This window comes from Ictalurus furcatus, chromosome 15, assembly GCF_023375685.1.
Source record: "Ictalurus furcatus strain D&B chromosome 15, Billie_1.0, whole genome shotgun sequence".
Lineage (NCBI taxonomy): Eukaryota > Metazoa > Chordata > Actinopteri > Siluriformes > Ictaluridae > Ictalurus > Ictalurus furcatus.
Window position 1 is genome coordinate 3,856,052 of NC_071269.1, and position 66,449 is coordinate 3,922,500.

At 40.0% G+C, this 66,449-nt stretch overlaps 5 protein-coding genes across 17 annotated transcripts in view; 1 reads left to right on the forward strand and 4 right to left on the reverse strand.

The window, feature by feature from the left end:
• Positions 1-14,426, reverse strand: part of hspg2 (heparan sulfate proteoglycan 2) — a 123,381-nt gene extending 108,955 nt beyond the window's left edge. For all 7 annotated transcript variants that reach the window (XM_053644092.1, XM_053644090.1, XM_053644094.1 and 4 more), the window contains exon 1: positions 13,774-14,426. In XM_053644092.1, the coding sequence (XP_053500067.1) occupies positions 13,774-13,845 (72 nt within the window). In that variant the 5' untranslated portion in view covers positions 13,846-14,426. The remainder of the gene's footprint in view (positions 1-13,773) is intronic.
• Positions 14,427-21,895: 7,469 nt separating this feature from the next.
• zgc:158263 (ceramide kinase family protein) lies at positions 21,896-35,143 on the forward strand. Its single transcript, XM_053643085.1, has 13 exons — positions 21,896-22,649; positions 24,314-24,409; positions 24,502-24,639; positions 25,342-25,470; positions 25,833-25,896; positions 26,149-26,294; positions 27,157-27,231; positions 28,102-28,254; positions 28,622-28,727; positions 31,825-31,928; positions 33,393-33,589; positions 33,841-34,175; positions 34,901-35,143. The coding sequence occupies exons 1-13, from the start codon at positions 22,523-22,525 to the stop codon at positions 35,013-35,015; spliced, it is 1,785 nt and encodes a 594-aa protein (XP_053499060.1). The 5' UTR covers positions 21,896-22,522; the 3' UTR covers positions 35,016-35,143.
• A 133-nt stretch (positions 35,144-35,276) lies between these two features.
• On the reverse strand, positions 35,277-43,341 carry LOC128619141 (glucose-6-phosphate 1-dehydrogenase). Of its 3 annotated transcripts, XM_053643088.1 has the most exons (13): positions 42,822-43,341; positions 41,069-41,106; positions 40,880-40,988; positions 40,232-40,449; positions 39,774-39,932; positions 38,853-38,978; positions 38,600-38,693; positions 38,247-38,433; positions 37,845-38,080; positions 36,649-36,725; positions 36,437-36,529; positions 36,274-36,339; positions 35,277-35,389 (listed from the first exon to the last, which is right to left on the reverse strand). In XM_053643088.1, exons 1-13 carry the CDS (start codon positions 42,933-42,935, stop codon positions 35,377-35,379), a joined length of 1,530 nt encoding a protein of 509 aa, XP_053499063.1. In that variant the 5' UTR covers positions 42,936-43,341; the 3' UTR covers positions 35,277-35,376. The 3 variants fall into 3 exon arrangements, with proteins under 3 accessions (XP_053499063.1, XP_053499061.1, XP_053499064.1); XM_053643086.1 differs by lacking the exon at positions 35,277-35,389 and having other exon boundaries at positions 36,233-36,339; positions 42,822-43,338; XM_053643089.1 differs by lacking the exon at positions 35,277-35,389 and having other exon boundaries at positions 36,233-36,339; positions 41,069-41,102; positions 42,822-42,885.
• Positions 43,342-43,345: 4 nt separating this feature from the next.
• Positions 43,346-60,707, reverse strand: galnt6 (UDP-N-acetyl-alpha-D-galactosamine:polypeptide N-acetylgalactosaminyltransferase 6 (GalNAc-T6)). 2 transcript variants are annotated; one of them, XM_053643084.1, is made up of 12 exons: positions 59,508-60,707; positions 59,054-59,392; positions 56,260-56,718; positions 53,991-54,163; positions 52,376-52,525; positions 51,642-51,876; positions 48,032-48,149; positions 47,747-47,947; positions 45,573-45,704; positions 45,379-45,480; positions 45,117-45,275; positions 43,346-44,805 (listed from the first exon to the last, which is right to left on the reverse strand). In XM_053643084.1, exons 3-12 carry the CDS (start codon positions 56,715-56,717, stop codon positions 44,692-44,694), a joined length of 1,842 nt encoding a protein of 613 aa, XP_053499059.1. In that variant the 5' UTR covers position 56,718; positions 59,054-59,392; positions 59,508-60,707; the 3' UTR covers positions 43,346-44,691. The 2 variants fall into 2 exon arrangements, with proteins under 2 accessions (XP_053499059.1, XP_053499058.1); XM_053643083.1 differs by having other exon boundaries at positions 59,054-60,707.
• Positions 60,708-63,372: 2,665 nt separating this feature from the next.
• Positions 63,373-66,449, reverse strand: part of nol9 (nucleolar protein 9) — a 14,495-nt gene continuing 11,418 nt past the window's right edge. For all 4 annotated transcript variants that reach the window (XM_053642996.1, XM_053642994.1, XM_053642995.1 and 1 more), the window contains exons 11-13: positions 66,306-66,449; positions 65,602-65,735; positions 63,373-63,897 (exon numbers count right to left, since the gene is read on the reverse strand). The exon at positions 66,306-66,449 is cut by the window's right edge and continues 31 nt beyond it. In XM_053642996.1, coding sequence (XP_053498971.1) covers positions 63,769-63,897; positions 65,602-65,735; positions 66,306-66,449 — 407 coding nt within the window. In that variant the 3' untranslated portion in view covers positions 63,373-63,768. The remainder of the gene's footprint in view (positions 63,898-65,601; positions 65,736-66,305) is intronic.

Sequence of the window (66,449 nt, forward strand, 5' to 3'; positions counted from 1 at the left end):
GGAAAGCACTCCCAGTGTGGCCAAATGCAAACCGTGAGCCTTACCTCATGGGAACATCCTACCCATATACACCCTGTGCTCTCTGTGACAGTTTTAACATTTAGAAAATATTCTGCAGCATTTGACAATCTGACCAATGTATTTTTTTATACTACATCATGGGCGAATTCTCAAATATGATTGGTCAAAAGGAGTTGATTAATATTCCCTGTACTCCCAAGCCGCCCATCACTTCCTGTTCAGATATCTAAAGTATGACGAAGCACAGCTTAGCCCAAAATATGCTGCATTTTAGTGCTGACAAAGTCATTACCCCATATGTAAAAGCAGAGTTGCACCCGTCCCTTATAGTACAGGCCCTGTACTAATACATATAACGCTATTCATCCCGTATTTTTGTACATGACATGTCATACATACACCAAGTCACTGTAGTGTTGAGAAAAGAAATATTAGTGAAATAAACTCAAAACAGCTTCACAATAAATAACGGGAGAAGCTCAAAACCAGTGTCAGCGTTATCGATGACCTGGTTGCAGAGACTCAGCGGCACGGTTCTTGGGGAGGAGAAGAAAAAAAATCTGTGTGTTAAACACATGAGGTTGTCAAAAGTAGGAAAACGGTTTAAAAGCAGCAAAAAAAATGATGAGTTTTTAAACCTTTTTAAAATTGAATCTCTTCCCCCCCCCCCCCCCCACCATCAAAAGGTGGCAAGCTATAACCTATTTCATGGCTAAATATATGACGCCATTAAGTACACTGAAGGAATAAGAATTCTTCCATGTAGATACATTTTTGGCCATATCGCCCATCTCTAGTATATAATATCACAACCCATTAGAAGGCACTGCCTCAAACTCGGCATTACCTGCCAGGGGCATTGGAGCGACGACGTGGTCACTTCTCGAAAGGGGGGGGGGGGGTTGTTGACATGCTAATGTACCCCAGACTGCAGGACTGCTTTGTCGCATTATCTAAAGCTTCTTGAGTGGGTCTCAGCAGGACCAGAGCATTGGGGAGTCACAAAGGCAAACCACAACCAGCTCTGGAAATCGGTTCAGAAGAATCCTGTTGTCCAGCGCTACGCTACCTAATGACAATGCTCACGTGTGGTTTGTTGTGGCCGACGGGGGTTGAAATGAAACGGCAGCAAAAGCTGGAGCCGGTTTTTGACAAATCAAACACCTTGCATGCGTGAGAGAAAAACCAAGCGTATCCAGTCGTGTTCATTATTTAAATATTTACGTCATCTACTATAGGTTGTTCTGCTGCGAAACATTATGGCCCAAAGGCTCCCGAATTCCTTTCCACTGCCTTTCCTGTAGATAAGCTGCATCATAATTATTGAGCAAAACTCCAGGAGAAGAGTTTAACCAACCAGGCTGCAGGGACCTCAGATTAGCAGTGCCTTTCAGATCAGAACAGGTAAAGGCTTGCCTTTGATTAAGTGTACCGGCAGCTCAGTTTGCAAATGGCTTTTACAGGACAAGTACACACGACGGAGGCAATGTTTAGCTTGATCCTGATCCCAGCCTGAATTAGCAGTAACCCTTCATTTAGGACAGAACTCCTGCAATGTTTACTCCGTGTTCTTGAATGCTGGAGAGAACTGTATAAAGTGTTGCTGGCACGTCATCCAAACCCTTTCTAGATTCTTTATAGTCAGAAGGCGTTGACTCATTTGCTATATGAGTCTCTGAATCTCTGACTTTAACTGCAAGCGCAATTTAACCCACAGGGCTATATTAACGCACTCGTTCAAATACGTTATACAAATACATGCATGGCAGACGCGCCACGTAATCAGATGAACAAACGTGTGTAATTGGTGATCTAGTGCAGCTTTCTGTGAGGAGATGTTTACTGAGCAGTTAAGGAAGGAGTCTCTAGTGTCAGTACTTTGTAATAGTCAGAGGTAAAGCAGTTCCTTTAAGTTCTCCAACACGGGGAAGAAGGATTTCGCACTTGCTGGTTTCTCGGTAACACGACAGACCGCATTTCTTTCCTTTTGTCTTCAACGAGATTAACTGTGGATAGCTGCTATAACGTAAGTGATAACAGCGCATCCCAAAGTGTTTTATTCGGCTTAAACCACAGTAAAGCGCCTATGATTACAATTGTTTTGTGTTTGTAAACAAAAAAAAATAAAAATCTGTTTATAGTTACATTAAAAGTTGTGGAACGTCTGTGAAAAAGTTCAATTAGAAAAATAAATCAACGCAAGTGATAGCAGGAACTAACTAGTTTGGACTAGAAAAGTTTTATTCTAGAGTTTTACATCTTCAGCTTTAGGTCTGAGCTCTCATTATTGCGAAGCCATTCAATGACATTTCCAAAAACATTCCTGCACGTCACTTCAATCACGCTACACGATACATCGGCTATGACGGATTGTGTTCATGCATAAACATCCATTTCTGGGTTTTAGTCAACCATAGCCGGGTAAACTTCTATAGAGGGATAAAGCAGACCAGAGCTAATATCATTTTTGCATTAGCATTTACTCCAACAGTGAAAGAAAATAAAAATCCCACATTTCCTTTCCAAGAGAGGGAAAAAAAAAAAAAAAAAAAAAAAAAAACTATAGAGAGATGGATTACGGAAGTCAGAAGAGAAAAAGATGTCAAATTTACCATCCCTCCCTCAGCAGCTGGATTAGAAACCCCCTCCCAGCAGTGTTTACCTACATTACACAATACAATACATACATTTTTGTAAAGAAGAGGAGAATAAAAACCTTTGCTATTTTGTAATATTACTATTGCACTAAATAATAATAATAATAATAATACATTTGATTTGAGGCTACAAACAGTAATATAACAATAGTAATATATTTCTGACTTAATTCACTTTTATGAGTTAAACCTCGTGGCTTTTATTTTGGAGGAAGACCTCCATTTACTGTTTTGGCAACAGTTTTTTTTAACTCACTTCTCATTACCAATCAGGTGAAATGCTGTAAACCTCTGCCCACAAAAATGTTTGCGATTACTCTAACGTAAACCCAAAGTGAACCTGGCACGTGTCGTGTCTAAATGACTCAAACTCGCAGCACAGGCAGAGATGAAGTTTCCTGTGAACCGAGCCGCTCGAACACACAGATGAGCCGCACACAGTCACACGGATTTCCCATCTCTAACACCAACGAGTGAAATATTAAATCTAAATCTTTACAGTGTCGGTCGGGTTGCATTTTTAAGACCTTTGAAATGTGGATTTAAGATATTTTAATGCTAATTAAGGCTTTATTTTTACATTAAGACATTTGAAGGACCCGTGGACACCCTAAAAAGACCTTGTGTGCATTCAAAGGTTCGGGACATGTTTCGCATGACAATACCTGAATTAGTGAGAAGACGTCACGTCAATACAAGTCTCGTGAAAGATCAATCGTTTCGCAAGACACAGACAACTAAAAATATTTGAAAAGGTCTGAAGTTCAGTGGCTTCGCATTTCAATAGACAGAGAAACACTGGAATCTTCTTCTTTGGACGGCTTCTTTTCGCCAACGTCAGACATATTGTAGGTTCGCGTTATATCACGCTTAGATTTAGTAGTCACTCATAATTAAGTCTTGGGTGGCTGTGGCCAGCCACACACCAAGATCTTTACTATGTGATCTGACGCCATGGCAGAATGGATCAGCGTGACATAATGGGGTTTGGCAGCAGGTGGGTCATGGCATTGCTGCAGGGGGTGTTGTAGTATGTGTGTGTGTGTGTGTGTGTGTGTGTGTTGGAGGAGAAACAATGGTGTGAGGTCTTCTTTCGCATCAGGCAGTGCTGAGAGTTTGCACCAACTCGTGTCCACACTTGCAAGAAGCGGCGTACCAGCTGAGATGCAGCTGTGTTTGCGGTCTGTCCCATAACTCGGAGAACTGCACACAGATGAAAGGCTCCGAATCCCACAACGATGCATCACAGATTAGCCACAGGCTGATTTGATCACAAAAAACAGGGATGCGAGATCCCAGCCTTGGACAAATAGTTTGGCTACAAAATTTTTTTTTAATGATGATTGTGGTATGTGAATATTCTCACAAGCTGTGGGGTCTGAAGTTGATCATCTCACTGACCTCACCCTCGATGTATGACAAACTAATGCAGATCCGTCAGCTTCCCATGTGTCCTGGCATGTTTGCTTTGGGCCACGCCTTTTACACATACAGTGTGCTGCCATTTAGCACTAGTGTCCTTTTTTTCCTAAAATCCTACAGCACTCTCCTCCAATGTCTGGTACGAGCGCAAGCACTGAGGACTGAAAATAACGAAAGGTCTAAAATGAGCCAATCAGCAAAGATGGGCTATAAACCTTACAGTACAACTTCCACCACAGCAACACAATGTTGTGTTAATACTGTAATAATGCTAATGAAAGTATTTGTTTTCCTTTTTTTTTTTTTTTTTTTTTTTTATAAACATACTGATAAAAAATGGCAAATTCTGATTGGTCAGAAGCTCCACATAATCAAAGCCTAATAATAATAAACTCATTTTAAAGATGTTTCTATTTAAGAAAGTAGAACCTATGACTGCTGCTACGGTGAAGTTTTGCGTAAGGAGGTGTTCGTTCAACATTATGGAAGGAGTCTCCAGTGTCAGTACTTTTCAAAAGCGAGAAAAAAAAAAAAAGAGTAACTGGTGAGTGAATGTATAGCTGTTACAATATAAGTGATAACATGACCTGCTTGTGCTGTGATAATATATAAAATAATCCACTTTGGGACGGTAAAGGTAACTCTGCTTCTGATTGGGCCACATCACATCAACCCATCAGCACACCCAATCGAGTTGTACTCCTTACTAAGCGATAGTAAGGTTTGTTCTCATTCCAGCACTGTGTGGCTCACCCGGGTTTAAAGTACATCTACTTCACTCAAAAATGACTCACTCACTTTCAACAATGGAGGCGCTTCAAGGCAGACATTCGGTCACTCGTTCGTCTACGGTTCGAGTGGAGCGAGCGCAAACAAAAATGTCTGGATTCGCTCTAATCAATGACGACGAACACAATCTCCCACCATGGGGTTTGTCATTGTGTAAAACTCCTGTTCAGATGTATATACTATTACATTATGTGCAGTACATTGCTTCACATTAGACTTGCACAATATGGATGATTTACATAAATAGTAAAGAGTTTAAGCATTTGGTACTGCTTCTAAAAATTGACCTCAAAGTCATCCAATGGGGCGGAGTGTCGATGACATAGAAATGACTGGGACGCCAACGGTATCAATTATGAATCAAGTCAATCTTGAACAAATCTTTTTTTTTTATTTTGTTGTTTGAGTCACATGAAATTAAATGACCTTCAATATGCTAAAACAAACAACAATGAAACAATAAGTTACTGTATATAGCAGTACGGAATGGAAAAGTAGCACTACAATCTAAACTAAAAATGTACAAATGAGAACGTTTATGCCTTTATTTGAATGTGTAATTGTAGTTGAACTACATCTAAATGAAACTGCTTGATCGTGGGTTGAATTTTACGCAGTCCGAACAGGATTTCAGAGTTTTTCCTGGATTGTTGCAGCCAAAAATGCTTGGTTTTGCGGCGTCTTTGTTCAAAATTTGCGATGCCGTTTGAGGGTTTTTTTCGTGCTTCTTTGGCGGAAAACTACTTGAATTGGCGAAATTGCAGCGGTCTTTCGCAGTGATGTTTGTTGGTAAAATAGGCCTTTTAGCTGAACTCGTGTTCGACGAACGTGAATCGAAGACGGCTTTGACTGAACGTGCCTTGTGATGACGTAACGACACGTCTTGGCCCAAATCTGCGGCCATTTTTAAAAACTGCAAACGCCTGAGAATACTGCGGAGTTTCCTTGATTTCGTGTTACTTTCTGTGATCGCAAAAAAAAAAACAAAAAAAAAAAACGCAAAATCCTGGAGGGACTGAATTATAATAAATCAGGTGGAGATTCGGAGTAATTGAAATTCAGTCAGTACGTTTACATGGACAACAATAATCCGATATTAACCGGATTAAGACAATACTCTGATTAAGAAGCTACCATGTAAACAGCAATTTTTATTTACCTTAAGCCGATTAAAGTCGTACTCGAAGTAAACACAAAACACAAATTAAGACATGTGGAGTCTTCCTGTTTTAGTCACATTATCGAGCTGTATTACAGACATGTACACACCTTAATCACACTATTAACGTCGCGTGAGAGTTTTCACCGCATTTTGCGGCAAACAAGAGATCATGGCTGCGTGATCCGCTTACTTACCTACTATAGGCTTATAGTAGGTGAAATACATGTATCTCCGCTACTCTATAGAAGGTAAGTACGCGGTTTGGGACGCATACTAGGGCTTCAATCATCTATCTATCTATAATTCAATCGTCTATTTGTACGTACAGCATGACAAACAATTAACCGCACTTGAAGCGTTCGTAAATTTTTCATAAAAACACCCAAAACTGTATACGGTACCATAACAAAGACGAACCGTATGTCGATACATGAAATACTGGAGGGACGTCGGACGGCGTGGCACGGTGACGTAATGACGTGCGCTGTTAATCTAATTATGTTCTATAACATGTAAAACGGGTACATGAAAGTAGTATTCTAAAAGCGACTCATGTAAACAACTTAAATCACATTATTATCTTACTCAGAGTAAGCTCAATAATTACATTACTGCTGTCCATGTAAACGTAGTCATTGAATTAATTTGTGTTTGAATTTGAAGCACTGAATTTCAGACAAAGATTCACCAGGAACTGAATTTAAGGTTTTGTTGAGTTTTTTTTTTTTACACCCAATTAAGTTTACAAACCTTAAATTTGATTTCAAGTTCCCTTGAAAATTCAAACAACGGCATAATTCATAACTTTCAAATTCGGCACATTTATCATTCTGTATAACACAGTCATACTCAACAAAACAAAAAGTATGTTTTTTCGACTTCCCGGATACGCAGGAAAACTACAATCTCCATTATCCCTTGGTTTCAAAACACTAAACGACGAAGTATGGACGTAATCTTACTTGCTGAAACTTTCACGGTGACACTTCTTGTGTTTTCCACCAAATTAATGGATTATTCTTACTGTCAATAACTTCTCAGTGCAAGCATGTGCTAAATGCAAGGAAACACAGAGATAAGGCCTGAGCGGATATGGTGAGAATGCTGTTGGGACACCCCGGGATGGAGCTGGGAATGCGTTTCAAGCCTGCGAGCCTGTAAAGTATACAGGCTCTTTTCTTTTTCAGCTGTCATGATTAGAAGCTTCTAATCCCCAACTGTTTGGCCTGAGCATGAAACCATAAACCACACAAAGTTGACAGGCAGCACGCAAAGCAGATTTAAAACGTACACGCTCTGGAAGAAGTCCTAACTTCCCAACCTCCACACTACGCTGAACACCAAAGCATTGTGCATGTTGAGGATCACGTGGCTAGCCGAGGTATCCAGGATGGTGGATCTATATCCTGACATTACGCAAGACTTTAAAAATGTGGGCACCCTAAAAGAGGTCATTGAATGCGTCGTAAGACGGAAAACGATCCGACACAACATCCTGGAACTAAGCTAGATACGGGTGCAGGAAACCAGGTCAAGCGGGCCACCTAAGCAGCATTCCACCAATGTAGTCAGCGAGGACTTGCAGCACTATACTCTGGGAGAGAGAGTAAACTGAATTAGTCGTGGTCTACACATTTTTTTGTACACAAACAAAACAAAAAGACAGAGCTGTAGCAATGTGGATGTGACACACCAGTTGTTTTAATCTAGTTGTTTATATAAAGTCATGTGAAAAAATAAGTACACCCCATGTTTTTGGGTTTTTTTCATATTTGGACGACCAAACATTTGATCCTCTTTGAAACCGTGCCTATTAATTGATACTCTATCAAATGACACAATTGACATTTTGTAGTCATTTTCAAAATTTAAAGTAACAACAACAACAACAACAACAAAAAAACAGATCAGTCACATGGAGAAAGTACGTACACCCCTACGTTTATCACAACTTTAAAATTAGAATCAGGTGTTTAAGATCGGGTGCCAGTGATTAGAACCTGCTTAGGGGAGTGCAGGTGGAACCGGTCTTATTTATATCCCTCTCATATCTAGTGTCTGGTGTTCCCAATGCTATTGAGGTTTCTTGTGTCATCATTGCAAGCTCTAAAGAGTTCTGTAAGGCCTTCAGAAAAAACGTTGTGGATGTCTATTAGTCTGACAAGGGATTTAAAAAGACCTCCAATTGATTTGAAATACATCCTTCCACTGTAAGGAAAATCATCTACAAAGGGCGCAGATTTCAAACGACTGTCAATTTGTTCAGGACTGACCATCCCAGCGAATTCAGCCCAAGAGCAGACCGTCTGATGCAAAAAGAAGTCTCCGAGAACCCCAAAATTTCATCACAGGATGCTTCTACAATCAGAAAGAGATTGCACAAATTTGGCCTGCATGGGAGGCGTGCCAGGAAAAAGCCTTTGCAAGAGTACAGTTGGAATAACATGCTCTGGAAATATGAATCAAAGATAGAGTTGTTTGGCCACAGTAACAGCAGACATGTTTGGCACAGACCAAAGACAGCTTTTCAGGAGAAGCACCTCATACCATCTGTGAAGCACGGTGGTGGAAATGTTATAGTTTGGGGTTGATTTGCTGCCTCAGGGACTGGACAGCTTGCATTCATTGATTCAACTATGAATTCTGCATCATATGACCTTTCAGCAGGATAATGATACAAAGCACACTAGTATATCCACCAAGAAATGGTGGGTTATGGAATGGCCTAGTCAAAGCCCGGACTTGAATCCCATTGAAATGTTGTAGGGGGATTTGACAGTACATGCAAGAAAACCCTCAAACATCTTGCAACTGAAAGAATATTGCATGGAAGAGTGGTCAAAAATTCCAACAAGCTGAAGTCAGAGACTGGTGAACAATTATGCAAAACGCCTACAAGAAGTTATTTCTGCTAAAGGGGGCAATACTAGCTTCTGAGGCCAAGGGTGTACTTACTTTTTCCACAGAAGAATCCCACATCTACTGATATTTCTGTAGAGTAAATGATAGAAAAAGCTATTTTTCTTTGTGGTTTTGTTCAAGTATATCAACTTTATTAATAGGCACTGTTTCAAAGATGATCAAATGTCTGCTTTTCCAAATATGTCAATAAAGCCAACAATTTCCAAGGGGTGTATTTATTTATTCACACGACAGTAATTATATAGTGTCAGCTCCATGTTCTTCCAGCTTGGGTGATTTTTGAGATTTCTATGCGCACTTGGTAAAGGTTTGCTTACATTTTCTCAGTCATCATACACTATATGCCCAAAAGATTGTGGACACCGCTCCATCACACCTATATGTGCTTTTTGAACATCCTTTTAGGTTAATTTAATTGCCTGTGCACTGTGAACCAAACTAAACCAAACCAAACCACAAATAAAGCAAAAGTATAAATTTAGCTCCAAGTCAATCTCGGTAAACAGACTGATATTTGCCAAATATGAAAGTGCCAATGCGCAGGACGGTCCTCCAACTCACTGTACTTAGTAGTGCAGTTCAGGTTGGAATAAAATAAGCCAGGTTCACTTTTGAGTTCTTGCACCCAATATCTACCACCTATTCAGACATTTTCAGGTTCTATAAGCACACACAAGACCCCTAAGGTTATGCATTAAAACGTGAGTTTCTAAACTTTAGTCCAGGACCCACTGGCCAATCAGCTTCATGCAATTGTGAATTGTTTAAATATAGTATGATGTGAGAGAGACCATCGCCACGCCCACTTTCGGGTTAAATCTAAATACAGATTAAACAGAGTACACACGTACGCATTACAACCATTCAACAACCAGCCAATAAACTAATAAACTGCTGATCTGAGGCATTAAAGGATTGATCTTTGCGTGAGTGTTGCGTCCACATGAACCACTTCCATCAAATGAACCTTGCTCAGAGTACACAACCCATAAGCCTTTGCCTCATAAGCAGGCTAAGCATAAAGTTAAAGGCTAAACATTTCATAGCTCAAGTTACTTTACTAAATCACAAAGTGGAACAGCAAGCAAATTCAAGAATGTTTACTTGCACGCCACTATTTTAATGGCTATATATTAAACCATATCAAAGGAAATCATTAAGGAATGAGTCACAAAAAAAAAAAAAAGGAGCCTCATCTAAATTTATCTGTCTCGATATGTGTGCGCGTATAATAGAGAAACAATTTATCATCAGTTTAAGTTCAGCATGTTTATCTTCTTCGCTTATTCGTCCCGTTTTAACATCTCTCACCATCAGGATCTACTTACAGCTCCACCGCAGAGAAATCATTGGTCCGGAAAAGCAGAGCGAAGAATCCAGTAGCAATTACCAACCGATTGCTAACACAGAGGCAGGGGACACTTAGCGGTGCTAGTAAACCAAAAGATAATAAAAAGCTTTTATTGCTGTTTTGTCAGAGCTGATTGATACTTACGACCCTGAAATTCCAAACGCATAGCCCGGGTAGCATCTAGAAACTAGCTCAATTGAATCCAACGAGGCGTCTAATAAGTAGTAAAGTTGAGCTACAATGGGAAAAAACGGATGTGCCTAGTTCTGAATAATGCAATTATAGGGTCATTGTGTGGACAATAGCATTCTGGGACGGGGCAGTAACACTAAAGACGTGCTAAAAGACTACCAGCACTACCAAGACTTTCCATTACCCAAAATTTCCAAGATATCTGGTGGTCTTGAGGCATAACTCATACGACATACAGTATTTTTAACTTCATATTAAGACTTTCATTCAATTATAACACAATGCCTGCCCCTATTGTTCTTCACTGAACACCACAATCCAGAGCCAATTTCTTTTTTTTGTGCAGTTAGGGCACATTCTTGCCTCAGATCACTCCTCTGTCTAGACATGACAGAATGATAGCGGTATCCGAGTGCTGATAAAGATAGTTGTATGTAGAATTATTCATTAGTCCAGTTAGCGAGTGAACGCACCAGTGTACTGCCCAGTCCCAAGATGCAGTTGCCCGCAATCCTAACTGACTAGGCTAAATAGTGGTAGCTAATATAATGTAATAAAATGGTGAGCTAGTTGAGCGATATAATACAGACTAAAAGAAACATAGACTGCATTTACATCAACAAAAAATGGCCAACATTTTGGCTATAAGCTGCAAGGTTTGGTCCTTGTGCTGCAGTTATTAGGTGCATCCCAAATAGCATACTTCTGCACAAACGTAGGTCATTTTGTAGTATAAATAGAGTGAGTAATGTGTTCACATTGAAAATTGCAACAAGAAGAGGTGCACTTCAAGTACCCGGATGATGCACTTATTCATCCGAAAAAACGTGTGGACTGTTGCCCAGTTCATGCACTCGACAGTCGCAGCATTGCTTACTTAGAGGAGCTACCATGTGCTGGATGCTAGATCAAATTTGCTCAGAAACACAAAAAGGGAACGTAAAAAAGTTCAGTAATTACAAAATATACACTAAATCAAGGTGTAATTACTACGCTTTGCCTTTGTGGGGCACTATACTGCTTAATTGTTTACATCCACACCCACAATTTTCTATGTTCACTTTGAGTCCTGTAAGCAAAATTCGCCTGCGGAGACGATTACGCCTCTGTCTGATGCTGACGGAGGTCATGTTGGGCATAAAACATAACATGGACATAAACAGTGCATTACACCACCTTTTAACGGATTATGTTTAAATGTAACAAATGAATTTCTCTGTTTTGCTAAAGTTAATAAGAAATATTTTTTCCGAGCCTATTTGTCAGGCAACTATGAATAAAAAAAAACCCCAAAAGACAACATGAATAGCCTGGACAGATAATCTTTGAGCTTGTCGATCTAAGACCAATGACTTTTTGAGTCAATTCAAGAAGTTTTATTACACCACAGAATAACTGTGTCAAATATAAGAGATCATAGATCAGTGTTACCAGCATCGTCTCAGCCCCTTCATTTAACCCAATGAGATTCCATTTACTCCACAGAGATATCAACAACCATCACAAAACCAAAATATAATGTACCATCATTTTTATATAGTCTAGGTACATACATTACACGTTTCGGTATGTATGATCGGTTTGGGTCAAAATGACCCATTTTAACAGGTTATCATTTAAGACCAACAATAAACGGATTAAAAATGCATAATTATGATTATGACGCAGTTTTCTGTAAGGAAAGGTCTATTTAGCATTTACGGAATGAGTCTCCAGTGTCAAGGCCTTTGTACCATCCTGCTGAAAAACAAACAAACAACAAAAAAAAAACCCTCATAGAATTTGAAATGGTTTAAATGGTTATAATAAGAATTGTATTGGTTTTAATGGAAACTGTAATGGTCCTTGAGGGTCTCTAATGGTAATTTGTTGCATTCTATTGGTGGAATGTTATGTCTAGGATCCAGGTCCTTAATATGTCCTACTACATAATGGAAACCATTTGTTAATGGTTTTAATGGTTAACAGCAGATCGTTTGTAGTGGAAACCATTAGGATTTCTGTGATGGCCTCTATTGTTTGTTTGTTTTTCAGCAGGACAGTCCGAAGTAAATCCGTAATAGGAAGTTTTCTGACACTGAGGGAAAAAAAGCAGCTTTTTTTGTCTTAATTATAGCTGCTGCAACATCAAGTGATAACTGGAACGAACTTGTTTCTTGGACAACAATAAATGACATACAAAATGTTAACCTGTAAATGCAATGAAAAGTAAGATATGTTGTTTTTTAATAAATCAAAATTGGCATGTCTGCCAAAGCGCTATGGTACATGATTCCTTCCTGTTCCGATTTCTTTCAAAAACGGTACAACTGTGTTACTATAAATTCTAAAGCGATGATGTTGGCGGATGGGGCCAAAAGTAGCCACGCGATAGGGTTGGCTAATATGACAAAAATATCATATCACGATACTTGAGGACATTTCTAAGATACACGACGTGCATCACGATATATCATTAACCTAACAAACTGTCTGTACAAAACAGTAGTAAAATAAACACAATTAAACGGTTCAACTGACTTTGACGATACTTTAAAAAAAAAAAAAAAAACATCACCATACCAACGATATCTCAGAAAAGTGCATCACGTAATCATTTACCACGATATCAACATTATATCGATAGATCGCCCAGCCCTACTAAGTTACACAAGGTTTACGTTACTAAATAACACGTGACGAAGCGGAGTGCATCAAGGCCGTATGTTAGGTCCGTTTTCATTCCTGTTAAACCGTGTGACTCTTTCGGCGTAGAGTGTAAAAGGAAAAGTTGACGATCAGCACTCAAGGTGTTCGCCGTGAGACTTGAGACAAGCGCATGGAAATAAAGCTGAGAACGTTTACAGGCATGCACCACATCTATGAATAGCCGGTTCCCGTGGACAAGATTAGATCAGGAGAAGATCCACTCCAGCAGGCGAGATTCCTCTACACAATAAGCAGTGTAAAATCAGTGTTCCCTTCAACCATGTACTACTCTACTCGATCAATCAGCAAAAAGGGGGACCGCTCACGGCCTCTTGGGTGGTACCACCTATGAAGGGTGCATCTTTGTGTATTTAAGGTATGCTTTCCTGAGAATGCACCAGCTAAAGACATGCAAAGATCATTAATTCAAACGTTTTGTGCATGCACTTTCTTCAGAAATAACGTCACTTTTAGATAACCCTACTTCAAGGAGAGGTCATGCACGTACAATACACACAAGGTGTGTGAATGAAAGCAGCGCATGAAGTCATGCACAGTAGTTCACTTACGTTAATGAGATGCGCCCCGAGTAGGGAGATGATCAAAACAGAAAACTTTCGCACTCCTGTCCGCGTCCCCATCTTTTTTTTTTCCAGGCGGCCCACGGACTGAGAAAGTCTCAAGTTTCTGAGTCACTCGAGTGGAAAAGCGGTGCTGTGTCTCCGTGCCACACTCATTTACCGAACGGAGCCGTGCGCGTGCGTGCGTTTGTGTGTGTGCGTGTGTATGTATGTATGTGCGCGCGACGAGTGTTGCTCCCAAAACTGGTCAGGATTGCGATATCCGTTTCAGCTTTTATCTGCTTCCTGTTTTATTCTGCGGACCCGAAAAAGTTGTGCGTACTCGGAGTCCGACGCTGTCTGATGTAAAAACAGAAACGGAGAGAAAAGCACGCATCCGATCATACAACGAAGAAACGCCACCTACAGCTACAGAAAAAACAAACAACAGTGGACTGGGTTGCCAGATATGTTTGCATTTTAAAGCCGAGTTCCAAAAGCATTCCCAAACGGTATAATTGAATGAATTGTAAACAGTAAAAAGTTATAAATAGGGAATAATAATAAATTCAATATTATATCAGATCCCAAACATCATTTTTGCTTGACCAATGAGAGGAGGACTTTTGACGAAACATCGAAAAATGGGGTTTATGCTAAATCTGGCAATGTTAAATCGGCCTTAAACTTTCTAAAAAAAAAAAAAAAAAAGTACTTTTTGAATCTTTTAATTGATACTATGGAAGAAAATACTGTTTTGTTGATTTTTTTTAATTAAAACCATGCATTAAAGCTAATATTTGTGCATTGAAAAGCACAGATTTAAACACAGAAATGCTGTACTGAGTTATGCTCCTGGCTTCAACCTTGTTATTGTATTAGCGCCCTCTGCTGCTCATTAAACATACTGCAGGCACTACAGTAAATAAAGCAGGGCTTTCCCACCCTGCTGAAAAAACAAACAAACAATAGAACACCTCGTAGAAAATGTAATGGTTTTAATGGTTATAATGGGAAATGTATTGGTTTTCATGTAAACTGTAATGGTCTCTACTTGTGATTTGTTGCCTTCTATCAGTGGCATGTTATGTGTCGTGGATACCATTAAGGACCAATAGAACGCCTTTGACATTTGTTGATGGTTTTAATGGGTAACAACTATGCTTTGTAATGGAAATTGTAGTGGAAACCATTAGAATTTCTCTGATGGTTTCTATTGTTTTTCTTCTTTTTTTTCCAGCAGGGCAAACTAAGGGTTGCATAGTTCGTTTTACAAATGGGGTCGTGAGAGAAACTCAAATTGTTTAATTCGTCTATTTTACAGATTAATATCAGCAATATCGAAGACGGATTTTGTGTCTTCGATATTTCGACATGTTAGAGGGAGTCACATTCAGACGAGCCACATATACTTAAGGTTAGGGTGCATATTATTTCAGTCTTTTCACTATCCTGACACTGCACTAGGGTAGTTCAGCAATAAAAATTGGACGGATTTCCCCATCCATCTACCTCTGCTGAACAAACTAGCCGTGTATATCAAATCGCTTATGTACTATTTTAGACTGTTGGTGAGTACTAACACTAACCGGTTATCCTATTACAGTTACTTTAAAAATGTAGCCTTCAAACCCACCGAAAGGTCTGTTTTACCATAACAATCCTCTGGGTTTTCTTGATTAAATAAATACATTTAAAAGCATGGTCAGAGTTTTTGATTTGAGATGCAGCCCATGAAGACAATCACAAAGACAGCGGAAATTTTTAAGGCAGACAGAGCTCACCGGTGTGTTTTCCATCACTGTGCATGACACTGTGCGTTAAACATTTTACAGTTTGACTTGGAAACCTGATGGACAGTATAGCTTGGTTCTGATGTTCCTATCTAGTCAATGCCATTTTTAAACACACCAGGTTCTTCTGCTCGGGGTCAGGCCATATATGTTTCCTAGAACAACACAACACTTCCCACTAGACTGGTAAATAAGTGCAAGGAAGATTCCTTTAATTTTTACATATACTTATGTTACTGACATAGTACAATATTCAAATAGTATAGTAGTCCTATATTATAAATCTGGAGAAAAAAATTTATGTAGGGAAAATTCATTAACTCAGTTTGGGGTTGTTTGCCCAAAATATTCAGGAACCCCTGAAATAAGGGAAAGTGAGAATAACAAATGCATTCATTCATCCATCCATCTATAATAGTCAGTTTATGCTCAGGGTTATAGTAGATCTGGGAACACTGGGTGTGAGGTGGGAATACACCCTGGATGGGACACTGGTCCATTACAGTGCACCATGCATACACACATTCACACCCTCACTCACAACTAAGTGCAATTCAGTGTAGCCAGTTCACCTACTGGCATCATTTTTAGAGGATGGAAGAAGCTGTAAAGCCCCGAAGAAACCCACTTAGACACAGGAGGAACATGCCACATTTCACAGAGACAGTAACCCAAGCTCAGGATCGAACCAGGGACTGTAACTGTAACTACCTTCTGTGCCAACATACCGCCCATAGTTTTACATAAACCTGTCAATGATAGTCAGTTTTTAAAAACAAGCACACCACTAAGACCTTAGCTATATGCCCGTGTGTTCAGCACGTGTGTGTGTGTGTGTGTGTGTGTGTGTGTGTGTGTGTGAGAGCAGCTGCTTTAGATTTAGACATTAACTTCAGCTCCCTGAACATAAGTAAGAAAGTGAAAATAACCGGGCAGAAACAAGTCATTGCATGTTAACTTGCTCTGTAGATCTTTTGCCATTTGTGGTCAAACCCTAAATAGACTCCAGAATTAGGCACTGTGAAAAATTCAGCTGTTAGAATCCAAGCCCTCCGCACACATTGCACCCGTTCTGCAACAGTTACACTGGCTACCAGTGACGACCGGTTGTGATATTTGACGTGAAACTCCACGACATCTCATGGAAGTGTCAGCAAAGTGGGATGAAAATATCAGCTCAAATGGAGATCAGATCTAGGGGATGTTTCTCTCTGTGACGTGACTGTCACTGCTATACTGCATGAATCTACAGTCTGGGCTGAAACGAAATCAGCCCCATCCTCACTTCTGTGTATTTTTCTTAAGACCACTGGTGGTGCTGTTGCGCTTGGTTCCAGGAAAGTCTAACATAATCTGATTTAAGACATTTGTTATCAGCAATTAATCTGATCTGGATGACAAAAATTAAAACATTATATTGATGTATTTTTCATCAATATAAAGGGGAACTCAGCCCTGTTAGCATATTTATATCAGCCGGCCCTTCTGGCTGCTTGTTTTACTGAGAATGCTTTCTCCTGCCTTATCTCCCTGAGCTCTACATTCACACTCTCACGTGGTGCCTAAGACCAGTATGGCATCAATAGAGGGCAGATCTTGTAAGGCCATAGCCCCCAAACTTTGCAATTGCCTCTCCTAGGGACTCCAAATAGACCCCAAACAAGACTCTTGTCCTTCTTCACGAGTTATCTTAAAACTTCCATCCATCCATTCTTTTTCCATACCGTTTATCCTACACAGGGTCGCAGGGAGCCTGGAGCCTATCCCAGGGAACTCGGGGCACAAGGCAGGGGACACCCTGGACAGCGTGCCAACCATCACAGGGCAGAATCACACACACATTCACACACTACGGAGAACTTGGGGATGGCAATCAACCATACAATGCATGTCTTTGAAGCGGAGGCGGAATTCGAGCCCCAAACCCCGGAGTTGCGAGGCAACATTGCTAACCACTAAGCCACCATGCCCCCTCATCTTAAAACTTTTTAAACACTTTTGAACACTTTTGTCTTTCTTCTTCTTTCTCGTAGTCTGTCTTCTTCTTCCTCTTCTATCGCATGGAACCATGCATACACATTCACACCCCCATTCACATATAGGACGACTTAAGATAGTTCACATGGGTTTCTTCCTACCTCCTACAAATGCTTGTAGGTGTACTGGCTACTCCATATTGCCCATGTTTGAATATGTGTGTGCGTGGTGCTTTGCAATAGACTGGGGACTGGGAGCCAATGTAAAAAAGTCACAGCTAAAAATGTAAGGATTAAATTAGGAAACTTGGAGCATTTGAGTCCTTAAATAAATATTGTCAAATCTGATCTATTGCAGATTTTAAAAATATGATGATAATTATCATGATATACAAATCTGTTTTTATATTTGTATTTCTGTAAATCTGTATGCGCTCAATGAGCAAATCTGATCTAATGATTGACTTACAACACATGCCAAGTTATAAATCTTCACTAGAGCATACGCACATGCCTGAGAACTTTTAGTTAAATAGTTCCAAGTAAAATTGCAGTGCATTTGGATGTGCAAAGTTACATCTGGCTTATTTTCCTGACACAGATGAAGAAGTCCAGATGTTAACGATAACAATGATGAACAAACTGGTCCTCAAACATCTTAGATAATGCGATAACAGTGACCTCAAGTGGACAACCGTGTTATTGCAGCCGATTGAAATATATTTTCTTAAAGTAGGACATGAAGGAAGGAATGAATGACACACTAAATAAATTAATAAAATCCCTTGAAAATTTTTTTTATATATATATTTATGTACATGCAACTATCCAAGAAGCCAGTCATGCAGACACAGGTCAAGAGCTTCAGTTAATGTTCACATCATACATCTGAATGGTGAGAAAATGTTATCTCTGTTGTATGGGTGTTGGTGCCAGACAGGCTGGTTTGATGTTTTTTTCTTCAGAAACTGCTCATTTTCCTTGATTTGATTTTCACACACAACAGTCTCAGGAATTTACACAGAATGGTGTGGAGGGAAAAAATGCAGTTCTGTGGGCAGAAACAGCTTGTTGATTAGAGAGGTCAGAGAAGAATGGGCAGCCCGGTTCGAACAGACAGACAGTAACTAAAATAATTACTCTTTACAACTGTAGTGAGCAGTAAAGCACCTCAGAATGCACGATTTACTGAACTTTGAGGTGGATGGGATACAACAGGAGAAGACCACGTTAGGTTCCACTCCTGTCAGCCATGAAAAGGAATCTGAGGCTACAGTGGACACAAGTTCACCCAAACGGGACAGTAGACGATTGGAAAAAGGCCTGGCGGTGTTTTAAATAAGTAATATCTGAGTAAATAAATCTTTTTGAGAATTCTTGTATAAATCCAAATGTTTTCACTTTGTTTTTTGGTAGTTAACTACTATATTTAGTAGAATTAACCATATTTAAAACTGACTTATATGCATTCATTGATATCGATGGTTCTATATCAGAAATTCTTTTCTCCCTCCGAGATGCTTTTGGTATTTCACTCAGTTTCTTCCCTCTCTCTCTCTCTCTCTCTCTCTCTCTCTCTCGCTTGCTCTCTCTGTTTTTCATCCATGGGCAAATGATGGCATCATATAAAGCAACCATTTTGAATTACACTATTTATAATTCAGTGTTAGGTGGTTCAGCTTGGTGGTTTGCCTCACACCGCCAGGGTTGGGTGTTCGATTCCTGCCGCTGAACTGTTTGCGGAGTTTGCATGTTCTCCCCTTGCTGCGGGGGTTTCCTCCGGGTACTCCGGTTTCCTCCCCCAGTCCAAAGACATGCATGGTAGGCTGATCGGTGTGTCTAAAGTGTCCATAGTGTATGAATGGGTGTGTGCATGTGTATGTGATTGTGCCCTGTGATGGATTGGCACCCTGTCCAGGGTGTACCCCACCTTGTGTCCGATGCTCTCTGGGATAGGCTCCTCTGAAGGATAAGCGGTATAGAAGATGGATGAATGGATAATTGAGTGTTAGACAGCTACAGTGAGGGAAAAAAGTATTTGATCCCCTGCTGATTTTGTACGTTTGCCCACTGACAAAGAAATGATCAGTCTATAATTTTAATGGTAGATTTATTTGAACAGTGAGAGACAGAATAACAACAAGAAAATCCAGAAAAACACATGTCAAAAATGTTATAAATTGATTTGCATTTTAATGAGGGAAATAAGTATTTGACCCCCTCTCAATCAGAAAGATTTCTGGCTCCCAGGTGTCTTTTATACAGGTAACGAGCTGAGATTAGGAGCACACTCTTAAAGGGAGTGCTCCTAATCTCAGCTTCTTACCTGTATAAAAGACACCTGTCCACAGAAGCAATCAATCAGTCAGATTCCAAACTCTCCACCATGGCCAAGACCAAAGAGCTCTCCAAGGATGTCAGGGACAAGATTGTAAACCTACACAAGTCTGGAAAGGGCTACAAGACCATTGCCAAGCAGCTTGGTGAGAAGGTGACAACAGTTGGTGCGATTATTTGCAAATGGAAGAAACACAAAAGAACTGTCAATCTCCCTCGGCCTGGGGCTCCATGCAAGATCTCACCTCGTGGAGTTGCAACGATCATGAGAACAGTGAGGAATCAGCCCAGAACTACACGGGAGGATCTTGTCAATGATCTCAAGGCAGCTGGGACCATAGTTACCAAGAAAACAATTGGTAACACACTACGCTGTGAAGGACTGAAATCCTACAGTGCCCGCAAGGTCCCCCTGCTCAAGAAAGCACATATACATGCCCGTCTGAAGTTTGCCAATGAACATCTGAATGATTCAGAGGACAACTGGGTGAAAGTGTTGTGGTCAGATGAGACCAAAATGGAGCTCTTTGGCATCAACTCAACTCGCCGTGTTTGGAGGAGGAGGAATGCTGCCTATGACCCCAAGAACACCATCCCCACCGTCAAACATGGAGGTGGAAACATTATGCTTTGGGGGTGTTTTTCTGCCAAGGGGACAGGACAACTTCACCGCATCAAAGGGACGATGGACGGGGCCATGTACCGTCAAATCTTGGGTGAGAACCTCCTTCCCTCAGCCAGGGCATTGAAAATGGGTCGTGGATGGGTATTCCAGCATGACAATGACCCAAAACACACGGCCAAGGCAACAAAGGAGTGGCTCAACAAGAAGCACATTAAGGTCCTGGAGTGGCCTAGCCAGTCTCCAGACCTTAATCCCATAGAAAATCTGTGGAGGGAGCTGAAGGTTCGAGTTGCCAAACGTCAGCCTCGAAACCTTAATGACTTGGAGAAGATCTGCAAAGAGGCGTGGGACAAAATCCCTCCTGAGATGTGTGCAAACCTGGTGGCCAACTACAAGAAACGTCTGATCTCTGTGATTGCCAACAAGGGTTTTGCCACCAAGTACTAAGTCATGTTTTGCAGAGGAGTCAAATACATATTTCCTTCATTAAAATGCAAATCAATTTATAACATTTTTGACATGTGTTTTTCTGGATTTTCTTGTTGTTATTCTGTCTCTCACTGTTCAAATAAATCTACCATTAAAATTATAGACTGATCATTTCTTTGTCAGTGGCCAAACGTACAAAATCAGCAGGGGATCAAATACTTCTTTCCCTCACTGTATTACACAATGGTGAACAACAAGTAGTCTGAGAGCTTATTGATGCTAAACTATCCCGAAAGAGAAACGAGTTTCTTTTTGTAACTCTTAAAGCACCGAGGCTATTTTGGCTCCATTTTAACAGGACTTCCATCTATCTATCCATCCATTTTCTGTACTGCTTATCCTATACAGAATCACAGGAGAGTCTCGTGCCTATCTTATCGGGAACTCGGGGCACCAGGCAGGGGACACCCTGGACAGGATGCAACGCACAACCGTACACACATTCCCACACTACGGACAATTTGGAAATGCCAAATTGCTACAATGCATGTCTTTGGACTGGGGGAGGAAACCAGAGTAGCCGGAGAAAACCCTCAAAGCACGAGGAGAGCATGCAAACTCTGCTTATGCAGTGTTGAGGTTCCATTCCAACCCTCAACCCTGGAGTTGCAAGGCAAATGTGCTAACCACTAAGCACTAAGCAAAGAATTAAGCAGCCTTGGTGTAGCAAGAAATGGAGGCCTACAGAGGGCTACAAGATGATCGAGAAAAGCTGGTTTTACAAAGTTTAATTAAGGAGACACCAGCCTGTGTCATGGACCTGACGGTGCACCTATGCGCTGCAAAGTCTTGTCAGTCCGGTATCTGAATGTGTTTACAGTGTAAGCAAACAACAATATCAAGGACAGAGAAAGAGAAAAGGGAATTTCTTTCTTTGCTTACTGCACAAAGTATTATATTTATACTTAGATTATTTTTGCAGGGTTCAGCAGTTAAATCAACCCTAATCTTATTGCTAATGATTTAGTCTGCTTGCCAGACAAGCTTACTAAAGAATATTTGATAAAACAGTACTCTAGTGAGGAAGTATGCGCACGCAAACGTAGCTGTTAATTAGCCACGCCTTTCAGTCTACAAGTCATGTTTATGCAAATATTCACTAGTTTTATCCAATGAGATGGCGGTATGATAATTGCAGGCTACAGCTACAGGTGTGCGAAGAATCAGGAGAGCGCGAGGAAGTTTTTTTTGGAAGCTACTTTTAAGAGTTTCGAAGCGATGTTTTCGATAAGAAAGAAGAACTGAGAGGAAATACCGATTATATTTTTGTAGTAACATTTTTTTTGTTGTTGTAAATGAGACGTTAATGCTGTGCTATCGGGAGTTGAAGGTCGGTCGTATGGGTGTGTTTTTGTCTCTCACGAGACAGGTGTTCATATCAAAGCAGCGCACTGTGACAGAGATGAAACGCTCGTCAGCTCGCGCGTGCGGCGGACCGAAATGTCCGCGTTGAAGCGAGAAAAGAAACGTGTAATAGGTGTATAGAGTTATTTAAAGTGGTTAGGTTGCTGCTAGAGGTTTATGAGGTAGCTGAGGTGATGGAGACAGACTCGGGGAGGATGGAGTCGAGTGTGTGGCTCGGTAATAAGCGGCAACGCGCGCTGCTCAGCGGATGGCGCTTCAGTTGGACCGAGCTGGACAAGAAGAACCGAGACAAAAACACCAGTAAGTCTTCAACCTGCTTCTCTCTTTCTCTCTCTCACACACACACACCCACACATTATAACATAACATACATTTTTTTTTTCTCCCAATGCAAAAATGCAATAAAAAAAAATCAGGTGCAGAAATTTTACACTATTTATTTATTTATTTATTTATTTATTTTTTTAAAGGAACGTCACATATTCTGTTCCCAAATAATGCCCTTTATTTTATTTTCACGTGACGACCTCTCCCCATAACTCATTTATTTTCACCTGCTAACTTTTTTCACCAGTAACCCCCTAATTTTTTTTTCACGTGATCACACATTACGCAATTTATGATCACGTGACGTATACGGGTTTCCCCCCCACCCCTTTAAAAAAAAAAATCACAGTGAATCTTTGCCAGTCGATTGCTGATATTTTGAGAAACAAACCCAACATTTTTTTTGTATTGGAACGTTTTCAAAAATGTACATTTTATGCAAATGAGGTGCCGTTTAATTAAACATGCAGACATACAGTATGTGAAGTGTTCTGTTTAAACATGCATACCAGGTGACAACTTTTGTATTGCCGTTTATAATTTATCTGCCAGGCCCCGGTGAAGATCATATTAATAGCCTGAACATGTAAAGGTGTTTCATTTTTCCGGATACAAGTGCTACTGATTTGTCCAGCCCTGTTATTACTCGTGTATCATGAACATGCATGACTACCATTGTATGTTTTCCATTACATGAAACTTAGGCCATTGTCAGTGATCCTCTTCTCAATAAGAGGATGGATTTTAAAACAAACAAGCAAAAAAAAAACAAAACACCTGATTACCTTGCCAAAGTTCCAGGTAAGAATGTTATTGCTTTAGTCCCCCTTTTTTTTTTTTTTTTTTTTTTTTTGTTTTTGTTAATGGTTATTGAGGAATGAAGAAACTGTTCACAGATCCTTCCATGGATGCAGTTGGAGATAGTTGTGTGATTTGAGAAAAATATCATATCCTCATTATCAAAGGTATTTCTATGATAAATGATCTGCATCACGATATATATATAGTTTTGCTCATAATGGCCAGTGATACAGTAATGTTCTCTTTAAAATGTTATTAATAAACATTTTTATTTATAACTAAATTGATGAAGCTATTTTTATTTTTTGTTTAATAAATAGCAAATAGCTAAAATAAATAAAATAAATAATAAATAAAATGCTAAAAATAAAATTTTTTATTTATGTATTCAAAAGTTTAAGGTGCTTTTGGTTTGTAATTATTTTTTTTTGTGTGGGGGGATGGAATAGTGATCACAAAATCCACAATCTATTGAAGGTGTATTGTGGCATAATTTATTACATTGACTATTTATTTATATATTTATTTATATATTTATTTATATAATGTCATTTCACCCAGCCCCAGTTGTAGAGATGTGAATACTGTATACATATTTTAACTATGTCTATTTTGTGCCCCAATATTTCTTCCCTGCTGATCAGTACATCTCTGCCCAAACAAAATGTGTTTGATTGCATATAGATGTAAAATTCTGAACTGTTTAAGTAATAAGACAGTAGTCTTTAATGTTTCTATATAGAAAGTCTTGGATTGTTGTGGTGCTGACAGCAGAGGCCAGAGACTGACTCTTGACACAAGTAACCGGTGTATCGTCTATCGTGTGTGTCTCACAGTTTCAGTGCCCGTCTCTGAGGTGGTTGCTGTAATGGAGGGTCAGGTGGAGATCCAGCCACAGAAGAAGGTGAAGGACACCGACCGAGACTTCACACGTAAGTTTCAGCCTGGCGATGCAGACCACACCACTGAGCCGGGCTAAAATACTTTTGCTTAACTGTTTCTTCTTCACTTGTCTTTGCCGTAGTGTTCTATGTAAAGCGCAGCAACACCAGTGGTGGGAAAGCGCCACTTTGGAGCCTGGGCAGGTCCCAGTTCTGTTGCCCCAGCCGTGACCTCCGGGACCAGTGGGTGACGCAACTCAGAATTGCACTTAAAACCCACTGTGAGTCGAGCAGCAACCCAAACCTGTTCGTCCTCCCATCCCTTTACTCAATATTATTTTGATTTTAAATGAGTCTCCTCTTGGATGGCTGATTCGGATTATACAGGTTTATGTAGCCCTAAATTCAGGATGTCAACCAGTTTTCTAAGTACAGAGATTTTATTGGTTCTCTGTTGGGGATGCATTAATATCTATCTATAATTTTATTTTATTTGTCAGAAGTACTTTTTTACATGTATAAGTAATCAAGTACAGTATCGGACTGATGTACCTGATATTGGTATTGATGCATCCCTAAACTATTGAATAATACATTCATGAATAAAAGTGTTAAGGTATATTTTCACAGGTTTGGCTACTGTTAAATAAATCACAAATAATAAGACGAGGCAAATTCAGTCATCCCACAATCCTGCTTGTGTCTACCTCTGATGAATGTAAGTTGGTTTGCTGAGCACTAAACTAGATTTTTAGGATGGCAGAAAAAGTGGGCGTGTCTCCAAACTGCATTCTCATCTGGTCTGTTTTCTTAGTTGTTAAAAAAAATCAATTTATTTTACATGGATTACTTTTAACCTCTTAAAACGATATGGTCCGGGATACTTTTTAATAAATGAAATGATGCACTCTTTTCAAGTGACATGATTTTAAATCTAAAATCTATGACTTTTCTGTTTTTCACATTCGCCCCGTCTCTACCAGGTCCCTCTCGCCCTCACAGGCTGTTAGTGTTCATTAACCCCTACGGAGGGAAGAAAAAAGGGAAGCAGATCTATCACTCCACAGTGGCTCCTCTATTTGAGCTGGCTGGCATCAGCTCTCATGTTGTGGGTAAGCCGCATTCACCACCGCTCCGGTATCTTGGATGTTATCGCGTCTCACTGAGCATGGCTCTCAAGTGACACGCCGTGGGTCTTTATCAAGGAGTGGGAAGGAAATGGAGCCTGGTGAAAAGTGAGAGGGAGAGAAAGCGGGATCAATTATTAAGCTGACCGAATTGCGGTAGAAACCCAGGCTCTATTTTAACTGTATTGGTTCCTTGTTCAGTAAAAAGATATCTGCATCAAGTGCAATCGGATCAGAACTGATAAATGTGGTGACAGTGAAGGGTTTACTGTTAAGTTTTTAAGTCAAGGTTTATATACTTGCCCTTTTAAAAAAAAATAAATAAATAAATAAAAATCTTGTTTTAGTGACCGAACGAGCCAATCAGGCGAGAGACCATATCCTGAAGAAAGACCTGACTGGGTTTGATGGGTAAGTGACACCATATCGTACCATGTGACGTGAAATTAGACCTTAATCGGCACCCGTTGTTCAAGTTAAAGCATTTTGCAAACATTGAGCAGGTAACCTTGGAGCCACTGTATATCATCACTCTGTAATTACACCCTCTTAACAATACCTGTAGTACAGCATTCACTACGATTTCATGCTTTAGTAGCCAACTGTATGATTTGGTGCTTTACGCTACAGCAGATATCGTTCATTTCTTTCCTTCCCGCACAGTGTGGTTTGCGTGGGCGGAGATGGAATGTTCAGTGAGCTGTTGCACGGCGTGATTGGACGAACCCAGCAGGAGGCAGGCGTTTCCGAACATGACCCGTGTGTGATGCTGCAGCCATGTGACCTCCACATCGGTATCATTCCAGCAGGTTTGTAATGGGTTGTGATATTGTGGACAAATGAGTAATGATTTTAAAAAAAAGTGTGTTCTAGGAAATGAATCAGCGTGGTGCAAAGCAGAGTCACTGTAATAACCACGAAGTTAATTATTTTCCAATAACAGACTTTATTCCTCTTGTACCACAGCAATCCACCAAAGCTAAACCTTTTTTTTTTTGTTTATTAAAGTATGACGTACTTTTTAGCCATTTAATGCTGAAACAAATCACGTTACAAGTTTAAACAGTTGTTCCCTCACCAGTGTCTCTCTCTCTCTCTCTCTCTCTCGTCTTGATGTTAATGAGACAAAGAAATGCAACTTGTCATGTCTCCAAGAAACTGCAAAGCCCTCTGTCCTGACGACTTTCCCATGTCAGAAAACACAAAGCAACAAACTTAACTCTGACTGTTAAAGTGCTAACACTGGAGAGGCATTCCAAAAATGCTAAATGCCCCTTCGTAAAAAAACTTCACCGTATCAACGATAAGGTGTTTTTTAAAATCAGTTCATGTAGAACATCCAACGTCCAAGTCCCTGTGTACGTTGTCATATGATTCCACGTTAAAACGAGCACAGCAATATAAACCTGTGGGGTTTTGGTTTCTTTCTTTTTGTTTTCTGAGCAGCCGGCACAGTGTCGGTGGTGCTTTTGTAGAATGTTAATCAACACCAATCGCAATCAAGAATTCAAGATCACCGATCTGGCGTTATTGAAGCGTGTATTATAGCGCTGATTAAACTAAGTGTATCCTGTTAGGGATGAGGATATTGGATAAGGAGATCGAATTGTATCATCGTTTCATATATTTTAAAAAAAAAAAAAAAAAAAAAAAAAAATTTCTTCTCCGCAGGCTCCACAGACTGTGTGTGTTTTGCTACAGTAGGTGTGAATGATCCGGTTACTTCAGCACTGCACATCATTATCGGTAAGACTTTTGAGACCATGAAAATGTCACAATGTGCCACTTAACATTAAAGGTGCAATAGTTGATTTAAAAAGAAAAAAATTGAGAAAAATGATTTCTGCACAAATAACATGGATGATGTTTAGAATATGTTTAAAAAAAAAAGAGTTGAAGCCATGACCTCAGCACAAGTGAAAACTGAGTGAACGGGAAAACCCATTTGGGGGGAGAAAAAAAAAAACGGTCCAGAATGCTTGTTTGTGTTCAAAAATCAGTCATTTTATACACACTCTACAGGCCACCGTAGATCCTAGTTTAAAAAAAAAACCATGACCGTTCGACACAATCTTAATAAACGTAATGGACTAGTCGTACAATGCACCTTTTTTGAGTAAGTGAAATTATTTAATATAGGCATGTGTCACATGCATTTATTATGGGGAAAATGTTTTCCTTATTCATCAGAACAGTATAGTATCACTCGTATCATGGTATTTTCATTGTGAGTAAAAAAAAAAAAAGTAGGTCTGTTCTGATAAGCAGAGGAGTGCCCTTATTTACTGACTGACGCAGTGTTTAACGTTCGAAGCAATGCTTTGTTTCCAGGAGACTCCACCATCAAACACATTTTACTGAACTGTAACACTCTTGGAACTATGAGAGAACACTTTAAAAAATAAATAAATAAAAATTGTATTCAGAGACCTGTTTAATAGATAAAAAAAAAAAAAATTTCATCTGAACAGATCTGACAGTTTTTATCGTCTCTAAATTTGAAGTGTCCTCTTTAATATTGTAAATATTGATTGTACTTTTTGTTTTTGTTTGCCATGTGAACAGCTTGGCTGCTGACATGACGTTAAAAATAAATAATAAATAAATAAATTCCAGGAGACTCCCAGCCTCTGGATGTGTGTTCTGTCCATCATCATTCCACACTCGTGCGTTATTCTGTCTCGCTGGTGGGCTACGGTTTCTATGGTGACGTGTTGGCTGAAAGTGAGAGGCGCCGCTGGATGGGACCTCTCAGATATGACTACTCGGGTAATTCCATAATGTGTATCTAGGCTTCGTATGCCCATTTCTTATTGTTGTCTATATTATATCGTGTGACTGATATCGTTAGACTTTTCTGTGCCTACAGTTTAAAAAATTTTTTTTTTTTTTTTTTTGTGTATACAAATTTTATACAAAATGTACTGTTCTTTGAACAGTTTGTATGTTATGGTTGTTTTGATGTACTTTAATACATTTTGAATTGTTGATGTGGGAAATGGCCTTGGTGGACTTTTTTCTTTCTGCGAACCTAATACCCATGTTAAAAATAAATAAATAAATAAATAAATCTACATTTAATAAAGTTTAAAAACATTTCTTCCACTCTCTCCATCCCTGTGCATCCTCTGTTTAGGTTTTTTAGTGTACCTGTGCAACAGGAGCTATCAGGGAATAGTGCAGTATCTACCTGCGGACTCCCAGATCACCAGCCCCAGAGACAACAGTCGCTGCCTCTCAGGGTAAAAGGCAGGGTTTAAAAAAAAAAAAAAAAAAAAAAAAAATGAATTTAAAAAAAAAAAAAAAAAAAATCAGGTGAGGGACCTTGTATGCATGAGCCATATTAAAGGTGGGGTCAAACACCTGTATTTTGTTGCACATTCTGTTAGCTTTAATAAAATATATTTTTAGAGGAGGTACTCTGGTCAGAATAAGCAGGTATGCTTACTTGCCTGTCCGTCATATTCTAGGGTGACCATATTCTGATTTTCCAAAAAAGAGGACATCTTTAAATAGGTTTTTTTTTTGGGGGGGGGGGGACTTAATAGCGTTCAAGAGTGTTACTATGAATGCAGACTTTAATACACTGAAAAATACACACTATTAGTGTCTCATAAGTGTGTGTGTGTGTGTGTGTATATTAAATAAAATTGGTTTCACTCTGCCTACGTTTTACATTTTCCCCTACGTTCTTTTTGAATGTCTATGGAATAAAATTAAATATTAGATGGCAGAAGGACCACTCATGACATCATTTGAGTAGCCATGGAATACAAAACAATGCGATAACATGAAATTAAAAATGACCTTATGGCCATAGGCATTGTTTCGACTTGGGACAGCTGTCATTTGTTGCTATTGTCAAGCAAGTGTTTGACGCCGTACACAACAGCGCTTCACCTACGCACACTTGCTGAGAGTAGGCTAAAGGTTGAGAGGCAAGAATTTGGCCAATAATTGCTGCAAGCCTTTTATAATTGATCGACTGGTGTGCAAGAAGGCGGGAATTGCAGTGAGGAGTAAAAGCAATGCAAGTATGCGCACACACGATACAGTATTAGACCATAAACATATCATAACGAAACTAAAGAAGAATCCCGGACGTTTTATCAAATTTAGACGCTTTTTTTTAAGGTCTGGAAAAGAGGACATATCTGGGAGAAAAAAGATGTATTGTCATTCAGCATGTTTGGGGTCATAACTTTTAAGGGAACACTTAAGAAAGGGAACGTATTGGTTTGGACTATGAGTTTTAACACCGCTACCTCCAGCTAACATCCGTCAAATCACTGACTGCACCTTTAATGTAAAAGAGGCCAGGTTAAAATGTACATATCTCACATAAATTGCTTGTTTAATGAAGATAATACATCACGTGAGAGAGAAGTGTATGCATTCTTGAAAGTAATTAAGGAATGGTGTAATAAAAAAAAATACTGCTAGTAAAATTAACTGTGAGAAGCTGCGGAAGAAATTTGTATGGAGTGTTATATTTTTTTTAGATAACCCCATGAGACATGCATCCACTAGAGATACCATTAAAATGTACAAAAGCACAGAAGGCCTTGTTGTATTGCGTGCCTCATCAGTACACCACTAATGGCCTGAGCTCCTCAAAGCTTCCTGCAAACTGTTGCTACTGGATGGGAGCCGTCTCCATGACTCCTCAGTATTCGGATAATGTAATCCCCAAGAGCGGTCCATGAAATAGAGCCACTTACTGAAGTAAGCCTGATTAAGGTTCTACAAATACAGTGGGGGAAATAAGTATGGAACACGTCAACATTTTTTTCAGTAAATATATTTCCAATGAGGCAATTCACATGAAATTTTCACCAGACATCAGTATTAACTAAAGAAATCCACACATTTAAAGAAAACCAAATATTAAAAGTCCACAAATGAAGTTACGTGCAATAAAGAGGGACGACACAGGAAAAGAGTATTGAACACACTAACTGAAATGTATTTAATACTTAGTGGAGAAGTCTTTGTGTGTAATGACAGCTTCAAGACCCTTCCTGTATGAAGAAATTAATGGGCCGCAGTATTCAGGTGTGATTTTGGCCCGTTCTTCTAAACATATTGTCTTTTGAATCCAATTGAATGAGATTTAGTCAGGTGATTGACTGTGCCATTCTAACGCCTTGATTTAAAAAAAAAAGTTTCTGAAACCAATTGAGAGTTTCCTTTGCTGAATGCTTTGGATCGTTGTCCTGCTGGAAGCTCCACCCACATCTCATCTTCATCATCCTGGGGGATGGCAGCAGATTCTTCTAAAAAAAATCTCCTGGTAAAGGGTTCCATTCATCATTCCTTCAATTATATGAAGTCTGCCAGTACCATGCGATGAAAAACAGCCCCACACCATGATGCTTCCACCTCCAAACTTCACTGTTGCTATAGTGTGTTAAGGGTGATGTGCAGTGCCATTTCTTCCCCGAACATGGAATGCATTGCCTATTGTTTTCTCTGTGACGATGGTACCTGCTGCCTCCAAGTGTTTCTGGAGCTCTTTCTGAGTGGTCCTTGGCTCTTGGGCTACTCTTCTGACTATTCTTCTGACTCCTTGGTCAGAAATCTTGTGAGGAGCTCCTGTGCATGGCCGGTTGATGACGGAGTGATGTTGCTTCCACTTGTGGATAATGACCCCAATGGTGCTTACTGGAGAATTCAGAAGTTTTGAAATACATCTGTATCCGATTCCATCAATATGCTTTGCAACAATAAGGTTGTGAAGGTCTTGGGAGAGCTCTTTGTTTTTACCCATCATGAGATGTTTCTTGTGTGACACCTTGGTAATGAAAAGCCTTTTTATAGACCGTCAATTTACTAACCCAGCTGATATTAATTTGCACAGATAGGGGGTATAATTACTTTCTAACTCTTTACGGATTTCAGCTGGTTCCTTACCTTGCCTTGGAGAACTCCTTTTTCTTAGCGTGTTCAATACTTTTTTCCCCGTGTAATTCCACTTTATTACACACAACTTTATTTATGGTCTTTAAAGATGTGAATTCTTTGTTTGCGGATTTCTTGAGTTAATTCTGATGTCTGGTGAAAGTTTCATGTGAATAACCTCATTGGAAATGTATTTACTGAAGAAAATGTTGCTGTATTCAATACTTATTTCCCCCACTGTATATGTAAAGAAACTGAAATGTACACGAGTAGATTTGGCCTATTATTTAATACTCATTATGCTTTGGGTCTTCTATGGAATGCCTTATTTACATAATGTCACACCCAGCAGAGCATCTATTGCTCAATCCACACATCTTTAGAAAACCTGTTACACCTGTATGTTTACCTATAACATGTAACTGTGTGTGTGTGTAGGTGCAGAGTGTGCTCGGAGAGCACAGAGAGACTGTTCCCTCGCTCAGAGAGCTCTAGCTCTCTTTACAGCAGGCAACTCAGCCAATACAGCATTGAATCGGAGGGTAAGACATGCCACCCATTAACACACTCAAGCAGAGCAGCCAAAGTTAACCGTAAACTATGTAAATGTAGAAGAACTGAACTATCATCTTGGGGCATTTTTCCACTGCATACTGAACAAACGAAAACTGGACCAATGGCGTGTCGGTGGAACTTTGGGTTGACTGGGGTAGATTATTTTACCCCATAAGTCAGAAGTGAATTAGCCTTTCTATAGAAATGGGAGCATATTCGAATGAGCACATGAAAGCAAATCACAGGTTTATATTACAGCCAGCGCTGTTGTCAGAGCTGTTAGAAAATTGATCAACACTTTCTGATTCAAAAAGTCAACAGCATTGTTATAAAGACTTTTAAATTGTCAGTGATACAAAGAAGAAGAATCCATCCAAGAGTAAAGAGTAAGAGTAAACCCATTTTAATCAGTGGCCAGTAGAAAAAAGCCCAGTTGCTGTTTTCTGGTATAGAAATTCTGGTGCAGATGAACGTGACCCTTAAACAGGGTTCGTTGAAACAGGGTTCAAACAGAGGTGCTTGAATTTGGCTTTTTGAAATTTAAGCACTGGAAAATCTTGATAATAGCCATTTTTTAAATATAGTGGTGCTTGAATTATTTAAAAAAATCAATAAATGCGAAATCACTAAAAACTTTAAAGTGTTTAGTTTTCAATAGAACACGTTACAGTGAATATGTTCTTTCACTCAAAATATGACCCTCCACTGCAGCCCTCCCCCTCCTCCCACTATTCACTCACTCATTGTGACAGGGACAGCTCCACTCCACTTTTTTTTTTTTTTTAATAGAAAATTGATGGATGGATGTACACCTCTTTGTCCTTGAATTTTTTTTAACTAATAATAATGCTTTGAAAGTCCTGGAATTTCATTATGAAGAATCTGTCCGAACTCTGTTTAAAGCTAAAGTGATCCAGGACAGTATGATTACTGCGAGAGACGCTGTGAACACTGGACTGGGGATCGTGTGCACATTTCGTGTTTATCTGTGGACAAAGAGGCAGTGATACCAGACCAGACGTTATAATAGGATAAGACGTTATAGTAAGACGTGTCATACGTTGCTCCAAAACCTCCCATATGTTGGTTTGAGATCTGCGGTGGGGTCATCCTGGAAGAGACCACTCCAATCTGGACAGAGATGTTTCATCATAGGATAAAGGTGATCAGTCAGAAGAACTAGGTATTGATTTGTAGTGAGCGGAGAAACCGGGCCTGGGGTGAACACGTGAAACCAGGTTTTTATAAAGGTTTAGGGTGACTTTAAGCGCCTTTTATATAGGTGAAGGGTATGGGAATGTTATTCAGAGAGACTAAAGAATGTAAAAATAGCAACGCGCAACCAGTCTGATCCAGCGTTAAGACAGCACTCATGATTTTAGAGGTGCTGTTCAGAGTTCAGTTAACATTTTGAGCTGACTCGATTGCGTTTTCTGATTGTTTGCCCTCAGACAAGTGGTTAAGTGTTGAGGGCAGATTCAGGTGCGTGTCCCTCACCTGCATGTCCAGCTCATGCCCACGGAGTCCCAAAGGTCTCTCGCCCTCCGCACACCTGGCTGACGGGACGGGGGATCTCATCTTAGTGAGGAACACTAATCCCCTGGGTTTCCTCACATACCTGCACAGGCACACCAACACGCAGGATCAGGTGAATGGATATGATAAAATACCATTTCTTTTTAATTAAAAAAGTAAGATTTTTCACTGTGTACTCAGGTTAGTTGTTACACATGACATAACTCCATAAATTCTGTGTTTAAATAAATTTCTAATGCATTTCAATTAAAAAACAAAAACAAAGTGCCATCCAAAAATAGGACCCAGAAAATAATTTTGGACTGGTGAGAAATTGAAGAACGAGAGTACCGTAACCAACTCCCTAAAACTCTGTGTTTTTAGTTTGACCTACCCTTCGTCGAGGTGCATCGCGTCAAGGCAGTGCGCTTTTCCTTTCCTCCCAGCGAGGAGGAGGACGATGAAGACGGGCCAAAAGAAAATCGAAACATTCCCGCAGGTATACCGGGGGATCCCGAGATGCTGAGCGCGGGCGACGTCGAGTCGGGCAGGCTCGGCTCCCAGCAATGCCTCGCAGAAAAGCACAGGGAACAAGGGATGAAGGAGAAAGGAAGGAAGAAGAGAGATTACCTGTGTGGGCTGTGCTCCAGTAAGCGGTCTGCTACGTCTGTGTGGAACTGTGACGGAGAGATTCTGCCGTATAGCGAAATCTTATGCAGGTAAGTGTTCACGCTCTATTAATATATGTGGTCGATATATTCATGGTAATATATGAAGTCAAATAAACCAGTAAATAAAAACAATACCCAAATAAAAAAGCATTTAAACATATTAGATTAAATTAAGACCCTCCTAAAATAAAATGCTATTTTCTTAAAATGTATACAGTAATATTCCTGTGTATTGAATAATGGGTTCTACACATGCATTATGAAATCTTAGAGCTCTAGAGCTTACTCTGCTGCTTATGTCCTGAATCTATGCATACTTGACACTTAAATTAGAAAGATAAACAGTGGTTCCTGCTCTTATTTGCTAACAGTTTGCCATACAAGACATTTTGGATTGTACTGTAAATAAATGACACCATGCTGAAAGTGTTTTTGTTTTGTTTGCGTCTTTCTTAGACTGTAGGCCTGCGTGGTACTGTTTTTTTTTTTTTTTTTTTTTTAAAGCAGTTTAACATGCTCAATTTTATTTTATTTAACCTTTATAAAAAGGTAACACTGGATGGAGAACATGTCCATAACCCTCTGTATTTATTCATGAGCTAGTTTTTGGTCACAGGCCCGAGTTGAAAACTGTTGGTATTGCCTATTCAGACGTCCCCTTACACGTGTATCTGTAGGTCTGTTTCGCTCCATTGTTTCTCATCTCTGCTAATTTGAATAATTCCTAACCCGCATTTGCCATGGCTGCTTTTCTTTTCTTTTTCTGTTCCCAGAGTACACGGTCAGCTGGTGCATTTGTTTGCCAGAGGCATTGAGGAGGACACGGTCTCCCGGAAATACCACGAGGGAAGCAGGAATTGCCAAGGGCGATGTATTTTACACAACTAATATTAACCATAAAAATGCTATATTATAAACTATAAAAAGCTATAATAAGGGAATATTTCATATTTAAGCCATAATACAGTAGAATATTGCAATAAACACATGGTTCACATCTTTCATGTTTGTTTATTTTTTATTAAGAAACGTTTGCAGTTAACATAAAACACCAAACATTTAGGTATGAAGTGGTGCTTTTTATTTGAATAAGACTGAACTCAAAAGTATAGGAAAACACCTACAAGTACATGACTGCAGCACATTCCAGTTTGTTGTTAACACAGAGTTTATCCACTTAACACATCCCAGTTTATACCACGCCACTGGTTTATCCTCCGAGCTGACATGTGACAACATTTCCTCCGGTCTAGGCCAGGTACCTGAGAGCAAGAGTCACAACCAGCAGGGTCAGTGACTTCACACTTCTCAATTTAAGCACGCAAACTTACCGAAGACGTGAAGACTGATTGGAATGTGTCCAGACCTGGCCTGAAGATTTAAGTGATTTTAAAGCAGGTTGGAAATGATTTTATTTTATTTATTTACACAGAATGGTGAATTCTAAATATATTGCACGCTGTTCTACCTCGCTGACTGACTGTTTGTTGAGCCACACACGCCTATGCTCCACATGTCTAACAACCCGAATTAGCATTCTTAGCTTTCAGGAAACAGCCTGTATTGACTCTGAAAACAAAAAAGTACTGTAACATACTGTATATACTGTAAAAACAGCAGCAACACCGCTCGTCTATAAAGTTATAGAAAATACTGAACTTCTTGCTTTTAACTCTTAAACCACCAGTACACACCATTTCTAGAAACGTGCTTATATTCTGCTGTTCCTGTCTCTCTCTATGGAGAAAAATGAAGGTGAAGCTCATTGCACGGAATAATGTAATTAAAGTTTGCTACGATTTGGTCAGAGATTGAAAAAGAGCTTGCAAATCACATTCAAATCTCAAAACACAGTCAAGAGAAGCATTAGCACTCAATGAAGAGGTAAGGAGTGTAATCATAGTGATTTGGGAGAGGGAAAAAAAAGGTAGCTGTAAACATGTTCCCAGTTGTACAAAACATTCACAGAGGGGAAGAAGAGTACATTTTTAGAAAACAGGAAGCTTGAGTACATGGTGAATTTAACTCTTTCATCGATTAAGAGGTTCATCTGGTGAATCTGGGTTTGATTTTAAGTTTGGTGAATTAAATCTTGACAAGCAACAATCAGTGATTGGAGTGTTACACCGGATGAGGGTTGACCCACTTGTACGTCCCTCCGTAGTGGAATCCTGCCCTCTGCATCAGCTCGTCTGCCTCTTTCGGTCCACGGCTAGTGATGAAACAGGAAGTTACGTAAACACTTTGACTGGCTAAACCGAGGACCTTCAACTAAAAACTGCCTCGTCACGATCGAACAGATGTCCTACCTTCCATACACATAAGGGATTGGTTGTGTCCTTTCTGCTTCTATCTGGTGGAGGAGAGGGGTGAAGATTCTCCAGGCTTCCCTGAGCTCATCACTGAAACACACACGCACGCACGGACAGCAAGACGTCATTCGGAATCGAATCCACCTGCAGGTTGTTATACGGCTACGCTGTGACGTAATGGAATAAAAACATTGAAAAAGGAGACTCGCCTGCGCACAAAGTGCATCTGACTTCCGCTGAACACGTCCAGAATTAGACGCTCGTAGGCATCAGGAAGCTTCACATCCTGTATAAGGGGGGGTAGTGGACTCCTGTTATCGTTTGATCTTTTTAACGGCCTATATCTGAACCAGAATACATGCAAAATTTAAGGACGTCAAGAGACTTTAACCCCTGTCTGATCTCCCCCCCACTAGACAAACCTGTAGGTTGGATGAAATTAGCCTGAACCCCAATCTGACGGTACAGACTGAAGTTGTGTTGCAATTGCACATACAAGATATTTTGGGCACTTTGTATTTTAGATGAAGTATGAAAGTGGGCCAAATTAAAATATTTGATCATCATATGCATAATTGAAATTAATGATACACTAAGGAATGTAGGCAAAAGTATGTGGGCACCTGACCACTCAGTGTTTATTTAAGATCCCATTTAAGATTTATTTTAATTCCCCTTTTCCTGTTATAATGACCTCCACTCTTCTGAGAAGGCTTTCCACTAGCTTTTGGAGTGTGGCTGTGGGGATTTATGCTCATTCAGACACGAGCATTAGTGGAGTCAGGCACAGATGGTGGAGTGTTGGAGTTCACCCCAAAGATGTTCAGTGGGGTTGAGGTCAGGGCTCTGTGCAGGACGCTCGAGTTCTTCCACTCCAACTTCAGCAAACCACGTCTTCATGGCGCTCGCTTTATGCACAGGAGTGTTGTCATGCTGGAACAGGTTTAGGCCCCGTAGTTTTAGTAAAGAGGAAATCTGCGGTATTTAAAGACATCATAATCAACTATTTGCTTCAAACTTTGTCAATAGTTTGGGGAAGGCCCACATCCATGTGAGATGGACTGGTGTCCACATACATTTGGCCATATAGTGCCTGATTGATTTTTTTTTTAGTTTTAAAGTTAGAATAAACCATATAACCCTGTCCAGGGTGTCACTGCCTTGTGCCCCAAGTTCCCCCGGATATGTGCCAGGCTGCCCCGCAACCTTGTGCAAGATAGGTAAAAAAAAATAAATAAAAAAAAAGGATGGATAAACCACATAGTCAAAACTATGAACATAACGAACATTGGGTTTACCCACTGAAACCATGATCCTGTAATCTGAGAACCACCCTTATTACCGCTACATTATACACAGTCACTCTGACAGAAGTGAAACTGTTAATGATTAAGCATTCTTTTGCCTTGTATCTGCTACGGTAGGTCAGGTCCAGCTCCGTCTCCTCAGGGTTGAAGTACACCCCAGGCTTTTTGCTCATCATTTTGGCATAAATAGCCTCATCAGGCTGCACGCGCACCACCAGCTCATTCCTCTGGCACTGCGAATGAAAGATGTCACCTGGCACGTCCGTGAACTGCAGCCTCACCTCAGCCTTGCGCTCGTTCAAGGCCTTTCCACAGCGCAGGATGAAGGGAACCCCTGTTTCAGAGAAGAACGAACAACAGAAACAATACAGGCATATCACCACAGAACAGGCGACGATCTCCTCATGAAGAACAGCAAGGAAAGAACAGTTGTTCTTTCCTTGCTGTGCAGTGAGAAACTGCATTCGGGTTTCATTTCGAATACTTTGGCAACGTCAGACCTTCCCAGCGCTCGTTATGCACGTAGAGCACCGCAGTGGCGAAAGTGGCCGTGTGGGAGCCTTGGGGAACGGTGGGGTCGTCCAAGTAACCCAGTTTAGCCTCCCCTTCCCCAGCAGGGTTTCCCTCATACCGCCCCAGCACAACATCACCTAGAGTCACTGGTGCTATGCACTTCAATACCTTCACCTGAAGGGTGTAAACAAACGAGAGAATTTACATTTCAGCTGAAGTCACATCCCTACATTCAACCACTGACTGATCAGGAATTTTTTACTTTTTTTTTTTCTTTTTTAACTCTACCCTGATGAATCTTCGAGTTTTTTGGAAATGGTGTGAGATGTTCTCATGATACCTTCTCATCTCTCACATCATCCGAGTTGGTGGAGGCAGGCTTCTCCATGGCAACCAAGGTGAGCATCTGGAGAAGATGATTTTGCATGACATCACTGAGAGAAGGAAATAGAAAAGGAAGTGAAAGCAATGCTACTTCCTATGAAAAGGAATTAACCAAGCCAGGAAACAAGTTTGTTTTTTTTGGTTGGTTAAGAAGGCCTCAAAAAAAACCAAAAAAAAAAAAAAAAAAAAAACACACCATGCTTTCTTACCGGATAATACCAAAGTCATCAAAGTATCCTCCTCTCCCATAAGTTCCAAAGGGTTCTTTAAAAGTGAGAACGACGCAGGCCACACTGTCCCTATTCCAGATAGGGCCAAAAATTCGGTTCCCAAACCTGGAGGAAACCGTGAGAATAATGCTGTACTGTTAAGAAAAAATTTAATAAAAAAAATAAATTATATATCTGCCATGCTTCCATCGAAATGTTTAGCATATTTAAAGCAAAAGTCATGCGGCAACCATTTAAACATGATTTTACATACATGTGGATTGCAGTGTGTGTTAAAATCTGGTCCTGTTCTGAGAATATTTTAATGAGGGTTCAAGATGGTTAAAAAGTGTCATGGGGAGACTGGAGAACCTGTTTGTCTTAACGATATCAATACCCCATCTTTTACACTTGGAATGCAGTTTTCCGACAATTAGGCATTATTTATTTATTTATTTCAGATTTCCTTATGCACATTATAATTACACAGCATTTTTACTCGATTATCACTTGGGTCAGGACAGGGGGAGGGTGGGATCTTTTTTTTCCCCCCAGCACTGACATGCACGTTTACAGTCAAATCAAGAGAGGCAGGGAAACGCAAGTAAGTGCTACTGATGCATTGTGTACAGTGTGATATGGGAGGTGAAAAGGTTTTTTAAATAAAATAATAATAATAATAAAAAAGTCATTGTGGATTGCAGCTTGTCTTTAAAAGCCAAACAGGACATAATCCACAATTAGCCTAATTCGATAGTTAGATACAGAACCGCTCAAATCCTCAGAAAAGCCTTTTCATTCATGCGCGTGCTCTTTTTGTAAAGTTCGAGTGAGGATAATTCAAAATAACTCGCATGACTTATAAACGTAAACTAATCAACTACGTTCAGAAACTTGTGTGAACAGTGTGAAATGCATCACCTGAGTACCATGAGGTTCTGCACCATCTCCTTGCCCAGATAGTGGTCTATGCGGTAGATCTGATCTTCAGTGAAGAGGGACGACAGGTGTGCTGACAATTCCTCTGAGCTCTGCAGATCCCGGCCGAACGGTTTCTCCACAATCAGCCTGCTCCAACCCCTAGAGAGAGAGAGAGAGAGAGAGAGAGAGTGAGCGCGTGAGAGAGACACACACACAAAGAGACAGATGTGCAGAGAAACAGAGAGAGGCACAGCAAAAAGCAGCGACATGAACAGAGAGAGAGAGTGAAAGATAGGGGGAGACAGAGACAGCGAGAGAATTAACATGTCATTTATGCATCCTCATGAAAGAGTCCTCTTTAAAATCCTGTTAAATCACTGCCAGAAACGTCCATCATATTTTCTTTGGTATTACTCAGGGTGTTGCTGCAGGGACAGTGAGGGTGTGATGTCACTGACTTGTTGCTCATGCAGTGCTGGTGAATGTTGGCGGTGACGCTGTGGTAGACGGTGGGTGGCAGTGCCAGGTAGAAGATGTAGTTGGCATCTGTACCATGGCACAAAGAGTTCAGGTGGGACTGCAGTTGTGAGAACGACTCTCCCTCTGTATAGCGTCCGGCCAGGTACGAGTTCCTTTGGAAAAATGCTGAGACGCGCTCATTATCCACGTCTTTAACCTGATACAATAAACACAAAATGATAATGATTATTAGTCATTTCAGACCTATTAGTTATTCACATTTATACCACAGGACTGTTAAACTCTCGAATTCTGCATTCGTTCTAATCGTTATCGTTTTATATAGTTACAGATAATTCATAGGTACTTGTATGGCAGATCTTCCACATAATCGAAGACTCATAATAATCTAAAAGCAAAACAGGAACGGCATAGAATATCACTGATGAAAGTTTTCTATAAAAGGAGTTTATCTAAAAATTTATGTCTCTAGTGTCAGTGCTTTGTCACGGTCAGTAAATTTTCAGCAACAAATTTAGTTTTAAAACTTCCTTAGTTATAAAACATGTTAAGCCCATTATAGGATGGTGACCTGCTATATAATTGTCTCATGCTAATAACTACTAAGAACACTTCTGGACCTTCACCTTCATGTACGGTAAAGAGGCAGCGCGGATGTCATCCAGGGTCAGCTGGGAACGCGCAAACCCAACGAAGTACGTCTCCTCTGGCAGGAGCCCATCCTTAAAGAGCCACCTTAAAAACAGGATCAGTTGAATAACTGAACACACACACACGCACACACGCACACACATTAATAGTGTTCAGACACTCACCAAAGGGTTGGGTAAATCTTCTTCTTTGCAAGATCTCCCTTTGACAGAGAGAGAGAGAGAAAACAAGTGATTTAACTTTTTTGGCTTGTAATTGCTACTTCAGTGGAATGTGAGCCAGTGCCCACTCGGTGCGAGTGAAGAGCCAATGCTCCCTGTACCAAACCTAGTGACGCTTTCATGTTGCTCACACCAAAGTTAACAGGCCGTGAAGCATGAGCCTGCAAAACACAACATAAAGCAACCTCTGTTCCTCACAAACCTGCTTTATAACAACCATGGAAAAGTGAGTCTGGCTGTCTGTATCTCTGTGGCACAGCCCTTTAAACGAGGAAGGAGTTTCAGAGTTCGGACTAGATGTCTACGCTGTCAAATTTAAAACAGTACTCTGTGGTTAACTGCAGCATTTATGACTTTTGACACCTGGAGACCTGAAAACTACACTGTTCTGCTTTCTAAAATAAAACAGAAGTCAAACTGGATGCTAATATAATTAACCTGATTCACTGAAGGGGAAAGGACGGGAAAAGAAGGGCATTTGCTTCTCCTAGCAGTTTTTCACTCTGCTCAATTTTTTTTAAAAAATCTTTTGCTTGGTGTACATGCGAGGGAACCACATCCCATCCCCCCAGCCATCTCATTCACTATCATCAAGGTTTTTGTGGTAAAATACTCACCCCCCACCCTGTCTGCTAGCATTTTCTTGTTAACAATGTTAGCACCACTGAATCTCATATGTAGCCATACTTGGCATAGTATTTTACATAGAAATTCCCATTAGTGTGACTTTAAGTACTTCCTCCTGGATTGTGATTAAACAGACTGGTGTTTGGTGAAATTGATAACATTTATAACAAAGCCTTTATCAAAACTCATTCAGGAAGCATTACATATGAACTTAATTCATGAACACCAGAGATCCAAATTTGAGGAAACGTTCTCTCATAGAACCTGCTCGTTAAGCCAGGGGTTTTCAAAGTGGAGGCCCCCTTGTGGGTCGCCAGGGGGCGCCTCAACAATTTGGTGTGAAAAATAAATTTTCACTCTCAGACACACACACACACAATCAATTCCTAATGTAATGTAAAGATGTAATTATTAATTAAAAAAAGGGGGATATATTTAGAAGTCTGTATTTTTAATGTGTTTTAAAGACATCTTGAAAAAGGGGGGCCTCTGTCAAATGTTAATGCCATTTGGGGGGCCTTACCCTGGAAAAGTTTGGGAACCCCTGCATTAAGCTATCTAGCAACATAAAAATACCATAACTAAGACCAAAACGGTGGTTGTTATGGTATATTTTGAGTAGTTTCAACTACTCTGTGAAAGAATTCACAGAGAATATGACAAAATATATGGAGCCTCCATTACACAAACCGAGAGCTAGTTTATTAGCAGGTAACTAGCCGGTTTGATAAGTTAGCTAAAGGTAGCTGAGATTTGGGGGGCGTGTCTACTTCTACTTATTTGCATATTCAAATATATTAATAAGGGTCGAGATGTGAGGAGGTGTCCCAGTGGCAATTTTAAACAGATTATTTTAAAACAGTTTAAACTGACACCCTCATTGCTCGAGCTTTTTCCTGCAGAATTCAGTTCCAACCCTAATCCAATCCACAAATCACAGATAAATCACTGAGAGTTACCTGATTTAGTCGGATCAGGTGTTGTGGATTAGGGTTGCAGGTGAACTCTGGACGAAGGTAGAGCTAAAGGAAAAAGGGTTGAGGAGGATCATAAAATGACAATTACATACCGAGGCGCCCATGATAACGAAGACATGAGTAACCTGTCGAAATTCATGGTCATCATAGAGCTCCTTCCGGATTTCTCCAAACACCTCGGACTGAGAGCGCGCTAATGAACTCATGACTCCTAACGAGCAGGACGAGCGTTCACTGCAACTGCGAAACAAAACGAAAACACACGAGCACGAGCTTAACGACACCGGATTTCCACTTAATAGCTTAATTTTAAAGGTAGCTCGTGCCACCTTGCTGAAACGCTTCAGCGCCGATGGATGTAATCCGCGAGCCCCTGCAGCTTTCCGGCCTGCTCATGAGATCAATCAATGTTAGCAAGCTAGCAACTGGCTACAAACAGTGATCGATAACTCCGTTTGAAGCTTGCATTAAAAGTTTTAGGTTAATAACCTAGTATACAAGTCAGATAAACTGATTTATAACAGCACGCGAGAAGACACTGTCTAGGTCACACTCACGCCGCACGCGGAGCATTCCATGTGAAGTCAATACGAGCTTCCGGCCAATAGGATTCGTCGTGTCGTGGAGAGCCAACCAATAGGATTCGTCGTAGCGGACAAAGCGGGTTACGTCACTTCAAGTTACAGAAGCATGTAAACAACTGAAGGGAAATCCAATACAAATCAAATAAAGCATAATAAAGTGAATAAAAAAATGTAAATACTCACTGTTACTTACTAGCAGGGAAGGTTTGTCGATTCGGACTGTAGGTAAAAACGTTTAATTCATGATCGATTACCAAATAAAATTAACAAATTAGTTTTGTAATAAAGTTACAAAAATTAGTTTTGTAACAACTAGTAACAAAATATTTAAGTCAATAAATCGCACTATTTTTTTTTCTTCAGTAAAATAATTGACCCTAGGTTTAAAGGATAACTAGTGCGACTGCGCCTTCATTGTGTAAATTATTAAACGTGATCACACGCACAATCACCTCCAGGTTACTTACAGTCCCAGGCACTCCTTCTATTCATGCAGGTTATTTATGGAACAATGCAGGTATGAATAAGAAGCACAACCTGATAGTTCACAAATACTTGACGTTTATTAACGCTAACGAAATGCTGTACTATATTTATCTATAAACAGCCTCCAACTGAGAAAAAAAGAAGAATGTGACCACGCAATCATGGAGAACAATGAAAAGTCACAAGAATGCTTTAATTACAGCAAGGACAAATAGTATCCATTTCAATGTTTTCACTTAATAGTCTTGGAGATCTTTCCCAATCAGGAGTGTCGACACCATTAAATAACTCAAGTTGCACGTATTAGAATGTCTGGTAAGACAAGAGTACCATGATTTCTGACTAGACTTTAAAAAAAAAAAATAATAAAAAATTAAATAAATCTTTCTTGATGAAACACCCCACTCCGATTTTGGCTTGTGGCAGGACAACGGAATGATCTTATGACAAAATACAACACACCATGTCTGATTGGCAAATTAAAGGCCGTCTCATCTGCCTTCAATTAAAAGAAAATTAAAAAAAATTAAATACAATTACTTATTACACACTTTTTAAAACATAAATAAAATCTTTAAAAGTAGCAGTTTGAAGGCTGAAACGCAAAAAGGTTGAAAGCACACATTTGGTGAATGCATGTAAACAATACTGCCGTCAGATGATGCTGTCCCACAGTGCAGCAGTTTTAGAGACGGTGCCTCAACTCACGTTCCTGACTCTCAAAGTTTTTTTTTTTTTTCTTTTTTTTTTTCCCAAAGTTTGGTCCATTGCATGGATGTAAATGACCCATATGCTATCAGTTCACATAGATGGGCCAGGAGTGAGCATATGAGCCCAAGTTATGGCTGTCCTTCTGGCTGGATTCTCGACTTCGTTCCAACAGAGACAGAGATCAGCTGAGCACCCAGTGTTGATGCAGGTCTCTTGAGTCGCAGGGGCTCATGAATACCTTGTTGTTCTTAAAGTGCAGGCACTTACCCGAGAAAGGATTTTTTAATAACTGCTCCTACAAAAGAGTGACAGAAAGAAGTAGTTCAGTAAGTAAGCACTGCCGATTAAGGCTGCAAAAAAATCAAATATTTGAATACTTATTTATTCATATAAAACAGTCAACAAATATTTGATTTATCTGCTGATCATGAGAAAGGCTTTAACAAATGCCATTTGGAATTTGAGTATGCTCATTGTCTTTTCTTGTTATTGACTTTCTCCATACAAATATTCCCTGCCAAGTTTAGTCAACACAACCCTGCACAATTTCTGGAATTACAGCAAAACTCACAAAATTAGTTGAACTCAATGTTCAGTAAACAATACCTCGGTGAAGATCCACTCCTGCTGAGGGGCAACATTGGTACCGCGACCCTTCAGCTGACACTGCTCTATCTGCACTTGCTCTGGGTATGAGGTGGCATGCAGGCACAGCTGTTTGCCCATGTTATGCCTCAGCTCCTTGTGTGATGAGTACTCAAAGTACTGAAAAGAACCAAAAAACACTCAAGTCACTGAGAGGATGAACCTATAACCTCATTTTGTTCAAAACTAACTAGTTTACCAACAGCAAAGATGCTGGTCATACCTGGTTTCCTCCCATGTTGTGGCACACGTACATAATCAGTGGCTTTCCACCATTATTATTCTCCCCCACATCCAGGCAGTTCTGAGACCCCAAGTTTTTGATCTACGTGGCGATACAAAGAGCACAGGGTTCAACACATTTATGAAGACTTGAGATCTGTAAGTTTTTGCTGGCAGGTTGAAATGAAGACTTACTGCTCCGAATTTAGTAGGGTTAAGATCTGGAACAAAGGCTTCTGGGTAGACGTTGTTCAAATACCAGGTAAAGTTCTTGCAGCGTAACCTTTCCCGGAGGTTCAGCCTTTCTGTGATATCACCGTAGTTCATCTGCAGGACCCAAAGCAAAACGGTGTTGGTTAAACAGGAAATAAAATCCACATCGTTTTGGTCATCTAATATTAGTAATTGAAGACCAGACACATGAACTTCACTCAGTTTATTGGTTTGCAACTTGACGTCTGCTCGAATGTTGCCAATGGATTACACAACCCATTCATCCCAAATAGATAATGACTTTGTTCCATCAGTGGGCAATGGATACAAATACATTAAAATAAAAGAAAGCATCAAAAAACATGTGGTCCCACAACAGCCGACATGATAAACACCACATTTACCACACAAGTACCCAACTACCTTTAGGGTTTAAGTCAAAACCAGAGTCTCAAGCTTTAGGGTCCAAGTTGGGTCCAGCATCTCTAGCTTTACGGTCCAGGTAGAGTCAGGAGTCTGCAGGTTTAGGGTCAAAGTCGAGTCTGGGGTCTCTAGCTTTAGGGTCAAAGTCGGGTCTGGGGTCTCTAGATTTAGGGTCCAAGTTGAGTCCAGAGCCTCTGGGTTTAGGGTCAAAGTCGAGTCTGGGGTCTCTAGCTTTAGGGTCAAAGTCGAGTCTGGGGTCTCTAGATTTAGGGTCCAAGTTGAGTCCAGAGCCTCTGGGTTTAGGGTCAAAGTCGAGTTTGGGGTCTCTAGCTTTAGGGTCAAAGTCAGGTCTGGGGTCTCTAGCTTTAGGGTCAAAGACGGGTCTGGGGTCTCTAGCTTTAGTGTCCAAGTCGAGTCTGGGGTCTCTAGCTTTAGGGTCAAAGTCAAGTCTGGGGTCTCTAGATTTAGGGTCCAAGTTGAGTCCAGAGCCTCTGGGTTTAGGGTCAAAGTCGGGTCTGGGGTCTCTAGCTTTAGGATCAAAGTCGAGTCTGGGGTCTCTAGCTTTAGGATCAAAGTCGAGTCTGGGGTCTCTAGCTTTAGGATCAAAGTCGAGTTTGGGGTCTCTAGCTTTAGGGTCAAAGTCGAGTCTGGGGTCTCTAGCTTTAGGGTCAAAGTCGAGTCTGGGGTCTCTAGATTTAGGGTCCAAGTTGAGTCCAGAGCCTCTGGGTTTAGGGTCAAAGTCGAGTCTGGGGTCTCTAGCTTTAGGGTCAAAGTCGAGTCTGGGGTCTCTAGCTTTAGGGTCAAAGTCGAGTCTGGGGTCTCTAGCTTTAGGGTCAAAGTCGAGTCTGGGGTCTCTAGCTTTAGGGTCCAAGTCTAGTTTGGAGTCTCTAGCTTTAGGGTCCAAGTGGAGTCAAGTCCTAAAGTATTTTTGGGTTTTCGATGAGTCCCTAAAATAGAGACTCCTGACTTGACTTGGATCCTAAAGCTAGAGACTCCAGGCTCTGGATGCTAATGCTCCAGACTATGTGAAAGGAACTCAGGATACATAAGGCAGCTATCTTCAGTCGCAGGTACCAACATTTCTAACAAAAATCCTAGCAGGCAAAGAAAAATTACATTTCACCATAAAACCCTAGCATGTCAATGAACAAAATAATTTTTTCCCCCAGATGTGCACAAAGAAACAGTAAGAAAACAAGGAAGTAGAAGTCCAGTGCTACTTAAGTAGCTTATCCACTTTTTTTTTTTCCTAACCAAAGAGAATTACAGTCCTGCCTTCTTTTCTTCTGGCTCACAAATCTGAGGTCAAAGTTCAGCCAGACAAAATCAGCACAAAGCAAAAGCCACTACCAGATGCAAATCTGGCCTTTTGTGTGCTTACACCTTCATTGAATTGACTTTTCTGATGAATGATTTTGTTTGTCTTTGGTCTGACCACTGCTTTGTTGTAAACGCTGCGGCTAAACTGTAGACGCTCTTTTATGCAGGCATTGTTCAAAACAAGTAGAGCCCCAGCCAGAGTAGACAACAATAAGAAGCTAGCACAAGACCAAGCCTGGTGAACTTAAATCTGGTATAATCCTGAGATATAGTTGCAATCATTCAAGAAAATTCATGGGAAACATTGGGATTATGTCATAATTAGTAATTTGGATTTGACACTATTAGCCCTTACATGCTCAAGCCTGGTAAATGTGAATTAAAGAAACCTCATCTCACAGAGAGTCATTTACCTCTTTGGCAATCCTGGCTGCATTCCGGTTGCGGCGGTAATAGATTTGCTTATAGTCATCCATCCAAACCTCAGCCAAGCGGACCTGGTTGCGCACGATGACTTCAGTTCCTTTGGGGAAAGTGTGCGGACTTTTTGTGCGGAAGACGTGACCGACCACAGAGCACGGGATGATTTCCAGCTGGCCTCCACATTGCCACACCTGGGCATTTATTTCCAGTTAGCAACACGAAACACGGTAAGGGAAACGTAGCGTAGTAAAACGTCTCAGAGAGATTTAACAAACCCTGAAGGACATCTCCACATTCTCGCCACCCCAGATCTCCATTTTGTCGTCATACGTTCCGATTTCCTCAAAGTACGCTTTGGAAATGGAGAACAAACCACCAGCAAAGGCTGGTGTTCTGAAAGGAAGAGAAGAGAGAAATGTAAAGAGGGTGGAAATCAAAATCTGCCTAATAACAGTGGAGGGGAAAAAAATTTGACTCAGGGAATTCCCCTGATTTTGTTGTGTCTGTTCTGCAGAGCTTTGTATAGACACAACAGCAACAGCCCACTGAAGAAAGAATGTGAATGGGGGTAAAAGATCTTCGATAATTAATGAACTTCTTTTAATTTCTTATGAAATAACCTCCAATATGGAGGTGGACTCAGACATGGGACATACCTGTAGGAAATAATTTATGTTTTTGCTTATAATCTCAATGAATTCAAAAGGATGAAAGCTGAAAACCTTTGACATTTGGTACAATTATCTTTGATACCTAGTGTCTACCATATCAAAAGATATGTCTGGGTGCAATCTAAGTTGGAAAACTGATGTTTCCTGAGTAGAACAAATAATTGTCAGACTGAGTTTTAAAAACTGCTTAGTACTCAACACTAAACCTTTCCATTTTGGGGGATTTTTCACCATTTTTTTTCCTCCCCCTTCTAATTTTCTTCACAGTTTGTTCACCTGCTAATTACCCTACAATCCAAGAGCAACCAACTGACTAACAGGTGCTTCCATCAGCTCACAGACCCCCACGAATGCTTGATGTTGGTAGCACCTTCTCTACATTTTATGACAACTTACACTATATGGCCAGAAGTTTGTGGACACCTGACCAATCACACCCATATGTGCTTGTTGAACATCCCATTCCAGATTTAGTCCCCATTTGCTGTTATAATAACCTCCACTATTCGGGGAAGGCTTTCCACTAGATTTTGGAGCGTGGCTGTGGGGTTTCGTGCTCTTTAAATTTTTTTAATTTTTTAAAAAAATTTATTATTATTTTTAAACAGTTTAGAGAAGACCAAGTATAGTGGCCATGCAGTATATTCCAGCAACGGATCGTTTTAAAATGTTAAAAAAGAAAAAAAAAAACTATGCACATAATCAACTAGAATATTGCGCTCATTTAAGTGTGTACAACAATATTTTGACTGCTTTTTGGAAGCATATAATTTTTTATTCCTGAACTTTTGCACTCACATATTTTGAGTATTTTATTGAAACAGTCATTAATTATAGGCTACTTGTTTCTGAGTTGCTGAGGTGTGGATTAAAACTATTCAATTCAAATGACTAGTCACATCAACGAATAATTATACTATATAGGCAAAAGTATGTGGACACCTGACCATCAACACCCATATGTGGTTCTTCCCCAGACTGTTACAACAAAGTCTGAAGCACACAGTTGTCTAGCTTGTCTTTGTATGCTGTAGCATTACAAATTTCCCTTCACTGGAACTAAAATTTCAGTTTAGTGTTATAACAGCAAAGGGGAACTAAATCTGGAACAGGATCTTCAAAAAGCAGATATGAGCATGATCGGTCAGCTGTCCACAAACTTTTGGTCATAAAGCGTATAAGAACTCAAAAATAAATATAATCGCGTTAATAATGATGGGTTGTGATTTATACCAATATAACTGACATACTTCGAGGACCTCGTGCTTAAAGGCGTGATTCTGTTACAGAAAAAAATTGATCAATTTATCAAGTGTATTACAATTCAAATTTTGATTAGTTTTATAGTTTTTAATAGGGGTTCTCTCACAAACATAAAATCTTGCTATCCTTTGTATTTCTTTTTTGGCGGGGGGCACAGAAACATTCATGCATGGCATATACAAAATACAAACCCGGAAATATTTCCTTGTTTGGTGTAGTAATAAATATTTATGTTCATTTACAGATTTCATCACATTTTATAAAACTGTGCACACCTACTCACAAAAAGTTAAAGCTCTGTTTTTAGTCTACGGTGGATCTGCTGGATAAAAGGAGAAAACAAATCTGACAGGAAAATAACTGATGGATTTATATCCAAAATATTACATGTGGCAGGGTTTGATCTAAAAGAAATAAATTGATTTCAGAAATAGAAATAATTGGACTTCTCCCACAGAGGGCACATGAGGACAGTTACATCCTACAGAAATAATTCAATTCATATAACTTTCAAATCTTCAGTGTGAGAGCTGTATTAATTTAATTACTTCTGGGGAAGTGATTCAAGCTGGATTTAACTTTCATAATAATTGGTCTGTGCATAGTTCAGGAACACACACACACACACTTCTGTGACTTATTTATATGATTTTTCATATAAGTGGTGAACGTCTTGCAGTTCTGCCATGGAAACCTTCTGCGTTTAGTACACGACTTACTGAAACCTCAGTGTCTGTTGTCACAAAGTCGTGCTGCAGGTCTTTTGCAGTCACTCGAGGGTTTTTCACAACCTGCCTTCACAGAAATCTGCTTGCAGCCATTGATAGCGTCCTTTTTCTGCCCCGTCCAGGTTATTTCATATATTTATGCCCCTAGACAGTTCAGGTATTTCACGTGTTCCAGCTCAGGCACACCTGGTGCAAATAATAAAGCCCTATTATATTATATTATATTATATTATATATAAAAAAAATTCTTCTTCAAAATATCATTGTAAATGCTTCAATGAATGACCCTGATATTTGAGTAAATGGATGATGAGAATTTAAAGGGGTCTCTGGCTGCAAAACCTTGAGAACCCCTGCTCTGACATTTTTCCATGCAGACTGAAAAATATAAGTGGCACACTGTTCAATTGTCAGTTTCTCCAGTCTTATTAATATTCTTCAGTCTAAAGGGAAAAATTTTTCTCTTTTATAAGTAAACTGCACATAATAGAACAATAAGGACCCCCCACCCCCCAGCTTAGTCATATTTCAGTGCTCACTTAACATACAAACTCTGATACCATGTTTTATGAAGCTACTTGCCTGTAAAAAGGAAATGGAAATTCTACACACACTCTGTAACCTCATAAGACTATACGACACACTGCTGAGCTCCTGTCTCCATCACTGCTTCTACTGTAAACAAGAAACTACTGCAAACATTAACTGAGCACTAGATTATATTTTCAAATGTTAATGCGCATACTTATCCCTCTCTATTTCAGGTCATTTGAAACTGAGTGCTGCAGTAAAACATTGCCTTGACCAGGAACTACCTGTACCAGCAAGAAGAAAAACCATGTAGACACAGCAACATTATCTCGGTCACATGGAGCTATAGAACGAATGTGTGCGAAACCGGACAGAAACCACACACACACACACACACACACACACACACACACACACACACACACACACACACACACACACACAGAGAGAGACACAAAGACACACAGACAGAAGAAACGAGTGACAGACACAGACGGAGCAAGAGCAAAGCAGACAGAGAGTGAGAGAATGAGACAGAGACACAGACACAGAGAAAGACAGACACAGATGGAGAGAGAGAGAGAGAGAGAGAGAGTGTGCAGGAAAGAGACTCAGAGAGAGTGGAACTGAGACAGATCATGACAAGAGTGAGATCTTGACCAAGAGCATGAGAGAGAGAAAGAAAGACTCACTTGACAGGGTAGGTCTCATCTTTGCGCTTTGCCTGCTCGTACTGAGGAATGGCCTCCCAGCCGAACGTCAGGCTCCAGTCGAAGTTTCCGCGGTTGTGAGCGCGTGCAGTGGCCACAGGCTTGTTAAACTTAAACGTGTTTAAGTCGATGCTGGTGATTTCGGGGCTCACGACGGCCGTCGGCTCTTCCACGATTCGAGCGAGCAGTGGCTCGAGCCAGCCGTGGAAACACTCACCTGGAGAAAAAGCAAACAAACCAAAAAAAAAAAAAAACGCTTAATAATGGATGAACCACAAGAATGCAATGTATAAGCATGGATAAGATTGCTGGCTCTACAGGTTTTTCATGCTCGTCTTGAACAAATCCGTATGAACCGTGATGGGAGAGCAAACAGCAGACGTCCGTCATGTTTTAATGACATTTTAATTTTAATTTAACTAAACAAAAAACAGTGTTATCGGACACGAGATCTGAGAATGAAACGGAAGTAAAAATCGGCTGAAATTTAGAACCGTTAATCCCCCCCCCAATTTCCTCAAGCTATTTACTACTCTTAATTTGAAAATCTTGCATTTGTGTAATCGCTAATACCAAACAACCAGTGCTAGAAAAATAGTTATAATTAGGTGTAATTGAACAAAATGAACACGTGTAATCAGGGCTGTGGATCGCATCACATACCAGGGTGATTAGAGTTAAATCTAAGTGTGAAAGGAAAATGAAAGTGATCCTACAGTGAGCGTCGAGGAAGGTGAGGGTCTCGCCCCGAGCGTGGCTGGCTCCCAGCAGTCGGGCCGTGATGAGTCCCTTCCTCTCCACCTGACGCACGACTTTAACCACCTTCAGCATCTTTACATACTCATCCAGCTGAGAGTGTAGATGACCTGCAGCAGAGTCCAGGGGCATGGAAATATATGTTTGAAAAAAAAACACAAAACAAACCAACAATGACTACACAATAAAAGCAGGGTGATTACACAAATTTGACGTTTTGTCTTCGCTCATATTAATCCTGTCCAAATGATTAAGATCATCTATATTTTCTGTCAATATGTTTAACCACGAGGTGACCGCATGTAGTTTCATGCTGCGTTTTCATGTACACATTTCACATACACTGTATGGTTAAAAGGATGTAGACGCTTGACCATCGCACCCATATGTGGTTCTTTCCCGATCTTTTGCCACAAAGCTGGAAGCACACAATTACATAGAATGTCTTTGTATGCTGTTGCATTACAATTTCCCTTCACTGGAACCAAAAGTGTTCCAGCATGACAATGCTTCTTTGCACAAAGCGAGCTCCATGAAGACACTTTTTCCCCAAGGTTGGAGTGGAAGACCTCGCGTGTCCTGCACAGAGCCCTGACTTCGACCCCGACCGAACACCTTTTGAGATGAACTGGAACGTCGAGTGCACCCTAGGCCTCTTCACAGGACATCGGTACCTGACCTCACTAACGTTCTTGTGGCTGAATGAGCGCAAATCCCCAGAGCTACACTTCAAAATCTAGAGGAAAGCCTTCCCAGAAGAGTTGAAGATATTATAACAGCAAATGGGGACTCGATCTGGAACGAGATGTTCGACAAGCACATGTGTCCTCAAACGTTTGGCTATAGAGTGTATGTAATTTTCCTGCGTTGAATATACATGGACTGTTTGTTTTGGCCTTTTGTGGCCTGTGGAAACTTTTGTGAAGAGGTGGTAAAAGTCCCAAAGTCTTGATTCATGTGCAGCTCGACTAAATACCCATCTAACTAAATGCTCTGAAGATTTTGAACCTGTACTTCGACGGAAACTTTTACCACTTAATAAAAAAAAAACTCTAAGTAAGAAATAAGAAACTCTTAAACGTACTTAAATAGTGATGGTAAATGACAGCTGTCTCGCACATTTAGTTTTTGATAGTTTTTGCAAAAGGCTTTCTGTTTAATGTTAATCTTATAGTTAAAGTATGAACTCAAAACACTTCAAAAGACATTAGTTGAGGACAAATGCAAAACTCTGCATGACTCAGCAGTCTACAAGCAAGTAAGTTCCCTTTTCCACAAAATCCTCCTTCTGACAAATTTCACCACAACTTATATTCGCGGCCGTATACAGTACAAGATGCGTTAATGGCCGACATTGCACTTTCAGAAAAAGTGGTTCGTGCGGTGTTCATGCCTGAAAGTGACTTGGGAAACGACATGCTTTGTACAAATACAGTTGCAGGTGTTTGGCATCGTAACGGTAGATTTGTTTGCACTTAGGGCAGAGCTGGGGCAATAAAACAGTGCAGAGCCAAGATCCTGGGCTTAATGTTGTCCTAAAGTGTTATCAGCGCTCATGATAAACACCGCACCCACCTGCCGTGCTTGCATCATCCACCAATATGATTTCGCGCAGCAGGGCGGCTGGGGAGGTGTGCAGCACGCTGTGGACGGTGCGCAGCAGTGTGGACCAGGCCTCGTTGTGGAACACGATGATCACGCTGGTCGTGGGAAGAGGGGGACACCGGCGGAATTTACGCTCCACACACCTGAGGGATGGAAATTAGTTCTGCGGTGAGAATATCATTAGAAATGGGAGAAAATGGAAATACACTAAGTAAGAGATAAAAAATTAAGTAAAAAAAAACAAAAAAACTTCCGGACGTGCGGTTATAGAAAAATAAGCGACGAAGGGGTGGTGTGATGTGGCTTGAAGCAAAGCAAACTCGTCGCAAAGTGTTTTATTCCAGCAATCTTCCAATGCGATTTAAATGAAAACATTATTATTAAAGAACACCACACACTTTTATCCTTTTCTAGTTACATTTAAATGTTGTTGAACATCTGCAGAACACTAGTTATTTCATGTTATTTCACAGCCTTAAACAGTTGTTCCCTCGCTACTTATTCTCTCTCTTGAAGTAAATAAGGCTTCTTTGTTATAAAGAAAGTCCTGAAGAATTTTCCCATGTTGGAAAAATAAAACGTTCCAGCTTTACCTCGAAAGTTACAAAGTGCTGACATTGGAGACTCCTTCCAAAAATGTTAACTAAGAAGACGAGAAAAAAAAAAAGGCTCCTCAACAACAAAACAACACTTCAGTACATCAACAACACCACGTTCTTTAATCCATTTTTCATGAAGCATATTTGTGAAAGTCCCAGCGCAAGTTCAACAACGTATTCGAACAGGATTTGGTGGAAAACGCTGTGGTGACGTTGACACATTTTGGCATGGTCTGAAAAATGAACACTTTACTCAGAAATTGGCCAGCATACTGGACATTCTTAGACCGAACAGAACATTCTCAGAGTAGTCCTAGTTTGTAATTCGGGGATTCTTTTGTTGTTTAGTCTAACAGTTTATACCCATCATTTGGCAGTTACATCAATTTACATACAGTGGAAGAGTTGGCATTCTACTAATAAGTAAGCAATAAAAACACAACGTTTTTTTATTCCTTACTTATTATTTAAAAAAAAAACAAAAACAAAAACAAAAAAACAACGCAATGGTGTGGTGCAATACAAGTTATGGGTACGACTCAGAGCGCAGAAGTTGGTCATTTTACAAGAACAGCACGGTCACGTTTTCATTCGTTCAACAACGGCACGTTCTTTTTAATCCATTTACAGTTACCGTTTACTGTGGTGAAACCTCCATGAAACAAGGTTCTCGCTTACGTTATAGTAGCTATAAACAGTGGTTCTCTCACCAGCCTCTCATTTCTTATTTACGTACTAAATTTAGCAAAGACAAATAAAACTACAGCTTGTGAAGTTACTGAGAAACGAAGCGTAAACTGCGCCCTCCTAAAGACTTTCCTGTGGCGGGAAACTTGCTGACCGTTACAAAGCGCCAACACCGGAGACTCCTTCCATAAATCTCCTCACATACTACATCGAATAATTATACATTTTTCTTTGTTATATAGCAAGTTTGAATAAATAACGTAGTAACACCTTCCGACCGATCAGATTCGAGAATTCCACAGCGCCATTGAATAAACGGGAATAACTTTTTTTTCTCCCCAGTTCTGCAAGATAAAGCATTAAAAACATTCTTTCTCAAGCAAGAGTCACTCATCAAGAGCGTTTTCAATAGCGTTATAACGAGAGGTTCTGTGACCAGCGATAAACGAACGTCTTTAGGGCATGAGATCATGCCAGCTGGCACAACCGAGCTGCTACATTAGAATTATTGGCTCACGACAGATTCCTCAAGGATGTACCTTATTTCTGAATATCCAAGGAAGCAACATTTGGCGCAACATTTAACTGATGGGAAAATAAACGAATTATCCATTACACAGTGCAGAGAAGTTGAGCCTGATATCAAAACGCTTCCTTCTCTTGTTTTTTAGTGGCAACACCACTAGTGAAAGCCTGATTAGCAGGTTCTTACTGCAAACACTACTGTACAGAACACTATCAATAATGTCTATTTGGTTAACAATCATAAATGTTCAAGTTCCGCACTTGAGTCAACACAATACTGCTCAGCTAAGAGAAACATGAATGCTTGCACTCGAGCACCAGTATAAAAGTATCAAGACTGTTCTGTTGATATTGTATGTAATCAGATGATGACTTTAAAGACCTTGGACTGAAAAAAAAAAAAAAAACCATGCACAAAATGTTCTTACTCTGGAGGCCGGGTGTCCTCTCCAAGGCTGCGGTGCAGAGAGATCCGATCGCTAGCGAACTGGTTAAAGCAGTGTCTGGTCATGCCCTCGTCCTTCTCCTTCACTTCATCTGGAGTGAGATCGTCCTTCTGGAACGCGCTCCCTCCAGCACCTTGGCTCTGCGGATCCTCCGGCGGCCTCTCGAACAACGGTTTGAGTTCAGCCTGGGTGTAAAATCCCGAGGGGCAATTTTTATCCACTTCTGCAGGCTGTTGTGGACTGCCTGGTTGGCCTGGAATCTGGAAGGCCAGGTTGCGGACTAATTCCAGCACTTGTTCCTTCCGGTTGGATAAATCCTGGAACCAGGGCTCCTCACTACCACCTCCCACGTCCCTCTGAAGCACCACAAGGACCAGCATGAAGAGCGCACCACCCAGCAGGGCCAGCTTCAGTGGCGAGACACGACGTCTCAGGCGCATCCTAAAACAGGAGGAACACAGAACAATGTAGGTTTCCATGGAAATGGTCTAACTGGTGCATTATCCTAATTTCAATAGCAGGTTCAGCTAATCGCATTATCAACTGAGGTGGCTGAAGTGAAGTGCACCAACCACTGGATCCCACCACACACTTTGCTTCCACACACACACACACACGATCCAATGGTGCCAGGCTCTCATATTCAGCTGCCCATTGTACCATTGTACCAAGCAACACATCAGATCACTTAAAAAACACAGGACAAGAACAAGATGCATCCCATGTTCCAAAAACTCAAAACCAAAGTTTGCTCACTGAACAGTTTAACATTGACTGAAGCCCCACTTTATTCAAAAAGTCTATTGAACTCAAAATAAACGAAGGAATTACTTTTCTCATTGTTAATACATTTAGGCGACCTATTCAAAATAGCTCAATCGAATTTCATGGATATGTTTTGTGACGAATTTTGAAATGAATCTGTTTAGTTTTGTTAGGCAAAGAATTTAGCGAAGACATTTTCCAGTCCTTTTTTTTTTTTTTTTTTTTTAAAAGAAGTACATTTCAGAATAATTGTCCTCTTGGTGTAATTTTACATCAGGACACAAATAACTCTTGAATATATATTATTTTGTTCCAACTTTCATCAAGAGCCATCTAAAAAAGTGGTCATTTATACACTACAAACCACAACACACAGACTCTAGTAAATAAGATGTCCGAGTGGAGACAACAGTTTTAGTCTAATTGTTTTTTGGATAACATTCATAACATCGGCTTCTCTTAAACTGTAGTCATACAAATGTCAAAATAACTGGTTCGATCCTGCGTTCATGTTGTCGTCCGTGTTGCCTTTCACATTTTCTCTGGGTTTCCTCCAGGTTCTTTTGTTTCCTTTCATTTCCACCATCTAAAAAAAAAAATGCCGTTAAGTGGATTTGCTAAGGTATGAACGAGCGTGAATGGTATCCCTGCGGCGGACTGGTGTTCCAGCTGGGGGTGAATTCTCCCGCCTTGCATAAACCGTTCCTGGGATAAGCTCCAGATTCCCGGAATAAAGCACTCACTTAAGATGAATGAATGAATCCTGGTTAAAAAAAAATAAATAAAATGGGTGAACCTCTTTTGCTTCTGTTAATCTAGGCAGGAACAGTGCTTGGAAACAAGTCCGAGTATGTTTAGTCAGACTTGAGATCAAAATTTCTACAAAACAACCACCCCAAAACCCCAGATAGAAATGTGTAACATAAAAAAATATACATTTTTCATTCATTAATCTTTACTAAGTGATAGGTAAGTTCATAGTGGATCTCAGAAACATTGGGTGTGAGGCAGGAATACCATCACAGTCCATCACAGGACACCACACCACACACACCCTCACACTTAGGGGCAATTTAGGGTTGCAAATCCATCTACCAATTACCAATACCACTTTTTACTGGTCAGTCCTCAGAAACACTTCAGAGTAATGGATTAAACCAAGACCGCTGAATATACACTTCAGTTTTTCGGGCAAGGTTTGACATTTGGGAGGGTCTTGGAATTTAATTGATCACACATTTCTCTGCGTCACAGTGAGATACCTACCGGTCTTACCTGTCCAGCAGCTGTACGTACGCAAATATGAGTACAATTGGTTTTGTTAACAGTTGACTCATTTGTTTAGTCATAAGTGTAACAGAACCATGAGAATACCTTTGAGACAGCTAACCTCTCAACAATAGCTCAGAGAAACAGGTTCACCTGGGATTATCTTTTTTTTTTTTTTTAAACAATAAGTCAACAAGACAATGTAAAAGGTATGAGACACAAACTCAATCCTTCCCTCACTTTCTTTTACCACAAAACATCACCAAATACTTCTAGAAGGTTTTGAAATAACGAATATTTAATGCTAGTCGTGTGTATATGAGCTGTAACTTAATAGTTGTTGTTGTTGTTGTTGTTGTTGTTTCTTCTCGTGCCATAGAGAGGTCAAGTACTTCCTCATGGACGGAAAAAAACGGTGTGACACTCAACAGGAAACCGGACTCATTGTATAAAAACATCAAAGACGCCTTTCTGAAGTCTTCAGTGGCAGCTTGAGACACTGAGACATTGACTTGAGCCAGCTTTTTAGACTGCTTATATATTGTTCTACATTCGCATCCATTAGGATCACATTTCGTTCAAGGAAGTACTAATGAAGAGTTCATATTCATACAGAAAGTTTAGAATCTACAGGAGATAAAGTCAGGGAGGAAGACTGGAGAGGAAACTGGTGAAAATCTTAACATACATGTAGATATTAATCCGTATCTTCACTCATCAAATCTTCACAGTTTAGACTTACCTGGAGGTAACGTCACTCAGATCGCGTGCACGATAAACTCGTTATTTCCCGTCTCGCGCGGTAAGCTCGCGCGTGCGTGCGTGCGTGCGTGTGTGTGTGAGCGTTCAGCAAGGATGTGGTAAAACCCTGACTCGCTGACTTGTTTGTTAAAAGGATCTCCGAGCAGAAAGACAGCACATCATCGTCCCGGTTTCCCTTTTTGAACGCAACAGGTGCCGCTCGGCCGAGCATTTAACCGGCGTCCGCGCGGTCCTAACGCCGTCGCACGGGCACGCCAGAACTTCCACGTGCTTCATGAACGGGGCGGTGCTTTGTTAAGATCTGAAACGCTCTCGTGCTCTGGGGGGGAAAAAATCACTAATAAAAATGATGTCAAGAACACACTTTCGTTGCACATTTCACTCTCAACTTAATTAAAGTTCTGGAGTGGGCGCAATAGGATTACAAGCATTACCTGGGTAGATATGAATAATGAATAGAGAAGCGATTAAGTACCATCTCGGATGTCAGTGCCTCGTGCTCTCGGGTTACTTCCTGGTGAGAGTCGAGATTGTAAACTATTGATTGACACGTGAGTAGTGAGGCCGTGGACTAAATATGCAAGGAAGGTCATTACTGTTGGAAAGCATGCCAGTGATGTGGCAAAAAGCCCTATGAATGAACTTAACTCTTATATTTTTCACCAGAGGGCAAAAAAGAGGACATTTCTGCTTGTTTTTGGGGGGTGCCTGTGTTCATCATTGAATGTATTTGTCCACACTCCACAGTGGTGGTTACAGGCTCATATGAAGACACTCAGTAGACACTCAGGGCTTTAAGAATTTGAATTGTTATCATTTTATCATGGCAGATGTATACAGTGTTTTACTAACAAAAAAGTTTTAGTTGTGTTCTCCGCTTTATCAACGTTATGGCACTTTTCCACCGCACGGTACGGTACGGCTCGACTCGACTTTCCACTGTGGAAAGTACCTGGTACTTCTTTTAGTACCGGTTCGGTCGAGGTTCGGAGCGAGCCGATCTGATACTAAACGTGAGCCACGCACTGAGGGAGTGGGGGATTCTCCTTAACGAGTGCTTCTGTATTGTGCCTGAATAAATGTGTCATTTAATATATATTTTGCGTACGGTGATTTTCTATTCATTGCAAATTATGTTGTTTATCTCATTACAGATAAAATTACAACAAAGCTTTCTGTCTTAGATTTTTACATCTCGCTCGTTACCGATTTCCAAACAGGCGTTTATGGAAGTCGTTCCTGTCGCGGCTGAATCTTAGTCATATCGAGCGCTACGTAGGTTCTACAGCGCCGTTATTTTACATCCTTAATAGGCTCCGTGTTCAGTGATCAGGAAAGGCGTTTGGAATACGGCCTGACCGTGTATTTGTACAGGGCTTCGATAATACAACATTATTCCTGCGTGAAGGCGAGGGGAAGATGGCACCCGCTCAGAAAAGTAAAGCGAGTCGAGTCGAGCCGTACTGTACCGAACCGTGCAGTGGAAAAGTGGCTTTATTGTGGAGACGTGTGAACTGTTTGCCCAGCACGGGGCTCACACCCCTCCCGTTTCCCATCGCCCTGCTCACTAGCAGGTAACACGGAGTCACGATACTCTACACACAGAAACCCAACCGTGTCCGGATTCATATTTTAACAGACTTGAGGTGATAGTATAATTCATTTGTTTATACTTATTGAAACAAATCGGATAAGTTGATCGTAATGGAACGCCAGTGTACCGCTAGCAAGAATTCATTAAAACGGATACACAGGTCCATACGATTGAATTGAGTTACATTTACACAATTTGTCATCATACACCCAACATGATTTGATCATGTATTTTCAAAGCCCTGAATAAAATCAGTTCTTCATTTGCACCTGAACTGAGGCTCGAACCTGGATCATGATGTTCTGCGACAGGTCCGTTACTGCTGCACTATTCTACCACACAGCTAAATTATGTTAATACAGTTTAATACTATAGTTATGGTTCGCCATCAGTGCCATCCTCATAAGCATATTTCAGAATGTAATTAGTTTATGTTAATACTATGTGAATGGATACCATGCTCACGCTACATAGTTCAGTCTAGTAATTAGAAACATGTTTAAATTAAGCATAATATAAGCAAGGAAATTGCATTTTGATGAGAAACTAAATATTTTTAATTTAAACTATACACAATATGTTCTCTTAAGTCTGAATGGCCACGTTTTATTGATTAATAAAAAATCACGTTATTGATTAATTAACAACAGCACATCCTGACATGTTTATTCTTCTTATACCACAGCAAATTGCCAACATTAAAAGAAAAATTATTAAAGGACGACACACTTTTTTTTTGTTGTCCATTTATAGTTACATTTAATGTTGTGGAATGTCTCAATGCTAGCTTTTATTTTATTATTTATAAATGGAAGTTTATGTATTAATAATTAAGTATATGACAAGGTTCCCATTGCCAGAATATCTGATCTCTGTATCCTTATAGTCAAGGGACTACCCCAATGGTTTAAAAATGAGTACAAGCTTGACATGACTAATATAGTCTGCATGAATTGCACAGGAACATTAGACCTGTCAGAGCTGGTCAAAGGTCCAGTGGCAAGGCTTATTTTCAAGTGTGTATCCAGTAGACCATGCTGCATCTTCAGATGACCAGATTTATGTTTGGCATAAGTGAGAGATCGGGTGCATATCTGGATTCTGACAGTAGTATACATCCTCTGTAAGCCAGTACTCGAGGCTAGTTGTAACCGAGATCTGTACATATTTTCTTTGTTTACTTTGAGTAGTGGACAGAGGGTCCTTGATCATAAGAGTTATTATGGATATGATAATGTGATGTTTTTAAACTGAGGTTACTATCAGGAAGGATTCCTAGATTAATGACGTGGTTCCTCGCCTTGAGAATCAGAGAGTTGAGATCGCTCCTTTATTTGATCCTCATTTTCACTAATAAGGACCTCTGATATTCGTCTATCTACATGTTAACAAGTTATCTAAACAATCAGTAAACTAAACAGACCTCTGAGTACCAGGAATGATACAGCTGTGTGTCATCTGCCTATAGCTGGACAGAAGTGTTATATTGCTTTATTATGCAAGCTAGTGATAAGTGGAGACATGTTTGGCGTCTGAACTTTGACATGGTTCAAAGAAGACTAAACAGGAAGTTATCTATGGTGAGCCATTATACACATTCCTCTTTATTCAGGGATGACATGTCTAATTATACCATCCTAAGGCCATGCTTTTTACACACACACACACACACACACAAAATGAAAAAAATTATTTAGTTACCATAAGAAACTAAGTAAGTAAAATATGAAAGTAAATAAAGTAAACAATTATATAAATAAAGTAAGTTATGTAAGTGAAGTAAGTAAATAATGTAAGAAACCAAAGTAAAGCAAGTAAGTAAAGAAAGTGTGTAAAGTAAATAAAGTATGTAAAATAAGTAAAGAAAGTAAGTTATGCAAGTTTATAAAGTAAGAAACGAAGTAAGGCAATTAAGTAAAGAAAGTATATAAAGTAAATAAGTAAAGTAAGTAAACTAAGTATGTAAAATAAATAAGTTAAGAAATTAAGTAAAAAGTAAGAATGTATCAAAAGTAAACAAATAACCAAGAAAGTAAGTAGAGTAAGAAATTATATGCATAAAGTTAGATAAGTAATTAAAGTAAGCATCCAAGTTACCATTTCTCAAACTAAATCAAAATAAAAATGGGTTTGGTAAAATGTATGTAAACTAATAGTTGAATTTTGTCCCTTTTGTAGGACACATTTATTTATTATTATAATTATTATTTAGATATTACTGCAGCCTTGTCTATAGTTTGGTGCAAGTTATTTTTGTTTTCTCTTTCACATAAGGGATAAAAATAGGAGGCTTCATACTTAATACCAATTCTCTGAAAAGGATTCATGCAAAACATGCAATATATAATCAGCAACACACTTTTCTTTTTAAAGTCTAAATTCATTTTGTTTTTAAATTCACATCCTTTTTCATCTCTTTTTTTTAACTCAACTTTCACCCTTATGTGTGAACACTGAAGAAAAGTGTTCATCCTGTTAGTACAGTTGAAGAGACGTGTAGAATCGATGGCCAGGCACACTGTCACGGCCTAACACTTTACTAACACTTTGTTGTTGGTTTTTTTGCTTTTACCCATTTGTTTTTAACTGCACATTATCTATAAATAGAATTTGCAAAACCACCATTTGAGAGTTTTGTGCGTCATTATCTTCCTTCTAGGTGTTTAAAACAAACTTTAGCTGTAAAAATTAGTGAAATAATCAGATTTTCTTGACTAAAAGCGAAAACCCATTTTAATATCTTACAAGCTGTACAGTCTGTGAATGTTACCTGAAACAAACTGACAAATGAATAGTATGCAAGCAAACCTGTTACTATCGGTATCAGGAAATATCTGAAAATATAAAACAAGAGAGGAAACACAAATATGTCAGGCAACAATGCTTTAAAGTAACCGTGTTCCATATGGCAAGGCGCAGGCTTAGGACTCCTAAAAACTACCATTCCCATCATGCACCGTGTCTTTAGATGGTCTATTGATCCAAGAAGCAAAATGTCGGTCATTCTGTACATTGGCAGCTGTAGCCTCTTTATTTGGTATATAAAACAATTACATCGATACAAACATCATTCGCTGAAAGTGAAGTCCATACACAAGAGCTTAGTTGCTCGTTTTAGCTTTGACAAAACACGATCTTGTGAGCCCTTTGTAAACGTGGACTTTTCCTGCACCGGCAACCTCGAAGCTGTAATCGGTGGTGATGTAAGGCAGCTCAGTTTCAACACCATGCTGAAATGGAGAAAGATTGAAACACTTGAAATTTCACGGTGAGATATCGAACAAGGAAAACAAAAGATTTGGCCGGGGTGGGAGGGGAAAAAGACGAGGAAGAAGTGAATGGTTGAGCTGGTGTTATTTTAATCTCATCTTACCATGACTACATTATGAATTTGTTTAAAACATTTAAAATCATAAAAGGATGATGAATCATATTTTAGTCGAATGAATGTCATGAACACTAGGTTCCTAATGAAAACTTAACGGAAGCCATCGAATAGCAGGAGACCTGCCTCGCATTGCTTAAGAAAGGAGTCCTCTCGAGTGTGCTAATTCTGGAGCGAGTTCTCAGAGTACGTTTCTGTTCAGATGAAGCACATCATTTTGCCTCACAAACTCTCTTTACTACAAGTAACGCGCCGCATATAAACAGGAGTCTTATCGTCGCTTCTCTTGGCTGATCTCCGTCCCACATCAGTGACTAATCACTAATTACTTCCCTTAGTCCTGTTGGATGAATTTCTTCTTGTTATCAGGTCATTCAAACATTTTACAGCCGTCATCTGTACAAAGCGTCCAAGTGCATCGTGGACATCTCCGGTTATATCTTCTTATAAACTACTTATGATCAAAACCTGACACTCGGCTCCCGAGCGGCACAACGGAAAAGCGTCCGCTCTATCTTCGGGAAAAGAGGATATCCTGATAATGCCATGTCCGTCTGAGAGAACAAATCTGGCCGGACTCTCTGGATTGAAGGGATTATTCTTTCCCCTGACAATCAATCAGAGTGACGCTAACTGCATCGGGTGCTCATGTATGCGGAAGAGGGCGGATAGTGCTTTCCTCAGCGTGTGTTACGCTGACCTGTGATGCTGCATGAGCAACGGTTTCAAAAGTTGTGGCTGGTTGGATTCATGTGTCAGGTGGGTAAGGAGATCACACTTAGACAGCAGTGTTTATTAAACTGGGTCATACCTTACAAAGTAAGGTAGAATAATAATAATAATAATAATAATAATAATAATAATAATAATAAAGTCATCAAAACTCTGAAGTAACACAAATGGAACTGTGGGAATTATCTTGTGATAAAAAAAAAATCCAAAATAAATATAAGAAATAATAAGTAATAATTTAATATTTTAGCATCTTCAAAGTCGACGCCCTTTTTGACTAGAATTTCCAGAAGAAATGTATTCTTGGCGTTTTCTTGACCGATTTCTTGAGGAATTTCCCCGAGATGTTTTTTAAACAGTATTAAAGGAGTTCACACCGATGCTGGACTCTTAGCTGCTTTTCGGAATATTTCACTCAGAGTCGTCTGTTTAAAAAAAGATTTTTTTGTGAATAAAATGTTAGTTTTCTAATGAAAGTAATGAGTACGTCGGCACGATTATATTTTTGTCTACGCCACCGATTTCACACATTTAATCATACACCTTCAGATCAAAAGCTTTTTAAGATGATGAGAAACATTTCAGTCGAGTGCCCACAAACTTTTGACCGGTAGCGTATATTTACATTTTCCCAAAAGTGGAGAATTCCCAGTAGGCAGAAATACACAATTATGCTCAACATTGTTGGCTGTTTTCCTGAATCTGACGGTATTTCCCCAGATGTGCAATAGTCTATATAATAAATAGTGAACGAATGACGGACGGACTGACTTCTTGTTCCGTGAATGCTTTATGTGATCACGGCGCAGACTTTTACCTGGACGGCGAGGAGGATTTTAGGCAGCGTGATCTCCCCTAGTAGCAGGCAGTTGACCTGCCTCAGGCTCGCAGGAGGCACTGGTGTGACTAGAAAGTAGAGCCCTCGAGCCACGTCCACCCCTCTGAGAACACCTTCAACAAAGTAAGGCAAAAGTGACACCAACAGTCAGTTTCAATTTCAGCCAGTTGTTTTTTTTAAACGAGCTACTTTTACATGAGGACTGCATTCGACGTTGCAAATGACAAACCACACACCTTTTTTTTTCCCCCCCGCAGAATGTGTAAGTTGAGATGAACAACAAAATAACACCTGCATGCAACAATGTGGTATTGTCAGCCTCTTCTGTACTCTAGATATCTAAACATGTAAACCTGAGACTAAATAGGAAAATGGCTATGCTGCTTTAACAAGACAGGGGGATAAAATACACCAATGTCTTTTTGATACGACTTGAACTACTTGAGCTAATCAAATTATATACGTCACATCTCATCTCTCCGACACGTCTTTAAACCCGTGTGTGAAAACAGTCCGATCTTGTTTTTTTTTTTTTTAACAATACAGAACAAAAGTTCACCGAGGTTTTGACTTGCCCACTTTGCGTCGTCATGTTTTCATGTTATACATGGTATTCTACCCATCCCTTGATCTCCAGCTGAAAAAAAAAAAGAAAAGAAAAAGAGGAAGTGCTGTGTACTCACCTAAGCCCACACACTGACAGATGGGTGTCTGAGACAGCAGCACAGGTCCACCTCTTCCTGCCACTTTTTCACTCAGACAGCACAGAGCCACTAAACTGGCATTAGCAGTGTACAGGATGTGGTTGGGTGCCACGTTGCAGTGGG

Bases quoted from the DNA above. Each gene is read 5' to 3' on its own strand.
- zgc:158263 (XM_053643085.1), top strand. From the start codon at position 22,523: ATGGAGACAGACTCGGGGAGGATGGAGTCGAGTGTGTGGCTCGGTAAT. The intron at 24,410-24,501 runs GTAAGTTTCAGC...TCTTTGCCGTAG, and splicing joins CACCGACCGAGACTTCACAC to TGTTCTATGTAAAGCGCAGC. The intron at 28,728-31,824 runs GTAAAAGGCAGG...GTGTGTGTGTAG, and splicing joins AACAGTCGCTGCCTCTCAGG to GTGCAGAGTGTGCTCGGAGA.
- LOC128619141 (XM_053643086.1), bottom strand. From the start codon at position 42,935: ATGAGTTCATTAGCGCGCTCTCAGTCCGAGGTGTTTGGAGAAATCCGG. The intron at 38,694-38,852 runs GTAAGAAAGCAT...TCCTTCTCTCAG, and splicing joins GATGACTTTGGTATTATCCG to TGATGTCATGCAAAATCATC. The intron at 36,340-36,436 runs GTAGGACATCTG...TTTCATCACTAG, and splicing joins ATCCCTTATGTGTATGGAAG to CCGTGGACCGAAAGAGGCAG.
- galnt6 (XM_053643084.1), bottom strand. From the start codon at position 56,717: ATGCGCCTGAGACGTCGTGTCTCGCCACTGAAGCTGGCCCTGCTGGGT. The intron at 47,948-48,031 runs GTTTGTTAAATC...ATAAATGCCCAG, and splicing joins ATGTGGAGATGTCCTTCAGG to GTGTGGCAATGTGGAGGCCA. The intron at 45,276-45,378 runs GTATGACCAGCA...GGTTCTTTTCAG, and splicing joins ACAACATGGGAGGAAACCAG to TACTTTGAGTACTCATCACA.